Source organism: Haplochromis burtoni, unplaced genomic scaffold (assembly GCF_018398535.1).
Source record: "Haplochromis burtoni strain Fernald_Lab_line unplaced genomic scaffold, NCSU_Asbu1 Contig_102, whole genome shotgun sequence".
Taxonomy (NCBI): Eukaryota; Metazoa; Chordata; class Actinopteri; order Cichliformes; family Cichlidae; genus Haplochromis; species Haplochromis burtoni.
The window spans coordinates 752,542-818,188 of NW_024582463.1; the positions used below are offsets into that span (position 1 = coordinate 752,542).

Consider the following 65,647-nt stretch of genomic DNA (forward strand, 5'->3'; position numbering starts at 1 on the left):
AGGATCTTCTCTGTTAGAAGTTAAAATAATCTGCATAAAACATCAAGATAAAGAGAAAATGCACATTCACACGTATATAATGTAGGAGGTGGGTATCATCAGGTCATCTGGCAGCTTTACCAAGCCTTCAGCCTATCCAGAGGGATAGACTGGACCAGCATCCTTAAAGGTCCTGAAAACCTAAAGTTTTGAGGGGTTATGTGATGCACACAAGCCAATAAAATCCTTCATTTTTAATTCATAGAAAGCTGCTTCTTAATTAATGTTGAAAAGTGCAGTATTGTGCAAAGGTCTTGAGCCGTGGCCCATTTTATATTGTTTTTGTATCGTTTCGGCAAAGAGCCAGACTATGTTTGGCAATTTTTAAGGTGGTCTGGAGCAATACTTTTCCAGGCACTCCATTTTTAGAATTAGTACCGCTGAGCTATGAATCTTTCAAGTGTAAAAAGACACCCGACGAAAGGGATGAACCAGTGTTGTGTCTACACATAACAGACAACTTATTTAAAAGCCTATTTTAAATTGTATCTTTAGGCACGTTGTTACTAGCAGCTTATCACAGAAACACACGAGATGAGTTTCAGAGCTGTTATCCAAACAACTTGGTATCTCTCACATGGTTTGCCCTTAAAAAAAATTGATAAAACTGGACAAACAAGCGGTAAATCAAGACTTTTGCACGTATTAGATCTGGCATGAACTTTTCCTAAACAAGCCTTAACTACTTCAGACCAATAGGAGAAGCACAAAGGTTATATCGCCATCACGGGTTCTGAATTTGGCCTTTCCCAAAAGCACAGGTGCTAATGTTGTGGTACTGGTACCAGTATTTTTCCACAGCAAATGTGTGCAGCAGATCTAGAATAAGGCACCATGTAAGTGAAAAATAACCCCACCTTCCTGATTAAGGTTTTCACGACCTTAAAGAGGAAGTAGGTCCTGTCGAGTTATCGGTAGAGTTCACCTTGACAGGATATTGAATATCATTTTGAAGTAACACTTTATTTCCTAATGGAATATATTCCTAATGTTACCGAGGGTAATACTTTATGTGGTAAACTGCACTTGTTCTCTTATCTGCGGATTGAATGAACTTTTCCAGAGGAAGGTACTTCAATGAAATCCCTCATCATAGTTTAAATGATTAATGCAATGCTCTTATCATAGTAGACAGCACGCTCCCCCTCTGCTCTGCCCTCACACAATACAATGAAGTCTTGCTATGAAAGCTCTTGATGGTTTTCCCCTTTGAAACAGCTGAAGCAGTTGTGCATTGTTGTTGCTGTTTTATTTATGTAACACCTTCCTTAGAGCTGAATCTGAATTGGTAGACGCTCCACAGGAGGCTTTGAAATCCAAATTGGACGCTCCCTAAAATCTGCTTTACTTGCATCGCCTTTGGCGCAAGAACAACCTCAACTGCGAGCTAAATAGTAGTATGCCAGCTGCTATTTACATTGAAATTGTCCAGTACTTCCTCTTTAGCCCCATAGAGGACAGTCCATTGTAGTGTCCAGACTCTTCTCTGCTTCTCTCTCCATGTGGATCCTCTGTGGCCCTGCTGTGTCGTGTTCTTTCCTCTGAGCTGCTAATAACCTGTGTCTGACCTGTGCTATGCAGCAACACAACTACGCTACCCATCACACCGTCCTCTCCACAATCCCCAATTTGTCCTCTTAAATCAAATCCCCTCCTCCCCTTGTCACACCCCCATTCTAGTAAGAAGGGTTTTCTTATTTACAACCATAGTATTAATCACCCTCAGTCTGTATGAAAGGTGGAAGTAACAAAATGTTTTTTAAAAAGTGCTGAAATAGAACTCAAGCTGAATATTGGAACGATTCGTTCTTGTAATACTTAAAGTATCCATCGACTTGAATGAAACAGCCTTGAATTGCTGGATTTATTCATGTCATTGGTGTTTCTTTGCATATTTAAAGGGTTTTATCTCCATTATTCAGTTTAGTTCACTCAGTTTTGTATCATATTGCGACTTCCACCCATCATAACCTCCAGTCAACCTTCAATTGCTGCATGCTTCAAGCAGACTAAACAAGTCGTTAGCACCCCAAGTTCCTTTGATAGTGTCTTTGTACGTGAGCTCAGTCTCAACGTGGTTTCTATTTTGTGGAAGTGAATGTCTCAGTGGGCTCCACTCTAGTGTTTCTTTTTCTCCTCCCTTTATTCTTTTCTTGTCTCTTTGATCATTTCTCCCCCTTCCCTTTTGTCGTTACAAAAGCTGTGTTGTGATGGGGTGACCTGGATGTTTGGGGTCTTCAGGTGTTCCGCGATACGGCTGCGTTGAGATTTTGGTTAATATCGGTCACATTCTTAACTTTTAACATGCGCAAAAAAGCATGACAAGATGGCCACGAGATGGTCTGCTATCACGGATATTGTTGGCACAGTGAAAACCTGTCGACCCTGATGTCAGGAAGTGCCCTTTGTAGAGTTAGAAGGAGTATGTAATCGTTTCATCTGTCAAGCGGCATTATCACATAAGTTATATCCGTGTGTTGTCACATTATCAAATTGCTTAAATACTTTCATATTGCGTTCATGCCTTATTAAACCATTAATCGTTTAAAATGCTGCACGACAAATACTGTTTTCCATGAAAAACACAAACAAGTAACAGTGGTTGAAGACTTTGTCTGGCCTCATGAATAGCAAAGATTCTTCTCACTTCATTCATCTTCAACCCAAAGAAAGTTAAACTTTTAGAATTTTTTATTTCCTGGGTGGAGTCACAAGAGAAGATTCATAACACTCGTGATTCTCAGTCACAGCTAGCTACTTCAGCTTAACACCCAGCAAAGCACTAATGTGCACAAACTTTGACCTGCCTGGTATCCACTTATAACTCATAGAAATTATTAATAGAAACCAAAAAAACAAAATTTTGTACTAGCCTGTAAACATTCCTTTGGTAGTCTCCTTTGATTGCCTCGCTTTTGGTTCCACGCTCAAGGGGCGGAAGTTTAACGCTTTACAGTCGGCTCCATAGTGTAGTGGTTAACACATTTGCCAAACGTGCAAAAGATGCATGGTTCTAGTCAGGAGGAGATTATCGAAATCCCTTGAAGAGTTGTATCAAAAAGGACAGCTTGGATAGAAATATGAGGATATTGACACTTTGCAAACAAGGTAGCAGCCAAAAGAAACTTTGTTTCTTGTTACTAAGCTAAGCTAACCTAACCAGATTTAATGGGCAGGATGTTTTTTTTTTTTGTTTTTTTTTTAAATCTTCTCATGTGACCCCACCCAAGGAAGCAAGTATTTCTGTTTTCCAAACCTACAAGTGTGTCTGGAGAGATCGACGCCATGCACTTATCATATCAGAGATCGCCTTTAGATATTCAGTTTTCATGGATTAAATGTAACTGAACTAGCCAGCAGCTCATCAGGTGATCAGGTGCAGTCTCTGTTGTCATTTTCTCAGTAAAACTATTTTTTTTCTCTCACAATTTCAAGAGCAAAGCAAATATAATCAAATTTGGTGATTCACGGGTGAATGTGAGCGTGACCCCCACCCCTTCCACCCCCATTCTTTTAATCATTTAAACTCTACACCATATAAAATCACTCCTAACTCTCTTCCCCCCCCCCCCCCCCCCCCCCTGTTTTATACACTTACACCCCACCCCAAAAAAAAACCCCCCCCACACCCCCCCCCTACCCTTATTTCCTGCATCTCAACAGCAATCAAAGGCTTCTCGCCTCAGCACAAGATCACTAGCTTCGAAGAGGCCAAGGGCCTGGACCGCATCAACGAGAGGATGCCTCCGCGGCGAGACGCCCTGCCTTCTGACGCCAGCCTCAACTCTCTCAACAAGGCCCTGTCCTCGGAGACCAACGGCACAGACGCCAAGGGGAGCACCAGCAGCGGCAGCAACATCCAGTGAAGGCCCAGCAGCAAGGCACCACCTTGGCCGACGGGGCTGCCTCGCCCCCCAGCCTCATCGCGACCCGCCACCACAGAAAAGGGGCAGAGGGTGAAGGTGTGGGATGGAGGAGGAGAAGGAGTGTTGGAATGTGGAGGGGGGAGGCATCTATGGCTCATAACGGGGGGACATCTCACTTGCTAGTCTTTGGATATGCCTTCAAAATATTAGTTCATAGTCAAATCTGCTAAGTTATTGCCAGGTCACATTTCTCAAGGGTCAGGCCGTAACCGCGCTTGATTCACCTCCACACCACAGTATGTCAGAGAGGGAGAGAACGATGGGGGAGAGAAAGAGAGATCGAGATCTTAAAGGTGATTCAGTTTCTTGTTTTTCTTGTTTTTTCCCTTTCTTGAAAGACCCTTGCTCATTTACACCGAAACGGAAAGTCGTTTAACTTCTTACTAACTATCGTACGTTTACAAAAATACAGCACTAAAAAGGACAGAACATGAGATAATGTTTTTAACATATAAGGGTGTACAAACTAAATAAGGACTATTTATTGATAACTTTTTGTTTTGCTACTCTTATAAAATAGCTCTGAAATTAATTAGGCAGTCTTAAAAAAAAAAAGAATGTTGCAATGTTGTGGAAATGCCAAATAATGGAACGTTTTATGGTTTTGTACATATTATGCTTACCTCAGGTTCTTTTGGTGTGTGCTTTGACCTGATTTTTCTGTATAATGGCTAAATAACTCAGTAATGAATACCTATTTTCTTGAGTTTCATAACTGGAATTTACACTTAACCTATCTATCATTTGCAGATATGTTTATTTTTTGTCTCTTTTGGAAGGGGGGAGGGGGGGGAGGGTAGATTTATTGTGGCTTGCTGGAAATGAGTGTTATTTTTTTTTCTCTTTTTAAGTATTGCGAACAAAGTAAAAATAGAGAAACTATATTGTGTAAAAAAGAAAAGGAAAAAAGAATACAATAAAGTGTCTGCCTATGCATGTTTTATAAAAAAAAAAATCAAACAAAAGGAAATAGAACATCTGAAAACTTTGGCTGTGGAGGCCTGTTTTGAAATATATTGCGCTTTAGTGAACATATACTGGAAACGTATAACTGCATACTTTCAATTAACACCATGATGCTCTATGCCTTCTTTTTTTGTAATTGAAGCATTTAATTATCTATGATGGATGAGAAATGAAATTTTTAACCTGCGCTTGTAAGTGCACACAGTCCAATTAAGCATGTTTGACAATTCTTGTGAGGTGTGTGGTTACATGTGGAACTCCAAAATGCATGATTAGCTGTTTGTGTCATATAACAGGTGAATCGGTTTTGTTTTGTTTTTGTAAATGTGCCACAGAAAGTGTAATTTGATTATTATTATTATGACTATTATTTGGACCTCTGCTTTGTATATCAGTTACAGGTTTGATACTGCTCAATACTTTAAGATGAAACGAGGAAAAAACAAACTTAGATCTTTTTTAAGAACTGCTTTAAGTGCCCAAGTAATTCACTACACGACATGAAGCCTTGCTTTTGTAATTTAACTTCAAAACTGTTGGCAGATGAGGCATGCACTTGCAACTATGAAAAGTATTTTATATAACTGTTCAATAAAAATGTGCATGAATTTCAACTTGAAATGAACCTGAATCTCCTGTGTGTGTGGTGAATGTGTGCGTGAGACCGCAGGTCGGCCTGCAAGTCGTCCCGCAGTGGATTTCAAATGCGGTGTGATCAGGTGTGTGTTTTGCGGAGAGATTACAGGAAGCCCACTCATGTTCTGTGTAATTTTAAACCTGTGAGGAAACCAAAGACGGTAGAGGTGTGGTATTTAATTTGCAGCTCAGGGTTCAGGAAGGGAAAAGCGCCTGAAAACCGATAGAAGTCATCGTCATATATGGTTTCATACGAGTTCAGTGTGATTCTCCTCTACAGCTCCAGTCAAACACAGCTTGGCTCAAAGCGCTGCAGTATGTAAATAGGAAATTGCTACTTGGCAGTTCCTCAGCAAAGGTGTTTCCTCTTTATCAACCTCAGTGACTTCTTTGATTAAACTCGGGAGGCTAAGCTCAAACATAATCACTGTGCATAATCACACTTGTTTGTGAGAACAGGGATCTGCAGCCTTGTTTCTTTTTTAAATACATGCAACTGCCACTTTATTAGCTACGCCCGAGTTGGACCCTGAGGTGTTGAAAACATTCCTCAGATAGATGTGACAGCATGGCTGCACATCCATGATGCGGCTCTCTGGTTTGCGCCACATCTCAGAGGTGCCCTTCTGGATTGAGATCTGGTGACTGGAGGCCATTCGAGTAGAACGAACTCGCTGTCACGTTCAAAAGAAGTTTGAGATGACCTGAGAAGGAAGCCGTCAAAGGATGGGTGCGCTTTAATTAAAGAGATCGACATGGTAAGCAACAGGTAGGCTTGTGACTTTTAAACAATGAGGGAATTGATACAAAGGGGCCCAATGTCAATATTTCAAACACATTACACCACCAGCAACCTGAACTGCTCATACAAGTCAGGATGGAGCCATGCTTTTATGCTGCCTATGCCAAATTCTGATCCTTGCATCCAAATGCAGCATGAGCTCGAGACGACACTTTGCAGTAGCAGTTCTTAGCTGATGGGAGTGATGTTCTGCATACCTTTCTTGTAACAAGTGGTTATATATTGGCAATAGTGCTGCCTTCCTGTCAGCTAGAAGAAGCCTGGTCATTCCCCTCTGACCTCTGGAGTCAACAAGATATCTCCACCCAACTGCTAACTGCATATTTTCTCTTTTTAGGCCGCTTTCCTTAAACACTAGAGATGGTTGTGTGGGAAAGTCCCAAACAGCAGTTTCTTAAATACTCATACCAACCAGCCTGCCAAGGACAAACACATTAAATTAAACAAACACTTCAATCACTTTTCTTCCTCATTCTGATGATTGATTTGAAGTCCAGTGAGTCATTGTGAGCATGTCAACAGGTCTAAAGGCACTGAGCTGCTGCCACGTGATTGGCTGATTACACATTTGTATTGACGAGGAACTGAATAGGTGTACCGAATGAAGTGATCGGTGTGTGCATGTACATTAGGTTGCAGTTGAAGTTTACATTTAATTTTGGAAAGGTCAGGCTTTCTGAAAATGTGTTGGGAAAATATGTTGCAGCTATTTCTATTTTATTGTCAGTGGAAAAAAACAATTTCTAATTAGTAAAACAAACATTTAAGTCATTCTATATTTTAGCTAAGAAGTCCACTTCTCGTGTGCGTGTCTCAAGTGTCTTTCTTTTGGACCTCCTTTCATTTAATAAACACAATGTTTAAATGAAAGGAAGTAAACTCTGACATCCTGTTTTTTGGGAGGGCCCAAAAAGCAGCAGTTTGGTTTTGTTGGGGGTGGGGGGGTGGGGATAGGGTAGGAAACAATATGAGTTTTTAGAAAAAAATGGTTTTTCAAGTAAAAACGGGCAGTGTTCAAAAGTGAAGAACTCATTTCGTCTTTGATTATAACCTCACTCTGTATAAAAATCCAAACTAATTTTGTGATGCTTTTGCAAAAAAACAGCTGTCTTGACTTTATGCATTGGTCGATGTGCGAGTGTGTGTTACCACCAACAAGCCTGGACAACAGGTTTTGTGAAGACATTGTTTAACAAACAGTGGAGAATGGCTGGCATCTCAGTGGCTCCCCTGGGCTGTCAGGTCTTTGTCATCAGTTCCAGTCATTATTTACCAATCTGATTCTATCTCTCAGTTTATGTGTGTGCGTGATGACCGAACTGTGTAGTATGTTAATGGTTTCCAATGGATTAAGGCTTGCAATGTCACCACTATCAAAATTTACCACAGTTACTTCACTTACGCACAGCTCTGGCTCAGTGTAACTACTTTTTTAAAGATCTAATCTCATCTGTTTTGTCCGATTCTGCTCCGTTCACTCTCCATGAGGTCTCTCCAGTCTCCTTCACCCTCGTTAAGTGGTGTCAGAGCAGGAAAAAATAAGAAATGGGAGTTGCCTTTGGGTTCCACCACATTATACAAAACTGACATGATTGTTAAATAGACCCAGAATTGAGCCAAGTGCCTGCCTTGTGTTAGTCTCTACATCCACCCAGTTTACGTCAGGAAGGGAAGCCAGTGTATTTCCTCCCCTTCTCTATCTAAAGGAAGTGCCAAAATAAGCATCAGCAGCGGAGCACCCAGGCTTGGACACCTTTCACACGGGCCACTCGAAGGGAGACGTTTAAGGAGTTCACAGCTGCAGAATCGCCATGAAGTCCGTCAGGGTTTTTGCTGTCCTGCTTCTAGCATCTGCCCATGTCTTCACACAAGGTAGGGCGATCATTCACAATGGCTACAGCTTGATCACATGCTGATAGAAGTCTTCAGCACTCTTTAATAGTTAGCAACAACCTTGTTTCTGTGTGGGGAAGATTCTGTAGAACGGCCGCCTTCACTGATTTATAGTAAAACTAAACGTAGTAAGCTTTCTATCAAGATGACCGCCTCCATAGTTGTGTTCTGTTTTGGTTTGAGCACTGGTTAATGGTTCTTCCCTTTAACCCATGCGTTTCCCCCTTGGTGTGTGCAATGATAAAGATCACAGCGATGGTCAAAAGTCACTTACGTTACTTTAAGGACATCCACTCAGACTATTTTTGCTTATCCAAGGGAGATAAACTTGGAGCACATTTTTATGTGATTGTGTTTCTATGCCTCCAAATCTTAACGGAGACCTTCAAACTAACAAGTCTGACAATTTGTTTCTGATTTTTGCGAGTGAACAGATGTTAGATACAAGTCAGAACCTCTGGCATGAAAAGCACCAGAGTGCCACATGGCTACTGACTTGATGGGGTTTTTTTTCGTTGTGCAGAAACAAAAGAACTTGAAAGCTTGTCTGTGCCGAGCAGATAGGTGATCTAACAGCAGATAGGCAGTGAGAACCAAACCGCCCCCTCTATCACAGAGACAGCAGATTATTGTCCTGAGCCTGACAGATCCCAGGTGACAGCCAATCTTCTTCCAAGGTTTAAGCGGTAAACAAGCTGGAGGAAACGCCCACGCCTGAGCCATTAGAATTATCTGTGTGAGATTTTGTTCCGTGACACATAAGGAAAAGTAATGAAGTGTGGGCCTGGTAGGATCCGAAACTCTCTGATGCTGGCAAATCTTTAGCTTTTGATCTTTAAACTTGCTTTGAAATACTTGAGGCTTGACTTGTATTTGTTTACCTGATTAAAGGACTGAAAAGGCCACAATGCGTCGCAAACAATTTACACATACTTAACATTTAACTTTACCTCGATTTACTAGCACGAACTTAAACAACTCTCTGAATGATCCAACATACCGAAGACTCGCCTCGTACTCTTCCTTTAATAACTCAATGACCTGACTTGAGACTTGCCTTAAATACTTTAGAGTTATGTCTGGCAGGGAGACTTGATTTTCCTTCCTGACCAGATTCATGAAAAACAGTCTGATCTTTGTGCGGTCAGAGCAGAAACGTCCTGTTAGCCATCAAGCTGCCGGACTGCAGTGAAATGCACTGAATGAAATCGTGATCGACAGCAGGAAGCTTAACACAGGTCGGGGAGCAACAATTGTATGTGTCTGGGACAGGATGCAGCTTCACACTGCTGCGACACTTGGGGCAGAGGATATCCACCTCGACATGCCGTAATCTCCTTCTCTATCTAGACTTTTCACCCCCTGTCTGACACGTTTGACCCTCGGTCGTCTCAGAAGCTGGCCTTTAAAGTAGCGCCAAACAGTCACGACGCAGGATGGCGGTCAGAGCTTGTAAAGCAAGCCTGTGACTCAGTGAGCAAAACTGGGCATAAATATCTTTACAGTTTCAACCAAGGATACACAAGTAATAACTTACTGTAATAACAAAAAAGAAATATTAACCATTTCCTTTCTCAGTTGAGTATTTTTAAAAAGGTTTGTGCACATTGGAAAAGAGCAGCAACATGTCACTTAAGTTTTGTGACTTGTAACGATGACAAGTGAATTCATTGTTGGCGGCACGGTGTTCAGCAGAGACAAAGAATACCATCGCTTCCGTCACTTCCGATCGCGGAAGCGACGGAAGCGACTTCAGATGGAGCCAAAGAATTCCATTCCCATTAGTAATTATGAGAAATGCAGGGTTACCAAAGCAACCACAACCCAAAATCTTCAATGGAGACCATACAGGTGGACAATATAAGCTGTAGCCACTGCTGCACCACCCGTTGGTCAGTAAAATCCTGCTGTGAAACCTCAAGCTGAGCATTTCTGCTGGAGCCATCTTTCTGTTTCATACCCTGACGTGGCGAGTCAGGGCCTGATCTGATGGTGAAACCAAAGACTGTACATAAAAGATAGACATACCTTCCAGCGGATGCAGAAATACCTTAAATCTGGATCGCAGAGAACAATCCAACCAAAGAAGGCACTCAGGGACGTTACAAGACAGACATGCAGACAAAGATTTTGAGTTTTTAGATGCAATGAGTTCAACAGTGAGCTGGTGTCGGTTGTAGATTTTCTCTGGATAGATGACAAAGTGTGTTAATCTCTCTTGTAACCTCTCCACAATCACATATATCTTTAAATAACCACCAAAAGACTTTTATGTGGACCTAATCAAATCATTTTCCTTAACTTCCTTCATGATTTCTTCATACCACACAGAAAATGAGTCAAACCAAACCTCAACCACAACAAAAGCACCAGGACCGGCAACAGTTCCAACAATAACAACAAAAACGACAACAGCAAAGGCAATAACAGCAGCACCTCCCTCTCCTCCTACAGATACGACCACATCTCCTCTGGATGGTGAGTGTTTCTCAAAGCCCTCTTCCAAATTTCTCTGCATTTCACTTTGCTTTATTGTCCTGTTTCATGGAATTTACATGCATCTCCTGAGCACGAAAACGGTTTCTCAAAGCTCACCTTAAAACCATTTGTAGGACACACCTGTAGATGTAGAAGCACGGTTTGTGACCTTAAACTGCATACTGGAGTACTTGTAAAGACATTTAAAATACGGTGGATTTAAAGGTAATAAATAAGAAACTGTAGTAAAGGGGGAAAAAAGGGACAAGCTGGTGTGCTTTTAAAAACAAGCTAGTTTGGGCTAAAGACTGCTTGTTTATTTTATCGTCAAGCTCCAACAGATTTTCCTACAAGAGACACGCCTAAAGCCAATACTATGTTACCTACTACTGCTGCTGATGCTACATCCACATCCGCCCAGAATGACTCTTTCACTACTGAACTAATGAACAAGACAAGCATTGGAAGTAAGGCTCTGTATAATTTTATATGACATATGTGGTTTGTTGGTTTCTACATGTGCTTTAGTACAGAGACGATTTAAATGAACTTCATTTTGTATTCAGAAATAAAGTGTAGCAATGTATATGGAAGGCAGTTTGACATAGATACTTTTAACATATTTCATGCGGTTTTTTTCTTTTTTATCAGCCCCCACTAATGTCTCTCAGAGTGAGCATTCTGATGACCAAAGCAGAGCAGGTCAAGGTAAGTGTGGCACGTGTGAGCTCCTCAGTGATAGGCATAGGTTTCTTCACTTGTTACAAAAATGATGACCATGTTTGAAGCGTTTTTCTTTTTCTTTCTTTGTTTTCTGAACAGATGAGACTGATCCTGACCAGTACTTAGGTACACAATAAAAAAAAATGTGATCATGCGATTTTTAAAAAAATAATATTAATTAAGTTAATTTATGAAATATATAAATAAATAATGAATTTAAATGTGACAGGACAACAAAACACCACTGACTCTCAAAGCAGATCTTCAACCACATCATCACCTCCCACTAAAAGGACCCCTCAGGAGAACAGTCCCGGTAAGTGATCCTGTGTACAGTGAGCTAAACGTGAGGTCATGAATGGACATCCCAACCGTGTTTAATCAAATCAAAATGTGTGTCGTTGAAAGGTTCTCAGGCGGGTCAAACAGAGGAGAAATCAGCAGGTAACAAAGCTAATCAGTCTGACTTTGCACACCAGCGATGCAGCAGCTGCAGCCTCTCACAGCTGAAACTGTACGGAGGACCAAAGCTGCCAATAAAAATATAGACACTAAATAAATGGTATATGATTAAACGCTAGCAACAAGTAAATGTAGATATTCATTCATTCATTTCATTTTCACTGAGTCATATTGAATGATCTTGATATGTAGCTCTTCTGGTCCTCCATATGATTAACTTATAATCTAGAGATGAAGATGAATGCATAGACTGTGAGTATCGTTTGTTAAATGAAAACCTTGAACTTGAAAGCACAAAAAGCTTCAGAGCAAAGAAAAAAAAAGGAAAACAGATCAAAACAGAAAACTAGTGTCCTACTGGGGATTACACTATCAGCAACACCGCAAGCAATTTGGGATTCCTGATTACATATATCTGATGTGTGGGCAAAAAAATACACAGTAATTACTGAGAGTCCCATTTGCCCAGCCCACTGACTCTGCCACCTCAGAGGGCTGAATCATTCCACTGCGCTTCTCCAAAACCTTTAAAATAGCCCAATCCAATAAAATCTTGTTTTAAAAAAGGTCACATATTATGTTGACAGACTTTAAAAAAAATTTTTTTTAACTTTTTAATGATTTGGGGGATAAAACTCTGCACTGCAATGCAGAGTCCATGTTCACGGGCTGGTAGAAGGGCCGTTAAAGGTCGAAAGTCCAAACTGCGTGGTTCTGCAGCTGCTACATCACTGCTCTGCCCTTTGGTTAGACGCAAATGTGCGCACGTCACACCAGATGGATACTGATGGCCGTGTCCTTCGTCTTCCCCTCCCCCAGATAAAAAGCTGTGGTGGCTTGTGTTGCCCGCCATCCTGGCCGCAGCTGCTATCGCCATCGTCCTCAAATTCAAATCCAAGAAAGTCCACAACCCCACAGGTACATGCTCTGCCAGGACGCCCATGCACGAGTGCTTACACTGGGATTTATGATTTGAAAAATGATTTTAATTCAAACAAGCATGTGTGCTTATCATTGCCTTCTGTTGTCTTCTGCTGAACAGAAACCGTCGACACTGGAACTGAGAAGTGAGTTTGATATTAAAAGATCAGACAGATTATGCCATTTTCAGGGTGTGTGAAGAAAAGCCAAACATTTATCTCTTTAAAACCCTTCACAGCGCATCTTTCCAGAGAGCTGAGAACAGCAAGGATGGCGTCATGCTCCTCGGAGTTAAATCATCAGGAAGAGAAGAGAACGGTGAGCCGCCTTCCCTCTATTTCCTGCAGCGGGTTCCTCCCGACTTCCCTCTGTTTGCGCATTCTTCCATCACTTGGTGAAACTGTTTCTCCAGACATCGAATTTCAATTATCCCAGGGAAGTGCTGGGCTTTTAATATCCTCATTGTACTGTATGGGGCTTCTGGGGCTTTAGCTAGGCAGCAGAAGGTGTTTCCTGTGATTTCGCGCCCCCCGCCCTCAAACAAGCAGCAGGGCTTGAAAGATAGGGACATCCTAACATAAACGCAGATTATTTTGGACGCGACCTATTGTGCACTGGGTAAATGTCAGCGTGGCCCCACATGCTACGGAGGCGTGCGTGCGTAAAGGCACGAGCACATCCAAGGGCGCATGTCAAGCATAGTTTGCGCACACACCCTAAGTTACCCCTTCACCCCACCTACTATAAAACACAAGTTGGCCAACGAATGCAGTGCCTTCCTTCCCAGTCAGGCCTGCATGCCTTTGGCAGGGAAATGGAATAACGCTTCAGGAATTCTGATGAGGAAAAAAAAAGAAGGGTTTGTTTTGTTGCAGGCTGCTGGAGCGGAGCTTTAAAACAGCAAACGCAATAAGATGAAAATCACAATTTAACGGCCTTTTTGACTTTTCAGGTTGGAAAATCAGTTTTATGAATTGCTCCTGTTCTTTTGTGTGTTTCAGCTGAAGCCAGATAAGAAGAGTCACCATCGCCGCCCACACACTGATGGTCTGAGAAAGCTGTTTCGATCCTAGGTCTCCTTTTTTTAAGCTGTAATGAAATATTTTAATTTTTTTTTTAAATAAAAGATGCTTTCAAGTGTGATTCTGTATGCAGAGAGCAGTTTTATGAAGTAGGGCGTGTGACTGCGATGATAAATCTTAAAACAAACGAACTTGATCTCAAAAGTAAGGACCGCAAAGCTCATCTAAAGAAGCTGACGCGCCACCTATTAAATGACAGTGGTGACTTATTATTTATGCAGCCTTTATTTGTGCAAACTACTGCCGCAAACATGTTTCCTGTGTAGTGACCCCAGATCCTTCACGTTAGTCTTATCATACGCTTTATAACTCTGTAATCATCCTTTCGTTACCTTCTTATCTGCCATTTACTTTTTACTTGCCTTGAGCCTTTTTGCTAATTATGAAGGTTTGGGGTTTGTTTGATGTGCGCTAGATATTTGCTGTTAGGACGACTTGTTTGCGCGTGTAACTCAGCTCACATAGGAATTTGCTGCAACAGAGGGTCTGTTAAATGTTTTTGTGGGGTTTTCTTCTACAAATGTTGCACCAAAGCACTCATAACTAAAGCAGATGCAAAAGGCTGTTTGGATTTATAGACACTGGAACTACTTTATGCTTTGTGGCTGGAATTTGTCATCATCAATTTCCTCAATAAATCACTGGAAAATGTCTTTTTTGTGCTGCCCTGTTTTTTAACATATACATATGCATCTTCTGATAGATCTGAAATAGCATATAGGAGATGTGCTAAATGGATAATTTAATTCATTAAAATAAATTAAAAGTTCTAATTTATTGTATTTAATTGTGGCTCTTTGTGAGCGAGCTGTAGGACACCAATGGTGTGAGTTAAGTGATTCACCACTAGAGGGAGCCAACAGGTAACTACAGAATGAAAGAGCAAAGAAATGTTTTTGGCTGCTGTTTATTGCAGCCAGGTTCCAAAGAGGTTGTTGACAGTGGAGTGAGATATAAGCAACGATAGTCAAACACACCTCTCAGCTTCTTCTTCATATTTCCACGCAGTGCGTAACAAATAAGTTCAAGAGCCTCCCTCCCAGATGGTGTTTTGAGTATATAACATCAAACATAAAATCTCTCATGACCTTCATTTTGCTCTGATTCACACACTGCCCTGTTAGGTCTGACCGTGGCCTTCGTAAAATGAGACCGGGTGACAGCTTGGACTGTGGGCACGTTTCCATCAAAGACACGGCGAGCAGGTTGGCAGAAGACCCTCCACACACAAATAAAATGCGCTAACAGCTGTGGCCGGGGCTGTGACATTCAGGGCATCGTGGGGAGCTTTCTTTGCGCTCTCCTGCTCAGTGTGTTTGTCCCCCTTTTCGACCCCTTCTCCTCTCTTGACTCTAAATAATCAATATGTATCTTTGCCTGTTATTTTCTCCCACATGTTTTTGTTCCTGTTGTTACAAACCTGAATCCTTCTGTCTTTTTACATTTTAAGGCACAAGCCTTCTTAACTAAAAGTGCATGCTTTGCAGAATAGAAATGAGCATAGCGGGCCTTCTTTAACTGCCATTTGAAACATTCACATTAACGTTGAGTCATTTTATTTTAAAAGCACATTTAATAACAGCAGCACTCGACCCAAAGCGCTTTACAGTCGATGCATTTAGAGGGGACAGTAAAACTGTGCATCTGAGGAAGTAACTGGCAAGGATTACAAAAACAGATGAATAAACTATCAACGCATCAAAGCTGTAAAAGTTTTTAAGAAAAGGTCGAGTTTACATTTACATCAGCTGTGGGACACGATCTGAGCTGAAGTAGGAGATTCATCCAAATCTGGGGGCAGACAGCTTTAAATCTGAGAAATGAATAAAGAAGTCTGACAGGAGCAGTTGTGATAATGACCTAAGTGACCTGGGGCAGAGAATAGTGCGAGCAGATCAGAAATGTAAACCACTAAAGCCTTTAAAAAGCTAGGAAGGGAGCGATGTGCTTTCTTTTCTTAGCAGCTGTTAAAAACCAAGCTGCTGGATTTCAGATCGTTTGAAGCCGTGAAATAGTTGAATGGGTGTCAGCCCCGGACACAGCGCTTCACAGATGACCAGCCAACAAGTTACAAAACCATGGACTGGGGATAAAAGTTGACTTTTTTAATATTGCTGAGATGTAAGCGATGCCTTTCAGAACATTTTTCATTTGTTAATTAAAACTGTTCAAGCTGCCTGTGAAAACAGAGATTTTGAGCTCACTGTGCGACACATAAAAGCCTTTTATGTTTGAATTTATAAAGTGATAACTTAAAGCCTTCATGACCCACAGACTTTAAAGAATAGGTTTAACTTTTTTCTGTGTGTGTGTAAGTCCTTTTTTAAATGTACAACCAGCAAAACGCAGCTACACACCGATATGAACCCCGGCACATGCAACCTGCTTTCTCCTGAAATGCAACTCAGCAAAAAGCTTCTTGTTATTCAGTTTCCTAGCGGGGGCAACGAGGGGCACGTTTTACTGGATGGAGGCGAGTCCCAGATCGGCATACCACGTGTCCTCAAGGGGATAAGAGAAGGCTCATCTGAAGCAGAATGGATTAGTAACCCGAGACCCGACACGTTTCATCTTTTGCTTCATTCAGGGAAACAGGAGTTGGGGGAAAATTATCAAGCGGATTCGGATTTGACTCGACTTACTGACAGGAGGTTAAGGTCGAACGCAGCAGTGCCTCACATTAGGGGCCTGCTCTCAGCTGTTTCAGTGGAGCAGATGTTTGACGCACAAAGCAAAACGAGCAGAAGTGGATGTGATCTTGTGCAGAAGTGCAAACGCACTGCACCTCCTGAGCTCAATTTCCAAGTGCTTAAGAAATGCTTGTGTTGTAGACACTGCACGAATCAGTTTGCTGCCCAGGCTACTGCAGCTAACTCCCACTGCTGCAAATTACAACAACGCCTGCAAGATAAGAACCAGAGCTTTGCAGGACAGGTCTCGGGCACAGTGTCTGGAATAAATCACACACAGTGTTCTCTTCATGGCAGATTTTCAATATGTCATGCAGCTGACACTCGAGATGATAGTCTTTAGAATATAGAAGTGTCTAGATTATTTTAAACTTTACTCGATGACCTGGATAAATATCTCTTCAAAGGAATCTCTTCTTGCTTGTAAATTTTAATTGCAGGGTGTAAAATGTTGATTGCTGGCTTTGAAACGATTAGATACAGAGTTTTATGTGCTGGACTGTGCCCTAATACTGATGATGTTAAGAGGCGCTGCATAAGAGCTGGGAAATTATTTTACTTCTACTTGTAATCTACCTAAAGTACAAGTACTCCTTATTCAGAGCCCCTGACCCACTTCTACCCCTTAGACAGCTACTAACGACCTTGCATATTTTTCATAAATGTCAGTCCAAACCTCATTACCATAATGACAGCTCTTTCGGTCCTTGCTGTGTTTTTGACACATGTGAACTTTACCAAAGTCCTTGCTTACCTAACACTTGTCAGTATATTTCTGCATCTACAAAAGCAGCAACATTAAAGAATGTGACTTTTTTTCCAGGGCATATCTAGTTCCCCCCATGTGACCGGTGGAAAACGCTTGGTCTCTCCGTCTCTCCCTCGCCCACTGGATTCCATTACCCTTTAGCCAGCAGAGCTGCTGGGGGTAAGAGGGTCAGATCCAGTTACTGGGAGAAAAACTCTGTTGAGACTGTGAGTGGTGAGAGATAAACCGCTGATGAACTGAACAACTGTGCTCGCCGCGTTGCCTGCCAAATGTATACACACAATACAGTAAGACAAGACATTTTTGGCTCAGCGGCCAAAATTGGATTTGAGATGAAAAAGGGATTTATTTTCAGCTTTTGCCTCAAATTTTCTAGATAGTACCGTTGTGTCAATACAGCTAATAAAATTATGAATAAAGTTACTTAAAAAAAAATCTGTTTTTAAAGGGCCCACATGAGAATCTGGGACTGTTGTGGAGGGCCACCAGAAAAAGTTCACAAAGAGAAAAACTTGATACTGAACAGTAATGAGTTCAGCTTATTGGTGCAGTCCCAGTCTATCAAGTGACACATTGGGAATATTAATTAACCACCCCTTCTTTAAAGTGTGTAGTTTAACTTTTATTTTTTCTTTATTCGTTTACCTTATTGATTACAAAAATATTTTGCGTTTTCTGATCAAACAGCAATATGAAAACTCACGTGGCTTGGTTACAGGCTTAAACATAGCTCGAGGTCTCTCTCTATAATAATAATGAAACAGTCATAGATAGCTTATTAACATTTGCTGGTGACCCATAATCTACCAAACAGGTGGCTGAAGCGTTGAGTGCATATTAAAACACGTTTCGGGCGAAGTTAACGCTTTAAAATGAATACAAAAACGTTACGGCGTGTTTTCTTGCCCACGTAGCAACACAAGAAATCACCCCCAAGTATTGGTCAATGAATTAATTTAAATGCTATTTCGCAGCCAATCGGAAAGGAGCTGTGTCCCGCGTCCAGCGCCTGATTGGTCAAGCCCTCTGGTCAGCTGAGTAGACGAGGGTATAAATAACCCTCAGAAGTTTCACCCCGTTGCAGTACGTCTGACTGTCAGTGTGTGTGTGTGTTTCTATATTAATGTGTGTGTGCGCGAATTTATTCATGAGGAACCGTCTAAATTAAGTTATTTTGTATTAAATAATATTTAAGGTGAGTCGTTTAATGCTGCGAATGAGTGTCTTTTAAGCTAGCAGTTAAGAATTGAGGGGTTTAAGTTTTTATTTGTTTAGGGGTTTTTTTTACGGCTTTTTGTCTTTTAGGTGCTACATTTTGAAAGTTTTAGCATCCTGAGGTAGCTACCTCAGTTAGTCATTTGTTTAAATATAGCTCAAACCATCCGCTTGGACTGACACAATGACGCTACTATTTTCAGGCAGCTTTTCTAAAACTACGGGAAAACGGCCGACTCCAGGAGAAACAGGCTATCACCATGGTTGCTACGAGCACGTTAAAGCCCAAAAGCAGCGAGTGTGTTTCAGAATTGGCGGATAGAAGATATGACCACGGTTGCATTGATGCAGGTGAGCTTACTAGTGTTTTCTTTTTGTTTGTGTAGCTAACCTGCTAGATGCTGGATACTTCTAGTTGTGCGCTTGTTTATCCCTGTGTGGTGCATGGCTGCAGCAGTGGGGAGGAGGAGGAGGGGGCGGGTACAGATGAAGTCATCCCTTCAGTTTGTCTGCGAAACAGCAGCCCACGATTAAAGGCAAGTCTGAGGCTGTGTTTCTCTGCACATTGCTACAAGATTGTGCTGCAGAAACATGATATTTTGTGGGTGTGCAGCTCAGACTCTTGAGATGGTATTTCGTTTTTAAGGGACTGTTGACACATTCACACAAGGCAGCTGAAAAGCATACAAACACAGACCCATTCCTTCAGTCATTGGTGGAGTTGAAATCTTGTGATTTGTCCCAGTTGACCTAATAAAATACCTTTCAATTTTACTGCAGCTGATATGATTAAGTCAGGATTATCTGACCTTTAAATGTTTATCTTGCCTTGTTTTCCCAGGACTGGACGTCTGGTTAGACTGCTTAGATGAGACCCAGAGGACCGCAGATGCCACTGAGGACAGAACCTGTCAGCAGCTGGCAAAGATGTTTGAAAACTGCCTTTCGCGGGCTAAGAAGACAACGCTACACTGCTCCTCTGTGCTGGTACCAGAGAAGCTAACGCGGAGAATAGCTCGTGAAGTCCTGCGGCTGGCATCTTGCGAGCCCTGCGGTCTGCGCGGCTCTGTTCTCTACGTCCACCTGGAGTTGGACAAGGGATGCAAGCAGCTCGAACGCATAGTGTACGATGCCACCGTGGTGCCTACATTTGAGCTGACTCTTGTTTTTAAGCAGGATGGCACCGCCTGGCCCAGCCTGCGGGACTTTCTTTTTATGGGAACCTGCTTTGCGCCGACCTTTAGGCACGCACTTAAACTGAGTCCAGGTTTCCGTCTCGTTAAGAAAAAACTGTACTCCTCCTCGGCAGGTACCGTGATTGAGGAGTGTTGAACTTTTGTAGGGATTGGGGATTTGGATATTGGGTTTCCTGTTGGGAAATGCACTTCTGTCCAAATGTAAATGACACTCCAGTGGTGTCACGTTTTCTACAGTGTTTTTGTACAGCGCAGTGTTAACTATTAGCCAGTCAGCTTTGGATGTAAAGCCAGAAGCTTGTGCATCAGAAAGCCTGATTGTTCTCATTCAAGTCTTTTTTTCTTTTCTTTTTAAATCAGCAAAATTGTAATGTTCTGGGTGTTTGTGTGTTTTCTAACATGAGTTGCTCAAACACCATTTGAAGTTGTACTTTTTGCAGATGAATGTAAACCGATCCCAAAGTGTGAGAGGGACATACTGTCGGGTACACTTTTCTTAAAGACACTAGACACTTTCTTGAGGCATCTGTGTGTTTCCAGATACGTTGAACGCTCAGCCACAGCGCGCACACAGAGGGCTGAATAAGAGTCTGACATTTAGTCTTTTGGGGGCCATATTCTGGTTGTGTGATGCTGTATTTAGGGCTGTGATTGTTTTTAAGACTATATGTCTTGCGTAGATGCTGCTGTCATGGTGTGGGACTTCCCACACTATAGGGGAATATGTGGATGCCTTAAATCTCATGCACATTTTTTTTTTTTCACACAGCTTTGTCACAGCTGCGTCTCTTTCTAAATGTTTTATTGCATTTTTATTTTTTTACCCCCCCCTCCTCCGCCTGATGCACCTTTTCAATGCAGAGACTTTATAAATTATTAAAGGATGGTTCACCCAAGTGATGTGTATTTGTTTTAACAATTAACTTGTTAAAAAAAAGTCCCAAATCCCCCTCCACCTTTTTATTTTTTAACTTTCCATTGTTTTTCAAATTTGATGTTGAAACAAACTGAGTTGTCTGTTTGGACAATAAAATCACTTTAATGTTCATTTTTGATTCCACGTGTGCTCTTTTCTCCATTCTTATATTGCCATGGATATCCTGTCATGGCAAAGCCTGCAAAACGGGGATAATTCACCTTTTAGACACAGCAACAGGCATTACAAGATCTTGACAAGAATGTGGCACTTACTTGATCCTTAAAAGCTTAAAAATGTAATTTGTTCTGCAGGTTTCCACACGCCACTCTCCTGACTGCTCATAAAGCTCACTGGCTGCCACTGTGTGTACCTGCAGTGTTTGTGTGACATTTCTCTCATTGTCTTGAATGGTTGGGATTTTAATAAACTTGTGAGATGAGCAAAAGATTATGAGACTCGTGTGGTGCATGACAAGATTCCTCCCAGTTTTGCTTTAATAATGAATTACTGTCATAATTACAACGTTTTACATTAGTGTAAAAGTTAGTTATGGCAACACGCCGGTCATGCTCAAGTGGCGAAACAGGCCGCAGAGGTTACAGCAGGTTAATGGCAGAGTCACATGATGTTGTGCAAGATGCGCTGCATACAGTCCTTGTGCAGGACAATGAAGCTCTGATCGTCTGGTTGGCGTCACACGTAACGACCTCTGATCCCGTTGCTTTGCTGTGCTAATGTGGGTCAGCGGCGCAGATCTGAACTGCGAAGCCCATAAACACAAAAGATCCACAAAGAATATGTGCTATACAATTCATCGCTATGTCTAATATTTCTATAGATACACTATCAGTCACAGGTTTGGACACACTTTGTCATTTAATTGTTCTTCTTTATTTTATTTTTTTACTTTATTTTTTATGTAGCAAAGAAAATAACTCTAAATATGTTCATGATGTCTTCAGTGGGAATCTACAATGTAAATAGTCGTGAAAATAAAGGTGTCCAAATTTTAGATTGATAGTGTACCACACTTGATTATTCATGGCCGGAAAAAACAGGTTAAATTGAAGCCCAAGTTACAGTCTAATTTCCTCCTGTCCCCATTGTTATATAGATTTACTTTAGGCCTTCTCATTCCACCTACTACATCTTACAAGGATCTTTGTCAATAAGTCCCTTGCAACATTAGCATTTTCCCCTGATTTATGGTCCTTGTCCATGAAAAGGCAGAGTTGGCAAATCCTCCTACTGAGGGAGGCTTTGCCATAATATCTTGCCTCATGGAAAAGTACTGAGGCCCTTGTCATGCTGCTGCAACCAAAAAAGAAAAAAAGGAAAATCTTAGCGCACTGTACTGGCTCGGCAACTCGTTTGCTGAAGCTAGTAAATCTGCTTGTGGTGCTCGATATCCTCGGTGTCAACATGATTCATCTCACCCCTGCGCAGCGTGAGTTACATTGACGGTTGTGAAAGGGGTCTTTTACCGCCACAGCTGTGGAGTCGATCACACCGATCAGACGGATGCATACTGCTTACCCTGCACAAACAGCCTACAGATGTTTATCGGCTTTTGATGCCTCTCCATCCCCACGGGCTTATCCGAGTTACTGGATAGGCCTATTTGTTCCTGACTCCTGAGAGATGAGCTGGGCTTGATTCCATGTTTCCTCCTGACCCGTAGAGCAAGGTCTTTCTGGGAAGATGGAAATCTGATGAACTTACTAAAAGGAGAATGCATGCCACTCTGGGACCCGGGGTTATCTTGTAATGCAGATATGTTTATCCGATTGTTTGTTTATGTTCTAAGTAAACAATACCTTTTCCCTATTGCCTCATCATCTTTTGGGCATAGCATAAACATAGCATAAACATAGAAAAAAAACCCAACCAAACAAAAAAACAGGAGGCCCTTCTTACATTGGTCAGTATCCCCATTTGGAATTAGGTAATAAGTGATTCTGGATCAGCTGCCCTGTGATGCCGCGATCTTTATCTCACACCAGGAAACAATAAAATTCTTGAAAGTTAGACGATAAAACTTAATTTGAAAAAAACGTCACTTTATGTTCAGCTTTGTTTGCACAAAAGAGAAAAAATGAGCCCTCCATCCGAAGAAAGAAGAAGAAGGCGTTAGGTGGTTGAGTGTTCAAGCTCATGTTTACGAGTTTCATCACATGATGTTTGGGTATCAAAATACATATCTTTAAAACACTTGACTCTTGCTGCCATTGGAGCAGGCAGCATGTGATGTTCAAGAGGGAGATGTTAAATCTGCTTTGGCCTGCAAAGTTTCAGTGGCTGTAGGATGTGCTGTGCCGAGCTTAATTTAGCCTTAAAAGTAAGAAGATAGTACAGTGACTGTGGAAAAACACCAACGTTTCTTTCTTTTTGGATTAAAAGTAGACATTTCTTATCAGCGCTGTGTGGCATGAGATATGTTTATTTAGTACGAGTCCCGCCTAGCATAATATCCTAATCATCTTTTTCTGATGTATCCGAGGGGGCTTCAATTTTAAGAAACTTACAATCCATGACACAGTATCAAATGTAGGATGACGTGAAGACTCCAGCGACAGTTTCCCTAATATTTAAACTGTCTTCACGTCATCAGATCTTTGTCTTCTCCATGCACCTTGTGCCATAAAAATTTATTGGACATGTAATGTAGATCTAAATGTAGAAAATGCCTGGTGAGAAAAGTAATTTTAACTTTTAAGGACAGTATGTATGGTAGGACCGATTTGATGGATTGCATTACAATGAATGCATTTCTGTTTTGGGTTATTTTATGCTCACTTTTCCTCCATTGCCATGAGTCTGTAACACTCCTTCCACAGTTACATGAAGGTGCTTATGAGCTGCAGCTGAACTAGTGAATATGTGTCGAAAGCTTAGCCTCTGAATGATGTTAAACAGGTTATAAATACGTGATTTACAATTTGTACCTCGAGGGTGTAATAAACTGTAACTAACGTACAGGTAGTACCTTCCCATGTGACGTCATATTTCCTTCCTACTGAGATATTTGATATTTCGTTGTGCAAGGTGCATTATTTTGAGTAGTGAGTGAACCGAGATTTTAAATAAACTCTTATGACTGGTCTTGGACGTAATGAAATAGCCCCTGCAGGCACATGATGCACAAGTTTAATAGCAGTGCAGGACTAAAAGAAATGGATATTTTGAGATGTTGCTATGCTATTTTCAGTATGCGGACTGTTATATAAGTGTCACTACAGTGTTTATGTGGCGGCTGTGTGTGACCTTTGTAGGACACTGCCTCTGGAAGGTTTGGAGATGACAGTTCCTCCATAACTAATGAAGCCCCCCCGGCTTCAAGCACAGATTTCTCTGGCATCTCGCAGGTGGGCGTTGTCTCACTTCTGACCTTTTATGGCAGAGCTGATAGAGGTTGGTCACCTGGGTCATATCGCCCTCATAACTGTGGCCCATTGTGGTTATTAAGAATTTGTGCTTGGGAACAAAGATGTAGAGATGCATGAAATTGTTTGTAATATGAACAGAGCAAGGAAGATTCAACTGAATAACTGAATGTGTGCCCATTAACAGATGCCCAGTAGATATATAAGCCTTCATTTTACACAAAGCATTTTTTTTTCTGCTTTTAACATACAAAGCCAGAGTAATGTGTGCAATATAAACATTTTGTGAGGATATGTGCCAAGAATAAAAATACCTCGGAAACCAGAACTAAAGAGGCAGTCTGACCCACAGGACGTGGTTGGGGAGCGTCTCTCATGTTTTTCACAAGAAATTCTGGGTTATGGATGGGTTGCGCTGAAATGAAACAGGAAATGCTTTTGGCATCACTGATTTTCATGTTTTGTCGCCTTCCTTAAAAAATACAGTTAAGGATTAGTAAAGCAAAGTTTATGCCAAAGTATATGAGAAGTAGTTTAAATGATGCTTCAGTGGACAAAATCAATAATACGAATGCACTGGTTTACTTAAAACAGATGAGAGTATCCTATTCTTTTTAAAAAGAACATCAACATCAAGCAGACCGATTAAAAAGAATATAAATAATATTATCATGAATTGCTAATTACTGTCTGAGAGTGTGCTGGGGTGGTAAAGTGGTCACAACCTCTTTAGATTTATTAAATCTGTGTATTCACCTGATTAGCATTTAAAGTCTTGTTGTAAAATAAAACCTTGCCAAGGCTGGTTTCTTTTTTCAACACTGACTGCATTACGATTGAAAATAATGAATATATGAACGTTGAACTGAAGGCTCTTGTCCATGGCTGCTATATTTAACCTTTATCTTGTTGCTTGGCTCATATTGTACAACAACTGTTTCACCATCCTTTATAGCAGACCTTCCCAAAGTGTGGGCCCCGCCCCCTAGGGGGGGGGGCGGTTTGAAAAGGGAAAAAAACAAAAAACAACGCTTGGACACTGCTAGCAGGGGGCTCCCACACAAACGCAAAGCAGGAGATGAAGCATAGCTGAACATGTTTCCAAACCAACTTCATTCTAAGCCAAACACTAGGGAATATGGTGAAGCATATCTGCCCTTTGGTTTCACCTGCACAAGTGCTGAGGCATGTCTCCCCTGCAGAATTAGTTTTCCCTTCCTCAGGAGCAGCGCTGGGCTCTCCAAATCATGGACAAACAGTATCCCATATTCTTGATTTGTAGTTCACAAACACTTGTTGTAATGTTGTCCTGACATTTTGGAGATGTTAGCTCTTTATACAGTAAAATTACAGCGGGATACAAATAATATCAGGCTGATCCTGCCACGATTTGTTCCCCCTGTCTAAATCATGGACAAACAGTATCCCACAGCTGTTTATGTTTTTAAACCCATTTTGCACAGAGAGGCTTTTTTTTAATGTATTGATAGCAATGTTGAATATTATTACACAGGAAAAAACAACTACATGTAAAATAATCACACCATGAGGCCTCTGCCTTTGTAAATAGTGGGACAGTAACTGCGTGTGTAAGCCTGTAAAACCTGAAGATAGAGACAAAATACTGTTAATCTGCCATTCTGCAATTCCTCTCATGTAAACAATAACGTGGCGCACAGCTGACGTGAAAAAAGGCACATACCTTTAACGTTGCGATGAACTCTGTATTCTTTGTCAACACATAAAGACGAAAAATCTCCGTTTTCGGTGATTGGAAACGCCGTTTACGTGTGGACGAAATCGCTGCGTTTTCAAAAATATCCATGCAGGTGTGGACGTAGCGTAAAAGACTTAGTAGTTTATTTCATTACTACCTGTAATTTATTGCAGATTACTTGTATTTGCTTAATTGTTTACTAAATGTTTGAGGTGTGAAATAAACCGCAATGGAGCAAAATATGGGTGCGCGTGGATGGAGGATGTGTTTGTGCGTGCGTGTGCGCGTGGGGTGGGGTGGGCGAACATTTTTCTTGTAAAACAAAGGGGAGCCCAGCAAAAAAAGTTTGGGAACCACTGCTTTATAGGGATTTAAAAAAGTGTATGTGCCGTCATTATCTAGTCTCAGTTGCTCTGGATCACCGTTTCTATCACAGAAATTAATCAGCTGTTTTCAGTGTTCACTGTCTGGGCACAGTGACAATATTGCTCAGGTTTGAATCTATTAAACTGGTAAATGGGAGCTCTTTTTTTGGTTAGGTTTACAAAGCCAAATACTTTGAACTTTAGAACTGATTACCATGTACTACTATAGATATAACAATCACTGAAACTGTGTAAGCAACGACCTGCATTTGGTTTCTAAAGTTTTGATTCAGGAGGGGTTGTGACTCTACTGTGAAAGCGCAGCTGTAGACAAAGTATAATACGGCCATCTAGTGGAGAAGGAAACGACAGCAACATTAGACTAAAAAGTTGTGTCTTTAAAAACGAAGCAGATTTTATTATATTCTAATTCTTGTTTTCGTACCTTTTTACTACTAAAGTCTAACACGACGAAACAGCGAATTTGTAAACAGGGAGGCGCGTTCCGTCAAGCTTTTGTTCTGAAAGTCTACAGGAAGTCCCACTCTGAAAACATTACTTGACACTCGTGCCCTTGCGGTTACCAGGGGCAACATGAGCACCAGATGACAACTCACAGTTAGTAATCTAAAGTTGATCTCTAACTCGAAAATTGCATTACTGTTTTCACTGCTCTGTGTTGTTGAATTACCACTAAGCGGAAATGCCACCAAAGGGAGCTAAAAAGGGCTCTGCTAAAAAGTCCAGTACTGATGGAGGCGCAGTAAACAAGAACTGGGAGACTGGTCTCATCAAAGCAGAGTTTGAAGAGGTTTGTCGTCTCACTGACCACTTTTTTTGGCTGAACTTAAATAGTTTGTTGGAAACATTTCTATCCTCTTTACACTGAGTATCTCGCAGTTTTCTCATTAGGCGTTTAGGGCAGGTTAATGGGTGCGCGCGTGCGATTAGCCAGATCAGGCAGCTTCGATTTTTCAGACCGGAAGTTATAATTTTGACATCCCTAAATGTTATTAGTAAACGTTGTTATGCTTCTTAAAAGCTTTTTCTTCTTCTTTTTTTTTCTTTAACGTAATTTTTTTTTCATTTGTCTTAGCATAAATTGCGCCATCACTGAGCCTAAAGCGAGCTGTCATATACTGCGAAGCAAATATGTATAAATATGATATGAAATAATGTAGCCTGTGACTGGGGTGTATTGCAGTGGTATATCGTAAAACGTATTGCCCTTCCCAGGATTCGTGGCAGGCCTGTGTGTCTTTTGTGGTTGGGAGAGGTCCGCAGGAGGAGGAACTGATCCAGGCGTTGGCCTTGGCTGTACAGGAACCGCAACGCAAACTTTTCACCTTGCTAACTTGGGACGACACGCTTGCAAAGGTACTCTAACTTTGTTACTTCCTTTATATTAAAGGGACCTGTGGTGTTGATATAACACATTTTATATTTTATTGTTGACTCTACTAGACTTGCTTTACATCATTTACACTTAAAAATGAGCCTACTTTGTCTCAAATGATGCATGGCGGTGTTAGTGACTGCGTCATGATACTAAAGCCTACCAGCAAGAAGGTCGTGGTTCGAATCCATCAGCAGGATGAGCCTTTTGGGTGGGTGTTTGAACCTACCTGGCTTTCTTTCTGGATGCTCAAGGTTTCTCCCACATTTCAAAGGGCATCCCTTTTAGGTGAGCATGTGGTAGTCCTCGTATTTGACTGGCTCCTATACAGAGTGGACTTGACAGTTGCGCTTAAAACTGGGATGGACCTTCCAGAGCTGTGTTTAATATTGCTTAATAGCTTATAGCTTAGTAATGTACCATTTATGATATATATTGTAAAGTAAAATCCTTCCTCTTTGCAGATCCATGAGCTGGGGAATCCCAAAGCAAAAAAACCCGACGATGCCCCCATGTTCTATCAGGTATGCTTTGGAAATTTTTACAGGATTGACTTTGTGCACCATGCCAAAGAATAATGTTTTTTTTATGTGACGTGTTTCAGTGTAACAGTCATTGTTGTGTGTGTATTTACAAGTGTCTGTGTTTTGTGTAGGTTACAGAGCCAGCTAAACTGCTGCTCGATGCAGGAGAGGGGATTCCCTGTGACCTGATGGCAAAAATATTGAAGTTCCAGCTGCTACTTATCAAAGCCTGTTATCAGCAGAGGTCAGATGCTAACCAGGTAAATGACTTGTTATTTAAGTGATTCTTATTCCTTTATAATTAATTAAGGTGTTGACAGGCCTGAAATTTCACTTTCAGTGTTATCTTACTAACACTACTAACATCTAGCTGTTTTTAAAAAAGATTTATTGTAACTCCAAATTCTTTGTATTTTTGTATTCATCATACCCCTGTAATATTACATTCTTCGTTTGTATTTCACATGTCATGGGTACATGGCCTATACTTAATGGTCAAATATTGTTTCATTCAAGACAGCTTTTGTACCACCAGTGATATAATTCTGAGTTGTAGGTACAAAAGAAACCACAAAACATTTGAGATGTTCCTCAGAGTCATATTTTTAAAACTGTTTTATGTTTAAGGCTGAGGAGGAAAAGACAACAGTCTCTGATAAAAAGGGAAAGGGTCCTCATACACCGGTGATACCACCCAAGGAGAAGAAGACCAAGCTGAAGCGCAGGGGTGATGTTGAGCCACCTACTTTCAAAGGTAAAAGCTGATGAAAAGCTAAAGTGGTAAAGATTAATATAATTGTTCAGGTTGTTTCGTGCTTTAAAATCTTGTGCGCACTGATTTTGTGTCTTGGTCATAGACGATGAGCCAGAGTGGGGTCCTCAGCACTATATTCTAATCCTGGGATTCTACCAGCCGCAACTGATAGCGGGACTTGATGCCATAGGTGTTCATGTGTCTAACGTCATCAAATTGTGTTTGGAGTTCTCCCAAAATATGGAGGAGCAGCAGGATCACCAAGACAGCTGTGAGGGAAATGAACAGAGTCTCAGAGCTTCGCCAGTTTTTGATGCAGGTAAGGAGTAAACAGTAAATCTTCTGTTTGCTATCTTCAGTAAATAGTAGATTTACTGTATGTTATAAGAGAAGTATAAGACAAGTATGTTTACACTGCATCACAATTTTTTCTGTGTGTATCAAAAGCTGTGCAGGAAAGGAAGTTGAATGAATTCTGGTCAGGTCTGAGATCAGTTTTGGACAGCGGGCCACCAGACTCCAGGCTCCATGATGTGGTTCAGCTCAGCTACACTGTTCCTCACTTCTTGCTTCCCTTTGACGCGCAGGACCCTGAAACTGTGGTGAGTAGATAAGTGTTTAACATATCTGGTCTCATTTTTGAGTTTATTAGAATATTGCACATTATTTTGTTTTTCTGTTATCCAGTTTGAATTATATATTACATATCTGCTTTGTTTTGTTTAAGCATCACATGACGTGACCTGCTTTTTACTTGAAATCCGTGTCTGTGTGTCTATGCTGTGTGTCCAGCTGGAGTTGGGAAGCCAAATCTTTGACGGTGTGGCCAGTCTTATCTATGACTGCCTAGACGTCAGAAGGCAGTATCAGCAATACCGGAACAATGTTAAATTCATCAGTGTGCCTGCTGTTGTGAAGCACTCAGAGCCTGTGGAGGTAAATATATGTAGATACAGTTAGACACCGATAGTTTTCTTGAATGGATTTATTTTATAAAATAGGCTTGTAGCAGAGGATGGTTTCGATCCATCGACCTCTGGGTTATGGGCCCAGCACGCTTCCGCTGCACCACTCTGCTTACGCTTGTGATGTGACTCAAACCCTAATGGATAGGCTTAAGAAGCCTATCCATTAGGCTTCATGCACTGGTTTTAACCCACTAGGTACAAACCAGTGTTCACTAACCTGCACTTAACCCTCCGTTTTTGGCTTTATCAAAACAAAATACAAAAAAGATTGTCAATTACACTATCAAAATAAAAGTGTTGATATTCTGGTTGGTAAATGTGTGGGTTTTTTTCAAGAGTATATTGAGGAGGATAGATCTAGTCTGAAATGAATCCTCTGATAATCAGACAACATAGCTTTTTATCTAAAAACAACACTCCAGATATGACCCACAGCACTGGTCCTGAACCTCTACACTGACATCCTTGTTTTTCTTTTTCTTTATTTGTTGATATTTGTCAGAATGGAGATGATTTTTCTGTTCCTTGTGCCAGGTTGTGTCAGCAGCTCCAACCCCACTCTCCAAGAAGAAGTCAGGTCAGGAGGAAGCCCCAGGAGACCAAGGTGAAATTTTGTTATTGTTCATCTGGACTATTTTGGTATAGTCTTGTTTGGCATTTTGAATTAAAACCTGGATGGTTTCTTCTTGGCGGACAGAGAACAGGCTCCTTCCTCTCTCTCTAAATGTGGACATGTGTTACTATAACAACCTGCTGGACCTGGTTGCTCCTGAGGCCTGCTCTGTGCCTTTGATCCTGCACTGTATGTTGGAACAGGTATGTGTGCATTTGGTTTTGTGAATGTGCAGTTTTGCTCTGTCTCTTACTGTGTGTGAAAGAAGCATTTCCAAATATGGTCGATGGGAAAATGTTGTGTGACTGATTAATGAATAGCTAAAATGAGGACATATTAGAATTTGTACAATTTGTGTCTCTAGGTGGTGATTTCTGCAGAGCAGTCCTTGTCTGCCCACCCCCATGTGGCTGAGGACTCCAAACCTCTCAGCAGCCCCTGGTTAGACCACCAGCTGGTCAGCTATATGCTCCAAAACATCTTGCCACTAGTACAAAAAGAAGAGGAGAGACTCTATGTATTAAACAACCTCCTAAACACAGTACAGAATGAAGAGGATAAGAAGGTATAAGTACCACTGCATAACAATACACACCTAGATAAATCCAAAGAACACGTGCTGAGAAGACCACAAAAAATCGCTAAGCCTCCAGCCTAGTATGTGAAGCATTGGTGGTTCAGTGGTAGAATTCTCGCCTGCCACGCGGGAGGCCCGGGTTCGATTCCCGGCCAATGCAGCAGTTTTTTTTTTTTCTTCCCCTTCTCCTTTTAAACAGAAGGCGCCGACTCACAGGAAGACAAGGTCATATTTTAGTGGACAGGATTAGTGTCAGACACTTAAAGCTGAATAGCAAATCCCCACAAGCTCTTGTGTTATGATAATAGAGCACTTGCGGCAACATTCCCTAAGTAGGATGGGCTTGGTTGTGACGTATGGGGGATGGGTGGGGTAAAACACTCGGTTTCCTGAACATGTGACAGGAAAACCATGTCATCTATTTCATGCTGTTTATGCATGAAAACATTTTTTCATTTTTATGGAACAAAAGGTTTTGGTGTTCAAAACAATTGTATTTTTAATGAACTCAAACTCACATTTAAGTCATAACTCAGTCACATGTATGCATTAATAGAAGAATCCAATTCCAAATCTAATTCATCAAAATGAATCAGATATGGATTCTTCAAGAAATACTCCAATATAATAATGCTTAACACGTCCTTATTAATCCTTATTGTAGAGATTAATCAGAGCTGCGTAATGCTGAAATAACACGTACAACACTGAGTAACCATGCTACAAATACATACCAGTGCACCACCAGCAGATGGCGCTATATTCAATGTGTAACTTTAGCAGAAATATTGAGGTTTTCTGTATATATGTCTAATAAATACTAATACTAAGAAACCAGCCATGAGCTCAAAGGAAGAAAGATTTTGGAGGGTAGGACAGGATTCCTTTAAATATGACTTTGCTTCTAAGATTTTCCATAAGCTCCTTTTAAACATTCACTCTAATCATGAAAACAGCCTGAAGCTGCTACTTTATGAACATATGCATATGCATTTCGCTGGCTTTTTATTCCTGCATACAGGAAATTCACATTACAGCACCAGCATTGTTCCACAAGCCCCACAGAAAGCACAAAAACACATTGCTTTAGTTGGGAGATTTTCACTGAGGCCTTAAAAATACTCCAAATACTTTGCATGTTTATAATAAGTGTTCCCTCACTCAGAATCACAACTCTAGGTCAGGTTAACAAGACTCTTATTTAATATATTTGACATTTTAACAAATTCTTACCAGGATCTGTTGCTAATACCAGCAAAGAGAAATTTTATCTCCTGCTTAAGTGAAAAACTTGATCAGAAACTAACTGCAAATAATGTTGTTAACTTCTATCAGAAAAGGTTTATAAGCTCCAGTTTAACAATGAGTTCTGGGTTCTCAGGCACGCTTAGAGCACAGTGTACAATTTATTAATGTTTCTCAATTTTATTATCTTTGTTTATCTGTGCTAGAGGCTAGTGGCGAAATTTGGAGCAAGGGAAACTGACAGGAAGACTGAGCAACCTCTGGTTATCAGACACCATGATGAGCGGGCCCAGCGCTTGAGAGACATCAGTGTAAGTAATTTTATTGTATTTTAAAATCAAGTTTTTATGTTGTCCGTGTGTGATTTTTACATGATATTAAGAAAATGACTGCCTGGTTTAACAAGAGCTGCTGTGTATTTGTGTACATGCACGTGACCCTCTTAGGTGGTTCATGATTTCGATCCGACAGAGGTGGAGTTGTCCATGATGAGACTGTCTCCGGTGTGGGAGATGATCGAGTCAGTCACTCAGCAGAAAAACAGAAAATCTTGTTGGATGTCCATCAAACAACAGCTACAGCACTACTGCACAGATGGTCAGAACCTGTGCTTAAGGCCTCGGGTCAACTCACTGTACCTACTTACAGTATATGTTGGTGAATCTTGTAATAAAGTTCTTGATTCATCGGCTTCCTACAGATGATGTGTCATGGCCGGAGGTGGAGCGTTTTTTTCATCAGAGCGTCTTTGAGGCTATGCCGCTGTCGGGGGTGGATCAGCAGGGTGTGTTATGTGGAATAGCAGATCCAGCACAGCAGCAGACATCAATAGTAATCCCCTGGGATGACCCGTTATCCTTTGCTAAACAGCAGCTGTATAACAAGAGGAACAAAGGTCTGATGTTATATTAGTTCATTCACTTACTGTTATGTTATGACACTTGCTTACATGCAGTATGTTACATTTTACAACTCACTCATGAAACACCCTACATCACTGCTTTACTTTACTATAGATCCAACATTTCTTACTGACGAGCCTTCTAACAGAGAGGTATTATTCTTATATTTATCTTTTTATTGATTTATTTTTTAGCTTGCTTTAATTTAAAAAAAGAAAACAGCAATGGATCCTGTATTTTTCCCCCAGGAGCAGAGTGGTAGAGTGTGTAGCCACCTGGACTTACCTGACATACAGAGCTGTAGGTTGAGATCTCTGTTTCACTGGCGCTATGCTGAGCACCACAATGCCACCGTCCTGCCTCAGGTGATATATCTGTTTTATCTTGTTAAATGTGTTAGGGGTGTCACATTAGACGTACTCTGGTTACTACACGTTAAGTCTCCTCTACTCTGAAGCTTTAAATGTAAAATGCAAGAGATGAAATGGGCTTAATGAGCAAACTAAACAAAGTTGAGGCTATACTCTGCAGCAGTATTATGTACATCCTGCAGAAAAGCAGAAAACAGCACCGTTCTTTATCTGTTTTTACAGTTTGAGGCATTTGCTTGGATATTTTGACTTCCTTCTTTTGTGTAGTTGCTCCAGTTAGCATCAGAGGAATACTGCTGCTTGGACACCTTCAGAGGAAGCCATAACAACATCCTATACGTTTTTTGCCACAATCCCATGAGTCCTCAACGCCAGTCCAGGGAGTTCTGGCATGTGGCTCTTCACACCGATGTCAAGTTCAGGTGTGAAATGATGCTTGTTACAAGAGGAATAGTAAGAAATCTTTTGCTGATTGCTTCCATGGATGTACAATGTTTGTGTCATTATTAAATTCATTAAAGAGGTGTAATCTGCAGCTCACTCTACATTGTCCTGTCTGTCTGTACAGGAGTTACTTTGAGCATGTGGCAGATACTGTTTCACAGTGGACGAGACAGGAGGAATCAAAGAGAGACACAACGCAAGACGGAAACGACACTCCAAAATCTGATTCTCCAAAAGGTATCGTACTATAGTGATCAATATGTGGCTCTACCAATGTAACCTTGCTTACCTCTGTATACATATAATATTCGTTTTCTTCCTGGACTAGATGACAATACTGTTTGTTCTTCCAAGGAGGATGAGAGAATGGAAGTCCTCATCAGAAAAGGCTCCCTTAAAGTCAGTACAGGCTAACACACAAATACACACACGTGAATCTGACATGGAGAATTTCATAGAGCAGTCTCATTTCTTATATCCCTCAGATGCTTTTTCACAGAGCAGTTAAGTAATAAATTCATGAGTTCAAATTCATAATCCAGTTCTAATAGTTCCAGTTTTCAGTATTTTATGTGTAAAGTACGTCTAGAGATAAAATAAGATTTCTCATTATCTCAGGATAGAACAGCGCCACATTAAACTACTTTAGAGTCACCAAAGTGTTACATGGTTACAGTATTATGGTGTTACAGGCCTGGAAGTTGGAGCAGGAGCGTCAGAAGGAAGAGGCGATACCCAAAAAGTCAAAGAAAGAGGATTTGCCGAAAGATAAGCAGCAGAAAAAGGAGGATAAGTCAACCGACAACAAGAAAAAGAAAACGTCATCTGATGACAAGAAGAGCAGGCCAGGGACGGAAGGCAGCTCAGCCAACCCTCCCACAGAGTCAGCTATCACAACAGCGCCCCCTGTGGATGAAGTTGTAGAAGTACAGCATGCAGAGGAACCTTTCAATGTGAGCGCACACACGCTAGAACCCATTACAGAACTAAACTCGTGTTTTGGTTAAGGTCTTGATAAGTGAAACAGCTTCGTTCAGGTTAAGTAATAAATGACTCCATGCATATGATGTGTGTGTCCAATGTTTAGGGTTTCACTGGCTACATCATGGATGGAAAATTGATCCATGTGTCAGGTTGTCTCCAGTACCTTTTCCCCTCCGATGGAGGATGTGTCACTGTGGAGACAGTCAGCTTTGTTCAAGGTACGGGATCTGTCTGTGTTCTTCATGCATCTAAGCAGACCTTCAACTACAAACTCACAAACAGCTTACTTAGACACTATAGAAAACTACAAACATGTGTTATATCTTAAGATAACATAAAAAGTTAAACCATTCGTACAGTTTTTCTCCCCCTCCCGCAGTTATATTTCCCTAAGAATGAAAAAAATGTTGAAGCATTTATGAGCTTAGTTCCATTATTAGACAAATGACACCATAAATCAATGAAAAACATAAATAAAGCAAAAGTCAAATATTCCTCAGTAACACATAGTTTTTCCTCCAGGTTCCAGCCAAATGAAAGTCGTTGTGAAGAAGGATGGACATCATTTCTACACACACATCAACCAATTTGTTGTTGATCCTGCAAAATGTCCCCCTCATAACCAAGACAATAAAAACATTGAACCGGAAAAGGACTGTAGAGGTAAAGATGCTACCTGTTGTAATTTTAGGTTACCTTTTTATACACCTGTGTAAATACCACAGTTATTGTGAATGATATGTGATTTATAGACTCATTTAGTGTGCGTGTGTGTTTGCGGTCTCTTTCAGGGGCAGAACCTGCGGAGATAAAAACAGTGAAGCAGGGCTCCTTCTCAGCTGTGCTTGACAATAGAATTCGTCTTTCATACAGTTTCTACGGTCCCACGGGAGAGCGCACAGGTATTACACTCAGACATACAGTACATATTTATAAAAGAAAGTCTTTTTTTATACTTAAAGTTGAAAACGGGTTAAATACAGTACTGAATAGTTAATAAACTCAGTGCATCTGACATTTATTAAGCCTGGAGCATCAAGTTTAAAAGGCCTTGACTGTACGGGTAGCGTAGTGTTTTTGTTTGGTCAGACCTGCACTTTAGTAACCCCTTTGCCCAGTTATCGATCCATCCTTGGCTCTTCTTCTTTTTCTTCTCTATTTGCATTTTATCTGCAAACTCAGTATTCTTTTTTAAGATTATGCAGATGGCATCCATTTCTACGCCCTAGTGAAAGACAATGAAAGAGGGCAGGATACATCAGGTGATGGAGATGCTTTTCAGTAGCTTCCACAAATGTCAGTCTATCTTCACTGTGGGTCAGGTCTAAATCACTGTCCAGTAATGCTTCCTTCTGGACACATTTCAAAACTTTCAGTGCTTCCACACTCGCTCTGACATTGAGGAGGGTATATGTGCATTTATTTCATCCTGTCTGGACTTTGGAAAATGGATTGTAGAAAAGAACACAGACAGACAAATGAACAGAATTTTTAACACCTGCAATTAGTTCAAAACACTTTTTTAAAATTTCAAAACAGTATCTTGTGTTTAGGCCTCCTTATACTGGTTACAATTAAAGTTTTAAGATTGACTTTAATATTTTTAATCCCATTTAACTTTAAACGGGATAGGCTCCAGCTTCCTCACAAGCCTGAATCGGATGAGCAGAAGAAAGCACTTTGTTGCTTGGCTTGAATTGCTACAGCTTAGTGCCTTGCTGATGGTCTACATATTAGATATTTCCTTTTTACTGCACTGATCTCACTTGTTGTGAGCAGTTTCTGTTTAATGTCCCATGTTGAGTTAGTTTGTCTCTGTTTGATTTATAGTCTTCTTTGTGATTGTGAAAATCCCTTACGTGTTATTAAAGTACTTTTTAAAATAAAGTTATTATTATTATAGTAATTTCCCAGGAAACCAAAGGCAAAGTACCAGAGACTTCTATCCCAGACCCCATTCATCTATCTGCCTCCATCCACTGCTCCAAGGAAAAAGATGCAGCGTCAGTTCCCTCAAAGACACAAACCACATCCAGTCAGTTCAGACCTCCAGAGGCCCAGGTTAACACACATTTACATGTTTACAGAAAATAATGTAGACTATATGTACGTGTACACATAGGTTTTTAGCCATAAAATATGTTCTGTCATTAGACTAAATATGTAATGTATGTCTAAGGGTTGTGAAGGTCAACCAGCAGAGCAATCAAATTCGTTCAGCGGTCTCAGCCTCTCTATTCCTAATGGCCTCATGCTGCAATATCTGCGAGAAGATACACAAGGTCAGTAACGGATGTGTTTAGAATTTATAGTACCTATGCAGTCAGTTTTGCAGACTCCCGTCCTTGGTGCAAGTAGGACCCTGTTCGTGCTCGTAGAGACTCATCTGTATATCTTCTGTGCTCAAATTGACCTGCTTACCCGCTTATGTGCCGAGACTAGTGCCACATTTTGGTGGCCTATCTACAAATAGCTTGAATTTAATGAATGTGTCTTTCATGAAGTTTTAGCACAACTTTCTGCATCTACTATAATCCCATTAACCATTCTGCATATGCTAAAGAGTCATACTCAAATATATATGACATGATTTGTGTGTGTTTTTGTGTCCATGTAAAGAAGGAGGTATTATGGTGAGACAAAGCTTTCCTCTACATGGCAAAGGAAAGGCAAGACATCTTCAGGACACATCCCTCTCCAAGGAATTGTCCCGTATTATCACCAGCCAGGGAGCTGTGATCCGTTACATGAGAGATGGATCCACAGAGGTACACTCATTCATACTGAGGCACATATTGAAATAAATATAAAACTGACTCCAGGCAGGTAGTTCTTGAATAGCTGCACAAATTGTTACATAAAAACGGTGAAGAATCATGCCCATTTTTTCTGGCTTCTCTTATTTTTTTGTACTGCAGGTGCTGTTTGCTGATGGCTCAGCCAGTTTCAGTCAGGATTCTGGTCCAGTGTGGGTCCCTGACTCTGAGGTTCAGGAGCAAAACTCTGATCAGGAATCTGAGGACAGCAAGAAAGGTTAGACTGGTGTACCACTGAATACAAAACAGCGCTTCTTCTGTCTCGTAATGAGTGTGACGGGGCGCTTGCTGGGAAGATAATTAATTTTCAGTGGTACAGTTATACTCTCTTTGCATATCTTGTGTCTCTGCAGAACAGGGCTCAAAGGAGGGGACTAAGGATCACAGAGGGTGTTGGTTAACTACAACTCCATGTGGAGATCGCATCTGTACTGTTGGGACCACACACAAAAACATGCCAACCACGTCCCTTCTCACTTACAAGGCTACTGACCCCATCACCCATCAGGCAAGAAAGTACTATTTCTTCTAAATTATACAGGCTACCAACATTGCAATTAAGTCCATAATAAAAATGTGAGAGTTAAAAGCTTGGGGGCAGAAATTTCATTTCAGAGTGTTCACACTTTGATGTTCTCTGAGTACCTTGAAGTATATGATATATAGAGAGAAATGAGACTCATTCTGAAATCATCTTATGCTTTTCATCGCTAACTTAGCTCGCTGACTCTGGTTTCTTGTGTTAGGTGATGCTGAACCGCGAGGATCTGGTGGTTTCTGTCCAGAACCCAGATGGGTCTGTAGTTGTAGAGCATGCAGATGGAACCAGGATTACCAGCCTCTTGCAAGAAAGGCCAATGAATGCTAATCCACACTGTTTGCTGCGCACTGGTGACCAGCAGGCACACAGTACATTGATCAAATCCATACTCAGCAGTAGACCTGCACTTACAGATGACTACACAAATATATGCAGTATACATGCTATCACCATTAAAATACATTATAATCTCTAAGCAGATTTTTATATCTGATTTATGTTCCTGTGACATTTACTTTTCCAGGACAGCAGCCAGGGAGTGTAACCCTTAAATCAGCCTCTCAAAGTGCAAGCGACTGCACTGAGTGTGTGGAAAGCATTGCTGGGGACATGGATGTCAAGGACACTTGTCTCAATGGAGACATCAGCAGGAACAGTGCAGGGAATGCATGTGACCGGGAGGGAGCTGTTCATGTGTGCACAAATCTGAATCAGTGCGGATGTATGTGTGATGAAAAAGAAAGTACTGAAAGTAGTGTGCATATGAATAGTGAACATGGTGTGTTTGCCAAAGAGACTGCAACTCAGAATGTTGAGACTAAAGGGTGTGGGAAGGATGAATCAAGGATGTCTGCTAAAGAGCGGATGGTGTTGGTAGAGAAGGAGGGCTGCGCCACAGTAGTGATGTACCCAGAGCGTCAAACGGCTCATATCTTTTTAGCCGATGGAACGGTCGTCACTGGGAACAATCAAAGAGAATACGAGGTGCGTGATTTGCCAGCAGATGGCACCAAAACTTAAATAAAAGCTTGGAACTACTGACTTTAAGACATGGATAAGGCTGCACTTTGACACTTGTTTGCAGAACCGTTGATCCATATTTGTACTTTGTACCCAAGGTGTTCCCATCCAGTGTAGGAGTCCTGTCCATCAGAAGCGATGGAACATGCGTGTACTCCTCAGACCCACTCGTAACTCCAAGTCCAAAGGGGTCTACTCCCACTGAACAGACAGGAATTTACACTATGAGTCATATGGGCAAAGTGGCCTGTGAAATTACAGACCCTGATGGGAACCATTTCCAGGTCAGTTTCTCTGATCGCAAGATAGTGAGCCTATGTTGCTGTGCAGGTCTTTTTTAAGGTGGTTAGCATAGAAGGAATGTGGGAATTTGGATCAATGAAATAGTTTGCTATATTCTTAAAGTCTCAAAGAAAAACCTATGATGGGAAAAAAATATAGAAATTCATTAAGCTCGTATTATTTTTATTTTTGGTAACATGCTGAACTTTGTTGCAGGTTATGGAGGATGGGCAGATATCTGTGCTAAACTTGAGACCTGCTACTAGCACGCTTAAACAAACGGAGGAAGAGCTAGAAAAGGAAGAGGACAGTGAAATGGATGGGCCTCGTGAAAAACCCAGAGAGCAGTGTCCCAGGTAGCTTGGCTGATTGTGTGTATGTTGTGTGTGTCACCATGGCAAAATGCAATTCTGGAGAAACTTAAGCAACCTAAAAATGCCCTTTTGACTATTATTTCTGGGTTTACATGAAACAGCCATTATGTAATAAAGTTGTAGTGACTACTGAGAACTTGTATGTCAAAATGTCAGCAACATCCACTCGTATTTCAATTGCTTTTAATTGTCAACAAGATCAAAGAAAAGACAATTCACAGGGCATTTAGTAAGAAAACTCTTATAAACTGTATTTGTTATGTTTTTTTTAACTCTCTAAAAGAAAGGTAGCAGAAATGAATGCCAAATAACTAAACTGATGTCCGGCATTGTTACTCACAGTCTGCTATTATCTATTATATCTATTTTGTCTTCCAGGTTGTTTCTGGTGCATGAGGATGGCTCAGGCACTGAACTGCTGAGCTCTCAAACTGTAAAGGAGCTGCTCTGCCAGGCGTACTTGGACCCTACCATAGCACTGTTGAAGGAACAATTGGCAAACACACAAGGTTTAATGTCTCCTAAATCAAGAAACAACTGGACTGAATAAAATTGTTCTGTGGTTTTTGTTAAAGAATGTCCCCCAAAAAACGTCCACATAGTGTATAATGACAGTTAACTGTCTCTAATGTTGAGTGTACTTTTGTCATTCTGTTACATCAGGAGATGGATAAAAGAAACTATTCAGTTAACCAGGAAGTAATGTGAGGTTTGTGGGTGTGTCTGTTCCAGATGAGTTTGGCATCACTATCCTAAAGCCCAGCCACCAGAGTGTGTGGTCTCAGTGGTTGCTTAACAAACAGAACCCTGAAATTACCCCTCCCAACCTCAGAAACCGCAGCTGGCATGACTTCCCCGCAGTAGAAGTATGTCTATACATGCTTACACATATCTCACACACACACACAGAAACAGCACTTGAAATCCATTTTACTGTTTTTGCGTTCCTCTCAAATCCAGAAGAAGAGTCCAGGTCCTCCATTTGGTACTGACGTAGTGTATGATTTGGGTCTGAGAATGAGGCCTGCAGGTTCTGCAGTACATCCTCGGCCTGTCAGGAGCTGCCCTAAGGTCCTGGAGCTGAGAGAACTATACCAGCACCGACCATTCACCACACCACTCAAAAATACTATAGACTCACGATTAAAGGTAAAATTATTCTTTATCATTTGTCTCCAAAACTGGAGTTTGTGCTAAAACATTTGAGAAAGACATAAATCATCTCGTTAATGTGAGTTCAGACATATCTAGAAATGTGGCTTTTACTGCAGGAATACATCGAGAGTTTGATGGAAAGAGAGCAACGGTCAGAAAAGATGAAAGTTAAAGACCCTCGCTCTGAGCAGGAGACTGCCCATGCCAGTGATCTCATCAATCTGATTTTGGTAAGCACACACACACATACACATATTGAGTATAACAATGATAATGTTTATAGTTATAGGGAACACTGTGTGGCTCTTTCCCTCTACTACATACTGGCTTCTAAAAGTAAACCTTGTACTATAACATAAAGGACAAAAGCTGACTTATATTGCACTTTGTAGTCTTTTCCAGAGGAAGATGATGCCAGTCACACCATTGATAGGAGGATTTCAGGTTGGTAAGACAGCATCTGTAAACCAGTTCATTTGGTTTTTAGAGTTGGCTTGTACCTGATTTAGTCCTGGTTTGGTGTCAGAATGCTGAGGGGAAAGTACACCTTTTGTTGTATGTGTCCACAGAGGACGTAGCCAGTCTGTACAGCCAAGGAATCTGTAGCCCAGCTGAACAGTCAGATGTTTCTCAAGACTTTGCCACGGCACAAAGTGACAGCTTGGAGAAATTAAACAGGTACGTGTGCTAAAATAATCTCATCTTCACTAAGGTGAAAGTTCCAGGTTTTAATCTGTGTAAATATGCTTTTGAAATACTCTTTTTCTTTCCAGTTGTACCAAAGACAAGGATACAAAGTGGACTGAAAAACTTACACAGTACAGGTAAAAACATTATTACTGATTGTGAGTAATAACCTTAATATAACAAAGCAGCCTTTGCATCTTAGCCTTTTTTAGGACTTGTATAGGACTTAATCTGGACATTTGTCAGTCACATTGGTTTGTAGTAATTGTAGAAATGACTTTTCGTCTCTCTTTTCCTGAGTGGGTTTTATGAACAGAACTAGAGCTACTGCAATACTTTCAGTACTACTAACAGAAAGATAAAAAGAAGTACTGCCACTGTTAAAGTTTGTACTATTTTTCTATTCTTGTGTGTGTATTTTAGGCAGGAGATGCGTGAAGAGAAGATCTACAGAGAGGCTATGAGGAAGAGGAGCGTTGTTCCCTTTTTCCACCCAGAAAATATTCCCCTGTATGAGGTACTATATTCTCTTAACATCATCTTAAAGGATTCCCAGTCGATTTTTCTCTGTGCAGTGTAGAAAAACACGAAGCACCGTTTCTGGTTTTCTCAGAGTCTGCTACAGCAACAAATACCTGACATGAGGAGTTTGTCAATGGCTCTCCCACCATTTCCCAAGTCGGACAGTACTGAGGGCTTCCTGAAAGATGCGCCACAGGAGGACAGTAAGTTATGATACCTTTGTGAGTATTTACTAGAGGTATAACATGTTTTAAAGATGTTTTTTTGATTGGAATCTTCCCAAAAAAACAAAACAACAGAATAAATGAGTCTTAATGGTGACTTCGGTGACATGAAGCTGTTTATTAAACTGCATTTGTGTTTGGCACTGCAGCTCCAAGGCCTTTAAACCCAACACCGTCTCAGTCTGCAAGGTAATAATGAGCAAATTATGTTTTGAACTGTTTCTCCTGTTTCATTTTTCACTCTGTGATTTAGCCACTTACAAAACTGTCGTCATCGGTGCTTAATGTGTGTTTTTTCTTTTAGTCATTCAGCAAGAAGCAGCAAGGTGCTAGAAAAGAGACCCACCAACCCCACACCTCAGTCTGCTGGTTTGTTTCCAACCTTCTCATGTTTTATATTACTATTAATTCCTGGAAACCTCACCAATAATGCATCAAATATTTTTTAGGACAGAAATGACGTAAGGCCACTGTGAACATACAGACATGGAGCAGTATGATCAGTCAGAAACTGCACTCTGTGAGGACAGAGGCAGAATTTTATTTACATTTATTTAGATCGTTGAATCTCTGCCAGGACTTGATGGCTCAGTACAAAGACAAATAATACTGTATATGATTTACACTTCTATGCAAACTTATGAATTATCCTGTGTGTGTCTGTGTGCGTGTACACGTCCAGTTGAAAGCAGTTGGAGGGATTCTTCTAGGAAATGCAAGTCACCACAGTTAGATGTGAGTGGAAAGCCCAGACAGACTACAGTCGCACTACCATCCTCTGTCCTCGGCTCTAAATCCTGCAGTGCACCGGTACAAAATCATTTTTGTTTTTTTGCCAAAAATGTGCTGGTCGAGTTTTTGTTTTGGGTGGTTCCCTAGTATTAAACTTGCTGTTGGTTAATAGTATTACCACCTGTGGGCTCAATGTTTATTAAGAGAAACTTTGAACTTACATTCCAATAGTTAATCTTTTGTTTGTTTGTTTGTGAAAAGTAAAATGGCCCTTGAAGGGACCTTTAGAGGATCTATACGTTTGTGCCATAATTATTTCATAACCTGAAGGATTTTTCTCCTCTCTCCATCATCAGTGGGGTGATTAAATCCCACTGATGATGGAATGAGCCTTTTTATCGCTGATATCCTATCAAATTGGGAGTGTTAAAAAAAGATGTTCCTATAATACCATTTGTACACATACTTTACCCTATATTTTTATCAGGGTAGTATCAAGCTGCCAGTTTTTCATTGTTAACTTTTCTTTGTCTACGTCCTCTGTTGAAGCTCCTGCAGGCGGAGGAGCAAGTGAGGAGGAAGTGTCAAACAGGTGCCATTGTGAAGGGCTTCCAGCTCATCCCATCGAGCGTAGACTTTGGCACGCTGAAGGAGGGCACCTCCTCCACCATTACTGTTGTGATGAAGAATGTTGGTTTTGACATATGCAGGTAAACCACCAGACAGATAGAGACAAGTGATTTTTGGGGGTTATTTTTGTAGTCTTAGGTCTTGTTTCAATTGTCTTTTAGTACCTCAGAAAGAAATGAGGACTGTTAGGTGGAGGCAATTTATGGGTCACCTTCAAGTCCAAAGGGAAAACTCTGACCTAACTATTTGTGGTTTATTTCACTCTGTCGCTGCCAGGTTCCATGTGAAACAGCCTCCTCCTGCTACAGGCCTCCGGGTCATCTACAGCCCTGGCCCTGTAAGTTTTCATTTTGATGTTTAATATGAAATAAAAATTTAATGTAATATAATATTTATATTAATGTTCCAGCCACTGCTTTTCTACTTTAATGCTATTGAATTAATTGTATAAATGTTCAAAACAGCTGACATTTTTTTGTTTCTTAAAGGGTTAAATTCTACTTCCTTCAATGTCTCATAGGCATATGTGGTGTCTTGTTTTACTAGGTGGCTGCAGGTCTGCAGGTCGAACTGCAGGTTCAGCTGTTTGCAATGTGTGCTGTCCAAGCAGGGGAAGTAGAGCCAAAGAAGTTAATCTCCCAGGAAATTATCATTCCTACTGAGAAAGACATCCTCTGTCTGCCAGTCACTGCTAATATCCTTTGAGCACCTAAAGAAACTCATTCAGTTTAGCTTTTAATTTTCTTACTAGAAAACAGTGTTTAAAAAAGCAAAAACTTCTCTTCTGACTTCCGAAACAAGTGAGAGAAAAGTTGTGTATAAGAGATCTGCCCAGACTTAGTAACCAACACCAAAAGGTCAAACACACACGTCTGAAACAGAATCAAACCCAAAATAACAAAAAGAAAAGGACTGTTGCAGCTTTCCTTTGCTACACAGTGAATGGTATTTTCAAGCAATGGCAATTTCATCTCTGAAATTGCTTTTATCCGCATCATTTTTACCTGTTATTGGTAAATGCTAGCAACAAATCCATCTGAGTTTAGCACAAAATGCAAAATGAAGATAGAGTAGACCTCAGCCAGCCTACATTCACTGGTTTCACAATCGACAATCACATGTGGTAATACTACGTTTTTGTTTTTTTGTTTTTTCTTTTGTTGTGGTGACATTACTATAAAAAATAAAAGTAATCCACTGGGTTTTAGCTCCACAGATGCCAGGAGTGCTTTAATTCTAGGAAATACACAAAATTGGTGGGCTGTGAGGCAGCTGCTCATTCTTTGAATCAGGATGTGCCAAACCCCACACTTAGGCAAGCGTAATGCGAGTGTGTTACATGGTGACATGGATAAGTGTTGGATAAGTGGTAGTTGTTTTGGTTAGTGCGAACAAACTGCTTCCAATTTTACAGTAGGTCTAAAGTCCATCACTGGCCATCAGGTCTCTCAATTCCCGTTGTTCTTCTTCCAGATCTTACCCATATTGCAGAGCTATGAGCTTCTCCAAGATCTTATCCATACTGTGTTCAAAAAACACAGTCTGAGTACTCACAGCCCTGCCCATCGAGTATCCGGCAGCAAACGTCTCCGCAGGACAATCAGGCTCTCCCAAGCCCAGGAGTTGTCAGTTTCATTAAGGGACCAGTTGATAAAATCCATAATTCTTCTTTAGGTGTTTAGAGAACAAGTCTGGGAGACTATCTTATGGTTAAAGAATAAGCCAGACTATACAAATGACATGAGAAGCCAAGCAGGAAAGATAAGGGAGAGGGAGAAAGTGCGACCGCCTCCGTCAAGAGCCAAGAGAAGGATGAAGGATTTGTTGTTGCCTAGGTTATTATTCCTGCCTCAATTTTATGTTAAAAAAAGATTTTCTTGTGTAACTAAGATTCAAAGTTACTGCTGATATGAAATTTCATGAAGATGAATGAAGATTCATGGCGTGTGTGTTGAAAGAAGTGATGTTGGTCCTTAACTAACTTCACCTATCCTTCCTGAGGGATTATATGAAATTTGGCTAAAGGACCACAGCAGGGTCCATAAAAAGAACATCTCCAAGGTCTTCCAGGCTTCCAGCTGGGCAGGGAAGCGTCCTGATCAGCCCCGCAGTAAACGCAGGTTAGTGTCTTACACCAGTGTCTTTAAGATTCAGACAGAGGATAAGTCACTGATAAAACCGTTTTGTTTTCAGGACATATTAAGGACTCCAGCTTCTCTCAGTCAGATTTCACACCTTTTAAGCCTTCATCACATTATAACCATCTCACGTTTGATTATTTCTGATAAATTGTGATGTTTGATGTGAAATAAAAATATTAACCTAAGTAATTGAGGCAATTGAATTCTTATGTGTGACCATGTCTGCTTGTAACACATTATGATAAATACCTGCGCTACCTAATGTAATTTGGCTCGTACTGTACGAGTTAGAGCCGTGCCTCCTGAGTGTCTAGCTCTACGGGGGAGACTCGCGCTGGTGCACGTGATCAGGTGAATAGATGGGGCGGGGGTTGTTGGTATATGACGTCAATGGGGACCCAAAGCAAGGTGCAAACACGACCGAATAAAGTTAAACGGAGACGGACATTCGTGTTTTGGTTGCCGTACTTCGATGCTGCCCGTTTGTCCTCTTCACCTTTGCGCAAAAAATCTAACAATCGGTGGGGTGCAGCTGGAGAAATCCTTGACTCCGGTTGCCCCCCCCCCACCCCCCTGCGCTGTCGGTCACGCGCTCCCACGTGCACATACACACGCTTGTGTAGCTCGAGCATCACTGGAGGTGGCGTCAGCGGAGACGGTTGTTACGGAGGGTGACGGGGCTTTGACTTTGGCTGCTTCGTGCCGTCTTTCTGTGAGCGCGGAGCCGGAGGATGGAGCAGGTGGAACCAAAGCAGTAAGCGGGGTCAGCGCGAGAGGATGCGAACGGGAGGCAGGGGCTACCTATAAACCAGGAGTAGATGATGCCTATTTGCCGCAGGCCCCGCCATCGTGAAATTATATACCGACTTGCGGCGGATGGGGTGACCGAGCTCCCTGCTCCGCCGGGGAGGTCCCTGCCTTCGGAGGTTACCGGGGAGGGAGCTGCCTGTGCCCCGTTCTGAGGAAGGGAAGGAGTGGCAGGAAAGAAAATGCAGACGGAGGAGGAGACGGCCGCCGCAGAAGAGCCCATTTTGGAGGAAGGGTCGGGAAGAGAGCAGGTAAGGACATTTTTTCCTGTCTCCTTGGGGTTTACATTCAAAACAAGGGTCCAGTTTACCTAAAGGTGGATGTGTTTTCGCTCACTGAAGAACTATCAATGACACAATTTCTGTCATTGCTTCCCAAACAGCCTGCCGTCTCCATGTATAGTACATGCTTTTATACGCTTATCAGTGTGCTCTTTCATTGACAAAACATGTCTTTGCCGTTGTTCCCTCCGTGATGCCTCACGCAAGGACACGGAGGAGCTTGGTTTAGTGTGAATGGAGATCAGGCTGTGGCTTTAGTAAACAGATAGGGGTGGTAGGGGGCTTAGTATTGATGCGATATGTCTGACAGGGCTGCGTGATGTGTTACTCTTGGGATGGATGGTCTTTTCTGTATAGTAGACCACGTCTACCTGCCAGCTGTCACCACAGAGATGCAAGAGGGTGACATCACAGTTTAGCCACACACCCACCTTACAGCCAGAATTACACAAGGACACGTAATGTGAAATCACGGAAAACCCTAGCAGTATGTCAGGATTTTCACCCCGGGAGTTACAATATGTTACAGTGTACCTACTCAGCAGTGTGTTTTCTTCTGATTTCCAGCTAATTTTACGAACACATACAAAGCTCATTAGCAGATATCCTTGTCCTTATTACACACATCCCTAACTACTGAAGCCTGCCTCCTGCTGCTGAAAGTCCTCACACAGGGCTCAAATGTTTATGTTTACATCTTGCCTTGAATCACTCTGTGATTACTATATTACCAGACTTAGAACAATCAGCATCATCCACTTAAACGCACTTTATCATGAAAAAAATATAATAATATTATTAATGTAATTTACCAGTGGAGTTTATGACAAGTTTACTAGCTTGACAGAGGCTACTAACACATTCCCACTGAACGCATTTGAAGACAAAGGTGGGGTGTGTTGTAATGCAAGCAGCCTGCCAGTGGCAATATGCTTGTGTCACACTTGGTGGTCAGGTGAGGCAGTACAAGGCTCCCAGTCTTATGGCAAGCCTCTTGGTCACATGTATGAATGCTATAAGGCTGCTACTATTATGTTAGTTGTCCATTAAATAAAAGCCCTTTTTTGCTTATTTGAATTACATATCTGGAAACATTCAAATAAAAATTGCAGTGACAGATTAACTGAAGAGAAAATGAGAGGCACGTCATTCATCTCTCAACTGAGTAGTCCATTAAAAGACAACTTTGGTTTTATTGGGCTTTAAATACCTTGGCTGGGTGGCAAGCAGAGTAAGTGTATTAATTGTCCAAATACTTTGAAATACACAATACTTACAAATAAGGACTAATAAAACTGAAAATAAGAGATAAATTAAGCGTTTGGCACCTGAGAAGTGATAATTCATAAACCAATGGATGTAATGTGTGGACTAGGAACGCCTGTTAAAAGATACCTTTCACTTACAGTCCTCTGTCTGTATCGGTTCCTGCAGTGCAGACAGTGCAGTGTAATGCAATGATTTCAACCTGCATCTCTTCTCTGCCTCCATTACTCTTTTCATCTTCCCCTCCTGGTTTCCTTCCTGTTTTTTTGCCCAGTGGAGTTTACAGCCTCGTCCTCCTATCCCCCATCGTACTCGACTCTCCCACTCAAGCGTTTCCACACTCATATTTCCCTCAATTGCATTCACTTTGCGCCACATGGGTATGCATACATGTATGCACTCTTATGCAGGCATTGCTACAAATGAAGCAGAATTGAATGATTAAGATTTAAAATTGCAGCTCATACTCTTCCATACATACAAACACTCGTGCCATATTTCCATTAGCGGGAAGGTTCGTCACATCAAAGCAGGCGTTTCTAATTCCCTTCTAAGTTTCACTCGCAAATCATGAAAACTACATTCCACCACATGAGACGGCGCTCATCATCAGGAGGGCGAGGGAAAACTGTCATGTGAAAAGAGCCAGAGGAGCTGAAAAAAGCACGTAAACTTAACAAGAATAGAAACTAAATGTGTCAACAGCCACAAAACCTGACTCGACAAAGAGAAACGTTACAACTCGCTGAGAGACAAACAAGAATAGCTTTTTCTAAAATGAACACACAAGCAATGCTCTCAATTCTATGTTTGAATGTTTGTATTCAGTCATTATGTTTGATATTAAACATGATTTTTCTTTATTTCTTCATGCCTGTGATAGTATCTTGTTGATACTGTTGTTGTCATGGGCTACAATAACAGTTATATATTAGCAAGCAATGACCTTCTACATACAGATGGAGACTAGACTTATACTGAGAGGTTTCTGTGAAAACTTTTAGCATCCACCATTCGGATCTACAGTATTGTAACTAACATGGATTCAGGCTCACGTATAGGCCAACCTCTGCCTTCACTGATATTTAATTTATGAATAGGAGATGTCATTGTTTGGTCTGTAGTCTCCACTGAGCACACTCCAACACGGAGCAATAATGATGATAGCGTTATGAGTGTATGATGACACACTGCTGCCACATCAAGTGGTAATAATTTGTTTGCTGCCACCGAACAGTTAGTAGAAACCTGACATCTCCAAATGACTCCCTCCAGTTGTGTTGAAATGACATAATTTTTAGCAGAGCACTGTAAGCATCAGCAGCACATTTTCCTTTCTTCGCTCCCTCACTTCATTTGCCACCCACACGCTAGGATTGCTAATTATAGCTGCTCCAGTCACACCTAACCAGCTGAATCAGTATGAGCTGAAGCACGGAAGGACGGGAGAGCAGCGCACGTTTTCTATTAGACACCTTAATACGGAGAGAGGGTTGTACGATCCTTTCGTGCGAAGCGCACAAACACGGTTAACGGGAAAGGCCTGTGAGTGTTTCAGTTAGTAGAAGCAGGATGTATCGGATGTTTGCTCAGGATGTTTAAAATTACTTCTTTAAAATCTTGTTCACAGATCAAGCTGGTCCAAGATATAAAAAAACAGCCATCTGCAGTCATTGTGGGTGCTCGGGATGCTTCTCGAATGTAGATTGTGTCAAAGTGTCTGCGTTTTGAGCCCAGCTAAACTTTGTCAAGCAGTATGTTTTATGCATATTTAACCCTGAAACGATGCCATTAATGCAACAGAATATGTCGTGTCAGAGCCACTCGCCCTCTTCAAAAGAGCTTCTAAGGAGAGCAGTTCAGACTTTCAGTATGAAATAGGAAAGATGACACCCTCCAGGCTGGGCTATATAGATTTCTTTGCATAATGGTGTCAAGGAAACTGAGATTTCACTTTGATCTGTTGCAGCCTACAGAGGCAGCTTTAACAGACACAGGATCACAGCCAGAGTTGCTTTTATAGACAAAAGTGTTGATTGTTGGTCAGTCCTTCAGGAGGTAGGTGGTGGGCAAAAGTCTTGAGTCACCCCTCATTTCTTGCAGTATGTAAGGGAAAACAGATTTGTACAATTTGAACAAGCTTGAAAGTAAATATTTTAGTGGGGTCAACACAATGACTCTCTCAAACTAAAATGAAAATCTGTTGGCACTTTTTTGCATTCATAATTCCATCAATTTTGACAAGATCTCCAACACCAGTGGCTGAAAGCAGCTCCAAACCATGACAGAGCCAAACTGTGTTTTACAAAGGGCTGTAGACGCCCACAGTGTAACTCCTCTGACCTTCTCCATCCATACATACGTGAAAACTATTTGAACCAACATCTTCACATTTGGATTCATCACTCCATACGTCCTGTTGTCACAGATTTCCAGTCCATTTCTTGTATAATTTGGTATACCTCAGCCTCTGCTCCATTTCCCTTCATTAAAAATGACTTCCTGACAGCCACCCGTCCACTGAGACTGTTTCTGATGAGGCTTCAGTGTACAGCAGATGGATCAACTAAAGGTTCAGCCTCTCTCAGGTCCTGTGTCAGGTCTTTGCTGGACTTTTTCTCTTGTTTCTTAACGTTAATTTCAGATACTGTTCAATACTGTTGTTTGTTTTAGTGTAGACACAACACTGGTTCATCTCTTGAGTTAGGTGCCTTTTTATGCCTGAACGATTCACAGATCAGCGTTAAGTAAACAAACAAAAAACATTCCTCTGAAGATGATATATGAAAGATCAGCGTTGCTAAAAGTTAGTGGAGTCTATTCAACATAGTTAACCTTACTCTGCAGTGAATACAACATCTGATTGTGTTCATTCAGTAGCAAAGAAAGCGTTTACTGATGTCATAGATCAATGTTCGTTCTAGGGCTGCCACAAACGATTATTTTGACTAGTCACCGATTATTTTTGCGATTAGTCGACTAATCAGATCATGCATCCATTGGACGTAAAACGTACAGCTTATTGCACCAGCATGCATCTGCTCTTATATAACTATCATTAGCTTACAGCTTGAAGTGTTTAAGGTATGTGCTAACTAAAAATAACGACAAGATGATAGTTTATTAAATTTTAATGACATTTGCAGATTGTTTCGGTGAAACAGACGTCTCCGAAAACGTCGGAGCGCTTTTAAAAATATGCGGTGTCTTGATAAACCGAGCAGATATTTGAGGTTTACACAGTTACATTCTCGCCTGAAAATATGTTAAACGTTTATTTTGTGACCCAGAAAGAATAATAAGAGTAATATTAAAACTAACTAGCGGCCGCCATCGTTGACAACTACGCTAGCCTGCACTATGAATTATGGGACACCGCTTCTTCTTCTTCGGGGTTTAACGGCAGCTGGCATCCTTGTACATGCAGTGCTGCCATCTTCTGTTTCAGTCCGTTATTACACTCATAAATCCTGCTACTTATTCCTGCGTCTTTTGTGATCTTACAAAGCTTCAAACGACGCGTCGACTATTAAATCAGTCGTCGACGTTTTTAATAGTCGACGTAATCGTGACTAGTCGACAAATCGTGGCAGCCCTAATTCGTTCTCCACAGACTTCTGGACAACTTGAGGTCTCTTTGCAAACAAATACAGTATAAATGTTGGATGTACCTTTCCGTAGCTGTGACTGCGAAAAGGTGTATAACAGCTTTCTGACTTGACCTCTTTAACCTCCTAGGACGTGGCGTGCACATGTGTGGACATCACATTTTGGGTTATTTAGACCAAAATACTCAATTTTGCTTCAGCTTTTAGACCTGCAATCTCAGACCATCTTTTACCTACAGTCTATGCCTGAATCTGCATGCTTTCAGAGGACACTGAGCTGTGGCTCCCGTTCATGCTGTAAATCTCACCTAAGTTGTCAAGCTGTCGTTTTAAGCTGTCACATGGTTATCGAGAATAATAAGTCGACAATAATTAAGGACCCACAAATGCAACACGCCTGGTTTCTGCTGCTGATAATTATTCATGAATTGGGCTGAATATTGACAATAGCCTTCCAAATCCCCTGCTAGTATTACTGTTTTTAGTATTAAAGCTTTTTTGGTTTTCAGTAAAGTTTTCTTTTTTGCTATTTTTGTAGTACAAAATCTTTGTTTGTTTTTTCTAAATCAGTTCTTTCAGCAATCCTTTGCCTCACCTAAAAATGTTTTCTGGTCCACATAGTTGCACACTCTGGTTTTTTTTTTTTATTGTTGTAGGCTCAAATATCCTGGTAGAATAATAATTACTAAGGAGGTGTTAGTAGGAGCTTTTCCTCCTTTGAAGTTGCTTCTACTCCACCAAAGACTTTCAGTTTTCTGAAGACAACTACTTGTGTGCATTGTTGCTGGATTTGGAATTTGACCCTCCATTAGTGGCTGTGTAATAATTAAAATGGCCTCTCAGTCCCATATATGGTGTATAATTCCCATTACTGTAAATAGCTGGCGTCATGCAGAGTTGATGGTTGACAGAGTGCTCTGATGTTTCATCTTTCACTGGAATTTGTGTGGTGACTTACGGCACTGGTTTATTTGACTATGCTCACTAAGTCGTGCTAAAGCTCTGGCACTCAGGTGTCTTCACCTGTGGGACAGAGAATGGCTCATACTGACAAAAGCTGACTGGGATAAGTGCTTACAGGAATAATCTGACTCCTGTCTTGGGCTGATTGTACCCACACTGGCATCACGGCTGCAGATTCTTGTTGAAAATGCTTGACACATTTTTTTTTGCACTGCTGGAGTATTTTCTTCTTCTTTTGGGTAATAGGTAAACGACAAAAGAGGTTTGGTGCCAGAAGGACAAAATAAGGGCACAAGAGGGAGGGAGATGGTGGAAAAGGATGGATTTTGGCAGTGGAGTTCTCTGGAGAGAGGTGCACTCTGTCACTGCTGCTGGCTCTTTAGCTTCTCTCCCTCTCTCCTCATCCTCCTCTTCTTATTTAGCTTCCTTTCATACTTGCATTCATGAAAAGTTCATGACCGTTTCTCTGTCTCCCCTCACACTCCTCATCCCCTCCCCCTACGCTACACTCTTAGCCCAATCAATCCACTTAGAGACAGACTTTGAAAGAGGATGTAACAGAGGAGACATGGAGGGTGGGGTTGGCAGGCGAGGACAGAGTGAGGCGAGGTAAAAGTTCTGATTGGTGGGTACAAAATGCTTAGGAGCTCGGGGAGTAGATTTGGGGAAGGAGGAGGAAAAAGAGATTGCATAAGAATAGACAAATGAAAGAAGATGTGAATACGAGAAGCATTAAATATGATATGAAGTTGGTACCACGGATCATTTTCATTTTCTTAAAGGCAACAAACCTATTTTTAGAATCTTAAGGCCTGCACTTAGATGCTTTTTGGCAGCTTTTGCAGAGTGATGACAGACTGGTGGAGTGTAGATGCCCTTCTCTCTGCCTTTCACTGCTCGCCCTTGACGTACAGTAGTGAAAAATGTCTGTGTGTGTGTGTGTACAGTTAATGTGAGCCTGAGTCTGTTTGCACAGTCACGTATAGACACAAAAAGTAAATCATTAAAGGTTAAGGTACAGACATATTATCAGCTGAGGATAAGGTAAGATTTGCAGTAACATTGGTATATGTTTCAGGCAAGACGCGCAAATGTCCTCTGAAATCATGGGTGCACATTTGTGCGTGTTTGTGTGCAGTGCATCCACCAAGATCTGCTAGCAAATATAGCAAATAGCAAATTGAGGCTCTGTTGTGGTGCGCAGGGAGAAAGTGAAGGATATGAGAGTGTGTGTGTGAGTGATATACTGTAGAAGGAGGGAGGAGAGGGGCCAGTGTGTGAGACAAATGGAGGGCGTGATGTGCTGACAGGACGAGCAGACTTGACTGAGAGGAGGAAAGGACAATGGTGTCATCCCGTCTTTTTTTTCCTTCTTTTCGTCATCTGCTTTGTTGCTCTTTCGCCTTGTCGCCTTCACCACAGGGGAGACATCAACGCAGACACAAATAAGCACCCTTTGTCACATGAAACAGTTCAGGTGTGTGTTAAATGTGTTCCTTTCTCATCACGTTTTCATGAGGTATGCATAAAAATGAGGTATGTTTTTTTTTTTTTTTTCCTTTTGGCACAAGCAGTCTATCTTTCTGTCCTTCATTCACACACACACAAACTGCAGCAATGCTGATATGCTCCTGATGTTGGAGCGGAGTCAGTTGGCTAGAGAACCGTCTAGAAGCATCGTTCTCATCTAAATTATTCACATACTCTCCGCTGGCTGCATTACAGTGCTGAGAAACGTGCATGCTGGCGTGAGTATGGATAGAGATAGCAAGACTGAAAAGAATGAGGCGCATTAGACCATCTATGTCTGTATATCTCAAATGTGTGTGCGTACGTATATGTGTGTGTTTGAGTGCGCTGTAATATGATGTCTCCACGGTGCAAGTCAGGCTGTGTGCACTTAGAGAGTGGCATAAGCAGTGTGTGTGTGTTCCTAATATGCAGCACTTATCCTGTGATGGGAGTGGGGCAGCGTAATGCATTCCTTTGGTCAAGACCTCAGCTTACACACTTTCTCTGTAATGTGACACTGTTTACCAAACAGGAAGAATATGGTTATTAAAACCTCAGCAGGTACAGAAAACCTGTGTTGCGTCCTTTACAAACATTTTGTGTTCAGCAGCATTGATTGTCACCTGTCTGGCTTTATTAATGAGGCATATTTAGAGGCATGTTGTGTTGTTTATCACTCTCGTGGCTGCCAATGTGTGTAGTCTTGTGGCTCAGCTGTTTTTTTCCTCTCTATGCCTCCACAGCAACGGCCAGTCCAACAGTCTCTGGCCTCTTCCCTTTGTCGGGAGTCCCACTGGAAGTGCCTCCTCCTGACCCTCCTCATGTACGGCTGTTTTGCCACGCTGGCCTGGTGCGCTCTCTGTCGCGTACCCGTTCTGGGCTCCTCCTCCGTATCTGCTGACGGCACCTCGGCGGCCTATTACATCCAGCATTTGGAAAGTCCGTGTTCTAGTGGTTACGTGTACATCCCACTGGCCTTCCTGGCCATGCTGTATGTGGTTTACCTGGTGGAGTGTTGGCACTGCTTCTCCAAGACGGCCATGTTGGCTCATGCTGAATTCCAGGTATGTGTCAAAGTTATAGCCTGTATTTTGAAGGTGGGTGTAATGGACTCGAGTGAGGTGAAACAGAAAGACGCTGGAAGAGAAATCTAGAAAGACCTGTTATTAAAAAACAAATCTGTTCACTTAGTGATTGTTTTTTGTGTCTGGAATCCTTAAAATGGTGAAACCAGTAAAAATAATGATTAAAAAAAGATAATCCTCACTTCAAGGAAGCCTGAGTTTAATGCAGTTTATTCCGATTTGTAATATTTCATGAGGAGCGTCATTATACAGCTTCCTTCCCTACATGTGGAAATTAGCTGACCGAGGGTTTTGCTGTTTTTTGGTTTGTTCTGGCCTGTCCTTTGTCTGTCTCCAAACGTACAGCTGTTTGTCTGTCTCTACTAAGAAGGAAACGATAGAAGGACAAAAATAATCCCACAATAACCAAACCATCACCAGCCTGCACAGCTTTAAACTGTATGCAGATAGTAAAACAACTGTTTCTGCTCCTGCTGTGATTGCACGTTTTAGGCAATGTTATGTCTTTATCTCGTTTTTAACACATCAGGCAGCAAGTTGGTTGTAGGAAGTGTAAAACATTGTGACATGTTTTAAAGCAGCCTTGTTTTACCTCATTGTTTTACACAGGAAGTATACGAGCGTGTGCAGAGACTTCAGCAGGCCACACCCTGTATTTGGTGGAAGGCCATCAGCTATCACTATGTGAGGAGGACCAGACAGGTGACAAGATACCGCAATGGAGATGCATATACGACCACACAGGTGAGGACACTTTTCTGGTTCTACACAACCACGTTTCACCCTTCCTGTTATCCTGACTGCTTTTGATATAGTGAATGTTGTTGAGCTGTGACAAACAGCTGTTCACAGAAGGCAAAAAATTCCATACAGCTGAGTTTTATTCATGCTGGGACATATTTTGAAAATAAAAATGTCCCTCTAGTACCACACATCCTGCTTTCCTTCCTCCTCTCCTTTTTTCTTCATCATTATTCGACCTCTTTGTCCATGCCCTGCTTTTTTCTTCTTCAGGTCTACCATGAGCGGGTGAACACTCATGCCTCAAGTTCTGAGTTTGACTACGCCCGCTATGGTGTCAAAGACGTGTCAAAGGAGCTGTTGGACCTGCAGCAACACCCTGCTGTTCGCCTGCGTTTCACAAAGTGTTTCAGGTATCAGCGAGACATCAAATTTAAACCTGTATGACTTTGATTGTTAAAAGGTTTACCTTCTTTTTAAGGTGAAATAGATAGTGACTCATTTTTGTGTTCTTTAGCTTTTCAAGTGCACGTGCTGAAGCTGCCTACCTCACCCAGGTAAGATGTGAGGGATCAATGAATGCGATTCATTTTGTTCTTTATTTTTTTTAAGCTTAAACAAATGTCCATTTTCATTTTAAATCAAAAATACGAAGCATTTGAATCAGTAAATTTCTCAAATATTGGTAATAATTTAGCATTAAATCTCATACAGTGTTTTACTTTTTGATTTTTTTCTCTGTAATTGCAAGCGAGCACGCTTCTTTGGGGAGAACGAGGGGCTTGATGACTACATGGAGGCCAGGGAGGGAATGCACCTTAAAAACGTGGATTTCCGCGAACACATCCTAGCATTCTCCGATCCGGCTCACCAGCCGTGGTTCTCCAGGCACAAGGTGTTCTGGCTGGCTTCAGCTTTCCTCCTGTCGTGGCCGCTGCGAGTTGTGTCGGAATACCGCACAGCGTATGTCCACTACCACGTGGAGAAGCTGTTCGGGGAGGACGAGGATACCGTTGGGGGAGTCGGCGGAGGAGGGCCAGGCGGAGGTGGAAGAGGGGACGGGGTTGAAGGAGGGACTGAGAATGGAATCCACCCGGGAGGAATTTCGATTGGCATTGGTGTGAATGGGACAAGCTACAGAGCCATCTCTCGTGTCAACACGGTGGACATGACAGAATTGGAGTGGCACATTCGCTGTAACCAACAGATGGTCCCGAGCTACTCTGAAGCCCTCCTTATGGACTTAGAAACGAGTGGGGGGACAAACCCTACAGCCTCCACACCTATCTCTGGGCCTCAAGGCATCACTCCCAGCCAGGGGACCAACCCCCCTCCTCTGGCTTTGCCTGTGGTGTTCAACTCGGCTTACCTCCTTCAGAGCTGCCCCCGATGCCGGCGGACCACATCGAGTGCCAGTCTTCCATCCAGGCTAAGGGCTTCAATGGGAACCACAGCCCTCCTGAACGCTACAGTGGCAGGGATCAGAGCAGCAGGGCAAGGAGGTGGGGGTATGGGAGGGAGACTGGTGCTCAGTCGGAGCGGGTTCTCTCTCGGGAGACTTGGAGGTGGGCGCCAGAACAGCCTGTTTCATTCAAGAAGCATGGGGGGTGGGCTGGGAGGAAGTAGGGAAGATGGAGGAGGAGGAGGGGTAAGTGGCGGAGGGGGTGGAGGTGGTGGAGGATTCCTTGGGTTAGGTTCAAGACAGAACAACGAGGAGACCAGAGGAGTGCTTGAAGGGGAAGGTGACGATGACGAGGAAGAAGAGCAGGAGCAGACGAGGAGGGAAGATAGAGGAAGAGGAAGGAGAGAGAGGGATGAGGAGGCAGAGCAAGACAACGCAGGGGGAGGAGAGGCGAGAGAGGGTGAGAGGGATCGGCCTCCATCCTATCAGGATGCGTTCTTCTTCCCCGTCCTCATTATACACGGCGAGGAGAGCTGCCATGCCGGAGACGACATGTGATGAAGAGAAAAATAAAAACACTGAGAGCGAGAATGTACAGGCTGAGGGAGATGAAAGAAGAGAGGAAGGATGCATAGAGAGAAGAAAGGATTCAGACAGAACACAGTGAGAGAGGTAAGAAAGACAAAACAGGAGAGATGTAGGGAAAAGAGAAGATACTGTCAGAGGAACTGGGAAAGCAAACGGAGGAGATATGACAAATACAGTGCATACTGTAAAAAGTCAGTAAACCCACTAGATCAGAAGAAGAGAGCTGCTAGAGAGTGCAGCAGCGAGGTGAGATAGAGTCTAAGAAAAGGAGCAAGGGCAAGAAAATCTTTGCAATTTTAGGTGACGGATTGGATAATTTGGAAGACTGCAAAGTTAGAAATGTCTATCTTCAGCTATATCGGAGCAGGAGCAGGAGTGGGAGGGGTAACAAGTCTAAAGATAGCAGCTTGGAGAGGCAGTGGAGAGACACCAAACCAGCTGAGAGGTAGTGGAGTTTGTTGTTGTCTAATCTTTCTTTAACACAAATGAAAGACTACAAAAAGGGAATTTAAAGAATAATATATAGAGAGAGGAACTGAGAATCGGGCCAATTTAAAGAATCAAAATTGATAAGAGGTTATAAATAATTCAGATGTGGGAATAAATAGATCGTGTAAAATACAGCGTAGTAAAGTAGAGCAAAAGACATCAGCATGCAGGACACGCAGGCTAAGAAGAATCCAAAATGGACACAGACCAGATTACCCTAAATCTCATTTTTCCATTTGACAGATTCTTAAAAGCTAGAAAATAAAATTATCCAAAAGATAATCACAAAAGGAGGAGGACTGATCTCAGACACAACAACCTCTGAACAACAATCCTGACCTTGAATCTAATCAGGAAATCCAAATATTATTCAAACAGGTGAGAAGATTCAGTCAGATTCAGCATTATGACCTCACACGGCACCTCTAACAGAAGGCAGTAACAATAAAAGAGGAGAAGCATTGATTTCCTCCCCGTCTCGTCATGCTGTATTACGTCTTATTTCACCATTAGCTTCCCCACCACTCTATCCATTACTGTTATAGAGCCGATAGGAAAAAAAACTCCATAAAAGTAGAGCAGTCGCTTCCTCTACTTCTCAGCGCTGCCCTGCCCGTCTTCTCCCCTCTGTCCATTTTATCACATGTCCTGTCTTTCTTCTTTCTATTGCTAAAAAACTAGTGAGGAGCATCATATATTTGGAAGAAGCAAACGTTGCATTAACACAGTGAACTCCCCCATCCTCTCACCCCACTCCATCCTTCTGCTCCTCCTTTTATTTCTTTTTTTCAAGCGGTTGATATATGACACCCTCCTCGCTCCTGTAGGCGATGAGATCGCATTTTCACATATCACATCTCCCCGAGGCTGAGGTTTCCTCTCAGTGACCATATTTTATAAACTGGATTTTCCCCCCACTTGTGTAACGTTATTGTGACCTTTACGCCTGTGCATTTGAAAGGGGAAAAAGCAAATTATGTGGGCACCGTGATATAAGTGACTTCACCGAAAAAGTAACAGCTGAAAGGTTTGATTCTCACATGAGCTTTAAATTTCCCCAGTGATGCCAGTGTAGTTGTGCTATAGATTAACACATTTGTTCCCAAAGATAGGCCTGCATGCTACTAAGAAAACGCAATAACCCCAAAACCCTCCTCCTTATCAATATACTATGTAGTACTACATGTGGTTAGGCATGGAAAATGACCTCTTTATCTCATTTATGTCCATAAGATTGGACTGCATGGGAAGTAACACTTACAGTAAGCAGCAATCAGAGATTTAATTGCTTCCTTTTTTATCACACAGACAACAAAATTGCGAATGAGGAAATACAGTATGAGGTTAACTCCCACTAACGATCTGTCATTATCAGCCCTGTGAAAGAACTGTGGCCCTAACTCTGCTACCTCCTACTCTCTGAGAATCATCTGCAAATAAGAAACAGTGCTCTCTGAAAAACATCGCCTCAGCATAAAATGTGTAAACGTTTGCTGGCATAGAGATGCATGTTAGCTACTAATAGCTGTGTAGCAAATATGGCTATCGTTGCAAAACGCAGTGCCAAAAAGTAGCGATCGATGAACAATCTGCACCGATTCAGATATTTTAGACGTATGTAGACAAGGGCATGGATAGCTGTGTCCTACTTCCTGCGTTGTCACGTCTCAGCCCAGGAGAGGCAATCGGCACAGACGGTGAGACCTTCAGTGCTTTGATGCTGATACTTTCCAAAGCACACTAAACACGCTAAAGTAGTTCGATGAACATTTGTTGACCTTTCCTGCATAGCGCCCTTCAGAGGTCACTCCAGCCACTATCTGATGTCGGAAGCGTCTCCCTCGTTCTCTCTCTCTCTGCTTCCTGTTCACAAGGGAATGAAAAGCACGCGGAAAGAGCCGAGTAAAGAGCCACGAGGCAGAAACAATGCTGGATCAACGTTGCGAGCGATGGCAGTAAACGGACACGTTTACCGCACGCAGACACGGATGTGGATCGAGCAGAGACAACGGGGAAAAGTTCTCTCATCGCAACTTTCTGGAGAGAGAAAGTGGAGCATGACTGCTGACCTGGTTTGGCGTAGGGGACACATACATGCGCGCACACTCTGACACACATTCGCACACACTGGATCTTGTGTAGCTTTTGGGAGGGAATCGGCGCAAATAATGAGGGGAAGGAAAACTGTCGAGGAGCGAAGAAGTGGAAAAATGCTGAAAACGTGAGATTAAAATGACAATTATTTTTACATAATCAGTCATTATCTCAGTCTATTGACCTGTGGATAAAACTGACTCCATTCATGTCCCTAAACAAAAAGAAGCACTGGAAAAAGCACCGAACACACTCCTGTGTTCATTTATTTGTATAATCGCATTGTTCTCACTAATTCTCGGACTTTTGTTTCACTGTAATAACGTGGCTACTGTTCAGTATGTGTTTTTGATCTTCGCGGTGAAAAGTAACGAGCTCTAACTGAAAACCTGAATCTGTCAGTTCAGTCAGTGATTTGCTACTTTTATATCATCTACATTTGTAGACGTTTTTCAGGTTGTTTAAGTGATCCAGATGCTTTTGTAAGCTTACACTTATCTTTGCTGGTTTTTATTATTATTTTTGTTATTTTTGTAAAACTGACAATGCTCCTGGCCCAGTCAGCTTGGGTTGATGAGCCTCAAGTTGTGGTTTGGATGCAGTTATACTTGCTTACAAGTCTTATTTGCTCATTTGTTCATCTTAAATAAGTGTATTACACTAATACTTGTTGTTACTGGATATTTATATCATGTTTTAGTATCTCTGAGTGTGTCAAAAGTGTGTCAGCCACTTCAGGTGTGCCAAGAGATCTTTGTGCCCATGATGTCTTACACAAACACACACTCACACTCGCGCTTGCATGTTTAGTCACAGCAGTAAAGCGGCCATTACTACAGCTTGTTTTAGACTAGAGCGGCATTCATCCCGAAACCCATAATCACCGCACACATGCAGTCTCCAAACACAAACATGCGCGCACGTACACACACACTGAAAGCATGGAACTTTCCTGCTACGCTGCCTTTGTGTTGCCAACGTTTTCTGCTCAGGATTTCAGTTAATTGCTGCGTTCCTGGGACAACAAAAGCTTTTCTTCATAAATCCATCAACATGCCAAAGCAAAAAAAAAGTAAAAAAAAAAAGTAAAAAACTTACAGAGAATGCCTGCGCTTATATACATGCACATTAACAGCTCACACAGGTGGCTTCACCAGATCCACACAATGTGCAACAGTGTGATCTGTGCTCGTGGACTGTGGGGCAGAAGCAAACATTTACATGAAGCGACTAAACTTCATCATCAACGTGCACATTTTTGTTTCTTACAGATGTTTGTTAATTGTTTCATAGCTGAGGTGCTGTTCACGCGTAAATCCACCTAGAATGTTTTTAATACTTGGTGGTTTGCCTGATAGAACCTGGCACGTGACTTTCATCCACCAGATGGCAGCAGAGCCTTATATATATGAAGGTTAATGGGGATAAACCACCAACAGCGACCCAGTGTAGAAAACAGCTGCTGTCCCATGCTTTGTGGGTTTGAGACTTAAGCATCTGTACACACCAGCTGGTGATGTGAAACCAGGTGATTTGTTTAGCTGCAGATTTTCCTTTTTTTTTTTAATTGATTGATTTATTTTTAAAGCACATGCTGTGACATCACTGGTTGACGTCGCTTGTGTCTGATCTGATTGTGCTTTAATCATCTCAGCCTCTGCTGATTTTATTCTTTTCCTTTAACTGTGACTGAATGTGTTGCCGAGCAGTATTGCTCATGCCCCTGCTTCTGGCTGGACTTGTATGTGTTGCTAAGCGGCTTTCTGAACATATAACCACAAGCAGTGGGCGCTACACTATTAGACAAAGACATTTTTAACATTTTGTGACTTAGCTTCCATTTCACCTACACAAACAACTTATCGTCTGGCCGTTTTGCGCTGCACGACACAAAGCGACACGGAGGAAGTTGGACTGTGTTCAACACTCCTCTTAGAGCAGTCGAATGCACCACGGTTTCCTTTCTCATACACGCTTTTCTTTCTTCGCTCGGACACAAAATCCTGCTCTCATTTTCCACCGTTTCATCAACGTCACCACTTGAATATCTTATAAAATGCTCTAGCAATTATGACCGATGTATTGTTGTCAATACTGTTACTGTTTTTCTCGTGGTCATGGGGTGAGTCGAGTAGTCATACCAAGTTTGTCAAACACCGTAAAAAACAATTAAAAAAAAAAGTTAAATGGTTTGACTTGAAGTCACGTGGATTCCAGCTGCATGATGAGCCTTCATTTTCATAAATACCTTGCTGGCTAAACAAATACAAAAGTGTGACCAGGTGTCACAAATGGATTTCTTTGACTCTGTACATGTTGGACTGTCGAAATGCAGCTGAAATTGCTGCGTATACAGACAATAATTGTAACATTCATACATACTAACAAGCATTTTGACCTTTGACCTCAAACACAACAGCGTGAGTTGCATGAAGTCTCCCTGATAACAGCAATTACAACAGCAATGTTCTGTTCACGCTCTTTTGGGAACGTGAAAAAGCATACGTCTAACGAGCCCTGTGTCCGCGGTGATACAGTATCCGTGCCCTTTGTTTTTGCACTGCAATAAAGAGCAGCTGTGTGTCGCTGATGCAACGATGTGTCACCACCTTAAGGCAGTCAGTCTGCCGCTCCGACGCGAAAGACGATAATCAATAGCACAAAAAATGGTCGCGTGTAAAAGCTCAAACGCATATAATCACATCACTGTCGTCTCGCTGTATTTACGTGTCCTCCTCTGAAGTTTAAAGCAATATATAATTATCCTGCAGATACACAGTGTCTGGTTAAAGGCTGATTGTATGATTGAGGTCACATTATAGTCAGGCTGAGTTTAAAAATGTGTTAATACGGGTTAAAGACGCAGCAAACGTCGACTGTGTCGCCTGACGTTATTTAGTCCGCTTTGCCGCTGCCCTGTACGCAAGCTCTCTCGCTGTCTCGGCGCTAACTTCGCATTTCAGTTCGCATTTCCTTTCCTGCTGAATATTTCATGCTGCTGGATTGCGTGTGATCGAATGTCAAACAAACGGATTGTCACCACAGTGTAGTTGTAATGTACATGCAGCCTCTATGGGTTTGAAACAATAATGTCACATACAGCGCATTATTGTCTTACACAGTGACGTGTGAAGCCGAGACCGGGCTTTCTGTTCAAGCACCGTCGAGCAAAATGTCCTCAGTATTTAAGCTACTTACTATGTAACTGATAATGAGATTGTCAATATCACAGCAGATTAAAGCGTTTGTCACCGGCCTGTTTAAGATAATGTAATTTCATTATTTGAGCAGATGGTGACTGTGAAGGTAATAGAGACGGCGGCAATAACACTGTTAACTGATGCGATCCCGGTGATGATTAATGATGATTAATTACAATGGAAGTTGGAAGTTACAAATAAAGTCAATCTGCTTGATATACCAAAGTTTATCTTGTGAGATTATTATCCCAATCACACCTCTGTCATTTTAATAGACCAGTTCTTGTACTGAAGTGTTTCTTTCTTTTTTGTTTGTTTAAGATATTCAGGTCTTATTTGATTCAATTCCAAAAATGGAATAATCTCCCCAGTGTAAGTGTAAAGAGTCTAAGTTCTAACAGTTTATAATGAAAACGACTTGTGATTTAATCTGCTTTCTCATTTTAAATGATCAAAACATCAGTGTCAGTGAAACTATCTGCAGCCTGTCTTAGCTTTGATAGGGTAATTCAGTTGTGCAAGCACGGAGAGACGGAAAAAAAACCTCCCTTTTAACAGGAAGAAACCTCCAGCAGAACCGGGCTCAGGGTAAGAGGCATAGTACACTCTGCACACATCATCAGTTTGTTTCAGGACTAATCAAGAGAGACGTTTCCCAATATGTGTGATAGCAAGTCCAAAAACCATGAATGTCTTTAGATTGTGTAATTAAAAGAAAAATTGATCTTAGCTCAACAGCTGAAAGGCTTCTAAGTAGTAAAATATTTGATAGTTTCATTCTGCCCTTTGCATTGTATGTTGGTGAAGTATGGGGTCCACTCAGTCATGTCTGCATGCACAATTCTGCAGATACATTTTTACATGTACACAGGCAAACATCAACAAATACCTGCTGAGCAGCAGTAGATCCATATCCATCCATTTTCTTCTGCTTAGCTAATTAATTGAGGGGGGTTGCCAGTCCGTCATAGGGTTATTACAGAAAGACAGATAACCAACCAAAGACTCACCAATTAACCTAACCACACTATCTTCTTGTCTTTGGACTGTGGGAGGAAGCCAGAGTACCAGGAGAGAACCCACGCAGAGAATATGCTCCACACAGAAAGGCCCCAGCCAAGTGGATTTGTACCCAGGACATTGTTGCTGTGAGGCGACGGTGCTAACCACCACAACACCCTTGTGCCCGTAGGTAGGGGACCCACTGAAACTCAATTTTAAATTTTAATCATCTTAAATCCAGCCTCCAAGACACAACCTCCCAGCTCTCCCCTATATAAATTGTTGCTGACACTAACTGCCCTCTCTCTAACTCCCTGTCCAGTCTCACAACAGCACCGCAAACACTGAGGAGGAAGCATAGTCCTAAACAGAAGCTCCAGGTACACCACCAACCCGTTCATGTGTCTAACCGTTTTTTCCCACTCGGCGACACACCCGCCGGGGGTCAAACTCTGGTAATTGGTGATTCTGTTCTCAGACATGTGAAGCTAGAGACACCGGCAACCATAGTCAATTGTCTTCCAG

General features: G+C 41.7%; 5 protein-coding genes and 2 non-coding genes across 13 annotated transcripts in view; 6 read left to right on the forward strand and 1 right to left on the reverse strand.

The window, feature by feature from the left end:
* Positions 1–5,545, forward strand: part of LOC102308074 (serine/threonine-protein phosphatase 2B catalytic subunit alpha isoform) — a 75,126-nt gene extending 69,581 nt beyond the window's left edge. For all 3 annotated transcript variants that reach the window (XM_005927711.3, XM_005927712.3, XM_005927713.3), the window contains one exon: positions 3,703–5,545. In XM_005927711.3, the coding sequence (XP_005927773.1) occupies positions 3,703–3,905 (203 nt within the window). In that variant the 3' untranslated portion in view covers positions 3,906–5,545. The remainder of the gene's footprint in view (positions 1–3,702) is intronic.
* A 2,412-nt stretch (positions 5,546–7,957) lies between these two features.
* LOC102299581 (putative protein TPRXL) lies at positions 7,958–14,581 on the forward strand. 2 transcript variants are annotated; one of them, XM_042223125.1, is made up of 11 exons: positions 7,958–8,241; positions 10,594–10,740; positions 11,073–11,207; positions 11,392–11,448; positions 11,563–11,589; positions 11,693–11,779; positions 11,872–11,907; positions 12,745–12,843; positions 12,968–12,992; positions 13,085–13,164; positions 13,848–14,581. In XM_042223125.1, exons 1-11 carry the CDS (start codon positions 8,181–8,183, stop codon positions 13,859–13,861), a joined length of 768 nt encoding a protein of 255 aa, XP_042079059.1. In that variant the 5' UTR covers positions 7,958–8,180; the 3' UTR covers positions 13,862–14,581. The 2 variants fall into 2 exon arrangements, with proteins under 2 accessions (XP_042079059.1, XP_042079060.1); XM_042223126.1 differs by having other exon boundaries at positions 11,094–11,207.
* Positions 14,582–18,421: 3,840 nt separating this feature from the next.
* LOC102309931 (DNA damage-inducible transcript 4-like protein) lies at positions 18,422–20,558 on the forward strand. Its single transcript, XM_005927719.3, has 3 exons — positions 18,422–18,582; positions 18,806–18,953; positions 19,444–20,558. The coding sequence occupies exons 2-3, from the start codon at positions 18,863–18,865 to the stop codon at positions 19,932–19,934; spliced, it is 582 nt and encodes a 193-aa protein (XP_005927781.1). The 5' UTR covers positions 18,422–18,582; positions 18,806–18,862; the 3' UTR covers positions 19,935–20,558.
* Positions 20,559–26,747: 6,189 nt separating this feature from the next.
* spag17 (sperm associated antigen 17) lies at positions 26,748–46,272 on the forward strand. 4 transcript variants are annotated; one of them, XM_005927720.2, is made up of 49 exons: positions 26,748–26,993; positions 27,419–27,559; positions 28,043–28,102; positions 28,234–28,362; positions 28,730–28,856; positions 28,960–29,175; positions 29,304–29,458; positions 29,649–29,792; positions 30,359–30,428; positions 30,522–30,640; positions 30,802–31,002; positions 32,466–32,570; positions 32,706–32,856; positions 32,960–33,154; positions 33,276–33,313; positions 33,410–33,526; positions 33,800–33,954; positions 34,101–34,213; positions 34,305–34,375; positions 34,669–34,929; positions 35,064–35,178; positions 35,483–35,623; positions 35,752–35,862; positions 36,864–37,021; positions 37,140–37,242; positions 37,580–37,728; positions 37,879–37,993; positions 38,130–38,284; positions 38,523–38,685; positions 38,841–39,301; positions 39,436–39,621; positions 39,836–39,975; positions 40,372–40,502; positions 40,726–40,859; positions 40,954–41,142; positions 41,265–41,378; positions 41,541–41,592; positions 41,718–41,826; positions 41,922–41,972; positions 42,259–42,352; positions 42,449–42,560; positions 42,731–42,770; positions 42,886–42,950; positions 43,264–43,391; positions 43,863–44,023; positions 44,220–44,280; positions 44,490–44,637; positions 45,931–46,063; positions 46,137–46,272. In XM_005927720.2, the coding sequence occupies exons 1-49, from the start codon at positions 26,886–26,888 to the stop codon at positions 46,144–46,146; spliced, it is 6,405 nt and encodes a 2,134-aa protein (XP_005927782.1). In that variant the 5' UTR covers positions 26,748–26,885; the 3' UTR covers positions 46,147–46,272. The 4 variants fall into 4 exon arrangements, with proteins under 4 accessions (XP_005927782.1, XP_042079061.1, XP_005927783.1 ...); XM_042223127.1 differs by having other exon boundaries at positions 40,957–41,142; XM_005927721.2 differs by having other exon boundaries at positions 38,523–38,667.
* On the reverse strand, positions 29,863–29,934 carry trnam-cau. Its single transcript has one exon. It is a non-coding gene; the product is annotated as a tRNA-Met (tRNA).
* Positions 31,104–31,174, forward strand: trnag-gcc. Its single transcript has one exon. It is a non-coding gene; the product is annotated as a tRNA-Gly (tRNA).
* A 414-nt stretch (positions 46,273–46,686) lies between the features above and the next one.
* Positions 46,687–60,533, forward strand: LOC102310755 (transmembrane protein 151A). Its single transcript, XM_005927722.3, has 6 exons — positions 46,687–47,142; positions 55,265–55,585; positions 56,216–56,350; positions 56,621–56,760; positions 56,865–56,904; positions 57,099–60,533. The coding sequence occupies exons 1-6, from the start codon at positions 47,074–47,076 to the stop codon at positions 58,305–58,307; spliced, it is 1,914 nt and encodes a 637-aa protein (XP_005927784.1). The 5' UTR covers positions 46,687–47,073; the 3' UTR covers positions 58,308–60,533.
* Positions 60,534–65,647: the final 5,114 nt, after the last annotated feature.

Excerpts from the sequence above, each read along its gene's own strand:
- LOC102299581 (XM_042223125.1), top strand. The coding sequence starts at position 8,181 with ATGAAGTCCGTCAGGGTTTTTGCTGTCCTGCTTCTAGCATCTGCCCAT. Across the intron at positions 10,741-11,072 it reads GACCACATCTCCTCTGGATG|CTCCAACAGATTTTCCTACA; the intron begins GTGAGTGTTTCT and ends TTTATCGTCAAG. Across the intron at positions 11,208-11,391 it reads GAACAAGACAAGCATTGGAA|CCCCCACTAATGTCTCTCAG; the intron begins GTAAGGCTCTGT and ends CTTTTTTATCAG.
- LOC102309931 (XM_005927719.3), top strand. The coding sequence starts at position 18,863 with ATGGTTGCTACGAGCACGTTAAAGCCCAAAAGCAGCGAGTGTGTTTCA. Across the intron at positions 18,954-19,443 it reads CCACGGTTGCATTGATGCAG|GACTGGACGTCTGGTTAGAC; the intron begins GTGAGCTTACTA and ends TTGTTTTCCCAG.
- spag17 (XM_005927720.2), top strand. The coding sequence starts at position 26,886 with ATGCCACCAAAGGGAGCTAAAAAGGGCTCTGCTAAAAAGTCCAGTACT. Across the intron at positions 34,214-34,304 it reads AAAATCTGATTCTCCAAAAG|ATGACAATACTGTTTGTTCT; the intron begins GTATCGTACTAT and ends TTCCTGGACTAG. Across the intron at positions 38,285-38,522 it reads CTGACCCCATCACCCATCAG|GTGATGCTGAACCGCGAGGA; the intron begins GCAAGAAAGTAC and ends TTCTTGTGTTAG.
- LOC102310755 (XM_005927722.3), top strand. The coding sequence starts at position 47,074 with ATGCAGACGGAGGAGGAGACGGCCGCCGCAGAAGAGCCCATTTTGGAG. Across the intron at positions 56,351-56,620 it reads ATGCATATACGACCACACAG|GTCTACCATGAGCGGGTGAA; the intron begins GTGAGGACACTT and ends TTTCTTCTTCAG. Across the intron at positions 56,905-57,098 it reads AAGCTGCCTACCTCACCCAG|CGAGCACGCTTCTTTGGGGA; the intron begins GTAAGATGTGAG and ends TGTAATTGCAAG.